The sequence below is a fragment of the Rhipicephalus microplus genome, chromosome 3 (assembly GCF_043290135.1).
Source record: "Rhipicephalus microplus isolate Deutch F79 chromosome 3, USDA_Rmic, whole genome shotgun sequence".
In the NCBI taxonomy this organism is placed as follows: Eukaryota; Metazoa; Arthropoda; class Arachnida; order Ixodida; family Ixodidae; genus Rhipicephalus; species Rhipicephalus microplus.
The window spans coordinates 124,029,731-124,101,819 of NC_134702.1; the positions used below are offsets into that span (position 1 = coordinate 124,029,731).

General features: G+C 45.8%; 1 long non-coding RNA gene across 1 annotated transcript; it reads left to right on the forward strand.

Annotated features, from left to right (window-relative positions):
• Positions 1-45,475: 45,475 nt before the first annotated feature.
• On the forward strand, positions 45,476-59,292 carry LOC142803327 (uncharacterized). Its single transcript, XR_012894060.1, has 2 exons — positions 45,476-45,696; positions 58,932-59,292. It is a non-coding gene; the product is annotated as an uncharacterized LOC142803327 (long non-coding RNA).
• Positions 59,293-72,089: the final 12,797 nt, after the last annotated feature.

Below are 72,089 nucleotides of genomic sequence, written 5' to 3' on the forward strand. Positions count from 1 at the left end.
TTCCAGATAAAGCTCTGATAATATGCGACAAGGCCTAAGCGATACATGCAAGAGTTATTCTTTGCATTTGTTGGCTCAATACTGACAATGCCAGCTTTTTCTGAACGCTCGCGCTTTAAATTACCACTGTCTGTTCTCACCGTCCTGCGTAGGTATATAAAGGGTCAATCACCTGCTGCTCATACCCGCCCGCATGTATGTGCTGCACGTCTGGCGGAAAGGGTTTGACAATGTACGTTTTCATGACCAGCGTGTCATAATCGGGAAACCATCTTACTCTCCCGACATTTGGGTTGAGCCCAAGTTAAGAGGGTGATCCCGAGAGCACCGAGATATAGGTGGCTAGATAGATAGATAGATAGATAGATAGATAGATATATAGATAGATAGATAGATAGATAGATAGATAGATAGATAGATAGATAGATACCAAAAACGCCTGCAGTATGCTGAAACCAGTGTTGCGCAGAGAGCTGGCACACTGGCACACTGCGCTGGGCACAGTGCATAATGGCGTGGGCCACACTAAGCCTTCCTAAAGGGTCGACCTGCTGAGAGCCGAAGTCGAGCTTTGAAATTTCTATGGAAAATATAGATCTTGCCCAGGTCATGATTATGATGAAAATACGAGCCCTGCCGCATAATAAAACAAAGCAGAAAAATAATTAAAGTGTGGGATTCGAACTCACCTCCTTGACCAACCTCAAAAGCTGAGGCGGACGCGCCAACCTTAATAGGAAAAATCTGGTTAGACGATTATTGGCTCCAGGGTGTACGCAATCTTTTTTATGTGAATACGAAAGACGATCGAACACTTCTTTGTATAGTAAGAAGCAGTGAGGTGTTTTTTGTCAGATTCATTACAAACAGCTCTAAAAACAGAGTTAAATCAACATAAAATTTGGTTTCTCTTCACTTGAACAGAACGTAGCGCACATTAAGGCCTTAATACGATCTTGGGCTTACACTACATGACAATCACGAACAGTGTTTGAAAATGCAGGTGTATATAAATCTTACCACTGCACGATAAATTTTCCAACGTGTTTCTTGTGTTTCTGAAATGCAATGAGTGCGGGTAATTGTACCAGAGTGTATTTCCAGAGGGGAGGCATTATTGCAGTCCAAAGTTTAAACAAGCGCTCTGCTGAAAACAGATGGTTGCAATACACTAAATATGGTGATATTCCTTGGTGTATATTTAGGTGGTGAATATTTTTATGTGCGAGGCTATGAAATCTACACCACACTTGAATTATGCGATGGGTCTTTTTTTTAATTTCACAGTTTATTTCGCCAATGCCCATTTTAAATGTGTGTCTCACGTTGCTGAAATGCAAAGATTGCAAATGAATGCCCAGGAGTGTACTTCAGGAGTGGAAGCATCGTTATAGACTCAAAAGATTTAACAAGCGGTCAGATGAAAAAAAGATGAGGCTTTAATGAACTGAAAAGTGGTAATATTGTAACGATGTTGAAGGACTCGGGGTATAATAAAACGTATTTTTTAAAGGGCTAACCTGTGCCCACAACTCAAAGGGACTCTGGTTGTAGCACGTTACTGCAGAACACCAAGATATCTTCTTCTTCTACTTCTTCAAGAAGAGTCCCAAGCGCGTGGCGCACATCAGCAGGGGCCAGCTGGGTTCTCGTACTATCATCATCGTCTCTGCGCAACACTAGACGGCGCGCATGTATGTCCCTGTGCGCATGGTGATGGGCGCGTTGTTTGATTGCACGCACTATGTCGTGGCATAATCCCCCTCCTCATACGCATCGTCCCGATGCGTCAGGCAATGAATAGACTCGTGGTAGGCGTCACTGGTCTTCCGGTGATCTTTCATAGTACGGCTTCATCCAGACTACATCTACAACCTCTGTAGGGTTGCGGCGTTTTGAGCTCCCATGTATAGCGGATCTGACTTGGTAAGTTACATCGCTTACACGATGGAGTACTTCGTAAGGCCCGAAGTAGCGGCTAAAAAGTTTTTCAGAAAGTCCACGGCGACGCACTGGGGTCCATATCCATACTTTGTCACCTGGTTGAAAATGCGCTTCGGTACGACGCTGATTGTGCCGATAGGAGTCGATACGCTGTTGGCGGCGTATTCTGTATCTCGCCATCTGTCGTGCTTCCTCGGCTCTTTGCAGGAAGTCGACTAGGCCAGGTGGATTGCTGCTTTCATCATTCAGTGGTAACATGGCATCCAGTGGAGTGGTGACTCTTCGGCCGAATACAAGTTCAAATGGTGTCACTTGCGTTGTTTCTTGAACGGCTGTATTATATGCGAACGTGATGTAGGGCAATATTTTATCCCACAGTTTATGTTCGACGTCGATTTACATTGAAAGCATATCAGTCAGAGTTCTGTTCAAGCGCTCCGTTAGGCCATTTGTTTGAGGATGGTATGCTGTAGTTCTTCTCTGGTCTGTATGGGTCATTCGCATCAGACATTTCATTAGGTCTGCAGTAAAAGCTGGGCCATGATCTGTAATTACCACGCTTGATGCACCATGTCTGAGGACTATGTTGTTGATGAAGAACTTGGCAACTTCAAGAGCTGTTGCAGTGTACAGCGAGTCTGTCTCAGCATAGCGAGTGAGATAGTCTGTGGCTACGACTATCCACTTCTTGTGTGCAGTCGATGTCGGAAACGGGCCTAGGAGATCCATACCAACTTGTTGGAATGGGGCATGCGGTGGTTCTATTGGCTGGAGGAGGCCTGCAGGTTTCACGGATGGAGTTTTGCGTCTTTGACACTCACGGCAAGTTTTCACATAGCGCTGAACTGATGATAACAGTTTTGGCCAGTAGTATTTTAGGTGAATTCTGGCGAATGTACGGCTGACACCCATGTGCCCAGATGTTGGCTCATCATGACATGCGTGCAGAATCTCGTTTCGTAAAGGTGCACGTACAGCGAGTAAAAACTTGTCACCATGAGGCTTGAAGTTCCTCTTGTAAAGGACCCCTTCCCGAAGACAGAACGAAGGGAGCCCTCTGGATAAAGTGCGCGGGACTTTAACATTGAGTCCTTGGAGACGCTGTATAAGCGGCAGCGAATCGAGGTCATTTTGTTGTTGTTCAGCGATTTCTGATGCCTGGACGACGCCTAGAAACGGGAAGTCTTCTTCCTCCGGCTCACTCGTCTCCACTGGTGTGCGTGACAGGCAGTCAGCATCGCTGTGCTTTTTCCCAGATTTGTATACCACAGTAACATTGTACTCTTGTAGCCTAAGGCTCCATCTTGCTAGTCGGCCAGAGGGATCCTTAAGATTCGCCAGCCAACACAGGCAATGGTGGTCACTTACTGCTCGGAATGGTCTACCGTAGAGGTACGGTCAAAATTTACTTATGGCCCAAATGACCGTGAGACACTCTTTTTCGGTTGCAGAGTAATTTGTCTCAGCTTTCGAAAGCTTGCGGCTGGCATACGCTAGCACTTTTTCTTGGCCGTTTTGCCGCTGGACTAGAATGGCTCTGAGGCCGACGTTACTCGCATCAGTGTGAACTTCAGTTTCGGCAGTATCATCGAAGTGGGCGACGATCGGAGAGGCTTGCAGGCGTGTTCTTAACTCATCAAATGCTTCCTGTTGTTCACTTTCCCACCTAAAGGGCACCTCGTCTTTTGTCAGATTAGTAAGTGGTTCAGCAATGTTCGAAAAAGTTTCCACAAATCACCGATACTACGCACATAAACCCAGGAAGCGACGTACTGACTTCTTGTTTTTGGGTGTAGGGAACTTCGCGATGGCAGCTGTCTTTTCGGGATCTGGCCGAACGCCATAGGAGCTGACGACGTGTCCGAGGAATCGAAGCTCTTCAAAAGCGAAGTGGCATTTTTCTGGCTTGATGGTCAAGTCTGCTGAACGAATGGCTTCTAATACTGTGCGGAGTCGCTCTAGATGTTGGTCGAATGTAGCGGAAAATACGAAAACGTCATCCAAGAACACCAAGCAGGACTGCCATTTCAGTCTCACGAGGACAGCGTCCATCATTCTCTGAAACGTAGCGGGCTCTGTGCACAGGCCGAATGGAAGCGCTTTAAATTCGTAGAGTCCGTCTGGGGTTATGAATGCCGTCTTTGCACGGTCGCGCTCATCCACCTCAATTTGCCAATATCCGCTCTTGAGATCAAGGGAGGAGAAGTATTTCGCACTCCGTAGTCGATCGAGTGTATCATCGATACGCGGCAGAGGGTATACATCCCGTTTCGTTACGCTGTTCAGTTTCCGATAGTCGACGCAAAATCGAAGGCTGTTATCTTTCTTTTTAACAAGCACTACAGGAGACGCCCATGGACTGCTGGAAGGCTGGATCACGTCATCTGAAAGCATCTCCTCCACTTGTTTCTTGATGACGTCTCTTTCCTTTTGCGATACTCGATATGGGTGTTGGTAAATCGGTCTCGTGGCTTCTTCAGTTACAATCCTGTGCTTTGCAATAGCCGTGCGTCGCACGTTAGAGGACGTTGAAAAGCAGTCCGAAAACTCTTTTATAAGGGCGAACAATCGTTTCTTTTGATATTCTGGGAGCCTATGGTTGACGTTAACTGATGCGTCGACGTTGCAGGGCTCTTGTGGAGTGGTTCGCGTTGTCGCTTAACTGCATAGTTCAGTCGCCATGCAGAACTCGTGGAAATAGGCGATAGCCATACCTTGCGCGATGTGCTGACATTCATTCTCAAAATTCGTAAGGAGGACAACTGAGCGGCCATTCGTTAAGTGAACAACACCCCTCGCCACGCAAATTCCTTTGTTTAAAAAGAGCTCTACGTTTCCATCTGCTATTCCTTCGTGGTCACAAAATGCCTTATTTTCAACAAGCACCATTACACTACAGCGTGGTGGCACTGTGACGTCATCATCAACAACGCGCAGAGCAGTAAGACGTCGCTATTCCGATTCTTCCACCGACACAGCTTGTTCGGTCGAAAACGTTACACTGGATCTGCGCAGATTAATAAATGGCTCCATTGGCTTGCAGAAAATCTATTCCTAGTATAAGCTCCCTTGAACAGTCCGGCAGCACGATGAAGTCAGCAACGTAAGTAAAGCCTCTTATTTCGAGCCTTGAGGTGCATCTGCCGAGCGGTGTAATAGTGTGGCCACCTGCCGTGCGTATCTGTGCCCCACTCCATTTTGCACAAACTTTTTGAGTTTCTTTGCCAATTCGTCACTCATTACCGAATAATCAGTGCCGGTGTACACTAAAGCATTTAGCTCGTATCCGTCAATTTTCAACCGCAAATCTGAAGTAATCTTCGCACTGTTGCGCTTATCCTCTGTAAACATAGCATCGTCACCTTGAAACCGTATTGGGGGATCTTCGCAACTGTTGTTATCAGCGGCCTCACCTCCACAGGTCGCTTGCTTCAGTTTTCCTGGTGTAGGCTTGTAGAACGGTGCCCAGACCGTGCGGAAGAAGCACGTGGGCTGAGTGATCGGTAACGCCTGGGCGACGGCGATCTTGGCTGATGTCTGCGTGGGGTGAGTGGGCTCTGATGCGCAGACAAGTACTCTTCGATCTCCGTTGGCCGTTCACCGTTTCGAGGGCGTGGTGCGTACAACGGAAAGCCCCTTAATCCTGCCTGTCGGTAAGGGCAGAACCTATACAGGTGACCTGCTTCCCCACAATGGAAACACAAAGGCCAGCGCTCATGGTCACGCAAGATGTCACTTTTGCGGGGCCTTTGATCCACGTAGCGAGCTACACCACGGGATCGTGGCAGGTAGGTAGCCGTCGGTTCCAGTGGACGAGGTGTGCTGCGTACCGTTTGTGGGCAAGGAGAGGCCATCGTAACTGCTGCATTGGTGTGCGCCGCGGGTTGTCTGAGTACTTCAGAGTACGTTGGGATGCGTTGGATCGGCTGTGGCACACGCTCCGGCTCACGTATCATCTGCCTCAGCTCATCTCGTACTACGTCGACGAGAGACAGTGTTGCTGTAGTGTGAGGTGCTTGTAACTTGCTGAGCTCTTCCCTGATCACTGACCTGATGAGTTCTCGCAGAGCATCCATGTCACTTTGCTGGCGTCCAGAGAAGACATTGGCAGGTGCATAGTTTATGTCTCGATTGTACTGTCGAGCCCGCTGTTCTAGCGTTTTCTCGATGGCTGTCGCTTCCGTATGAAACTCCGCAACTGTTCGTGGTGGGTTGCGCACGAGAACAGCGAATAGCTCTTGCTCCACCCCACGCATGAGGTGGCGTAGCTTCTTGTCTTCGGTCATATGGGAATCTGCGCGCTTGAACAGGCGGATCATGTCCTCGATATACATTGCGACACTTTCGTTGGTGAGTTGGTTCCCGGATTCGAGCGCAGCCTGCGCCTTTACTTTGCGATCCGCGCTGGCATAAGTCGCCAGAGCTTGTCGCCGAAATTCATCCCAGGTCGTGAAGGAGGTTTCATGGTTCTCATACCACGTCTTTGCGAAGTCCTCCAAAGCAAAGTATACGCGGTGGAGCTTCTCTCTCTCGTCCAAACCGTTCAAACGTGCCACTCTCTCAAAGAGGCTCAGCCAATCTTCTACGTCTTCATACGAGTCGCCATGAAATACTGGTGGCTGGTGAGGCTGATTTATCACCACTTGGGCTGGTGTTACATGACTTGTCATGGTGGCGGCGTCCATTGACTGAGTTCCCCTTGGCGTAAAGTGGAGTGGACTGAATTCTGGTGAATCACCTCGAAGACGGCGACTGGTCCTCTGATGCACAGGTTTCGGCTCCGCAGGATCAACTGGCTGGTGGTCGGGGCTACGCTGTCTTGCGTTCGTAGGGCCTTGATTCATTACCCAGCACCTCCACCAGAAATGTAACAATGTTGAAGGACTCGGGGTATAATAAAACGTATTTATTAAAGGGCGAACCTGTGCCCACAACTCAAAGGGACTATGGTCGTTGCACGTTACAGCAGAACACCAAGATATCTTTTTCTTCTACTTTTTCAAGAAAAGTCCCAAGCGCGTGGCGCACATCAGCAGGAGCCAGCTGGGTTCTCGTTGTATCATCATCGTCTCTGCGCAACACTAGACGGCGCGCATGTATGTCTCCTTGCGCGTGGTGATGGGCGCGTTGTTTGAATGCAGGCACTATGTCGTGGCAATCTCTGTTCGTTTCTTCTTAGTTTGCGAATATTTCTTTCTGTGAGGCCATAAACTCTACACCACACTTGAAAATTGAGGGTGGATCTTTTTTTGCAAATGTTGCAGTTTATTACGCCAAAGGCTAATGATGTCTTCATTGCAACGTAGTGATGTTTGTCTTAGTAATCAGCAGCACTGGATGGCTTTATGCACTTTTATAGTAGAGTAGTAGTACCCTAAATCATCACCCACGTTTTCTAAATCCTTATAGCTGTGCCAATTTGTATGTGCCCTCATTACGGAGATGTTATGTAATGTTTGATTTCTGTACATAGTGTAAATAAACTTTTTCTAAGCAGTCTATCATTTGTCGCCACCAACTATCTTAAAATAGTTTATATTTTTCGCTATGTGCTGTGCAAGTTGGTATCGCCTATCTGGCACGTTTTTCAATTGAACACTTTAGTCTCCCTACATATGTTAAGCGGTTAGTAATATTCTTATAGCAAACATCGCACACTTTACCTGCGCACTTCGTCACACGCTATGGCATAATCTCCACCCTCCTTCCTTACAGTCAGCGTACTACAGCAGGAGTAGTTTGCTCTAACCAAACACACTATTATTCTTGGTGCTTCACTTCATGTGCAGCAATAATTGTGAAGAATGCAGATACTCAATAAAGAAGAATTTTTTACCATTTCCCTTGTCATTTAGCTCAAATTTTACTCATACTAAATCAGATTTTAAGGCTCTACTCATAAAATAAAGTTAATAGCGTGTAAATTAATATTGCCATTAGCTTATTGGCTTATATTATTAAGCTCCTAGAAATATAAACATAACACGTTGTTAACAAACATCCAGTCACTGAGAAAATGTGCTGCCGATGAAGTTCAGCTTTCAGTGGTATGAGCCCATACTAAAACACTAACAGCTAGGTCATCTGGATGTACTTTATAAGACTAATACTAATATATTTTGTTGGGAAGGATATGTTCCTGTGATGCAGTTATCTGAACCAAATTCACAAACCTCCATCTCTTTTCAGGGAAAAGGGGTGCTCTCTATCCATCGTTGCTTTAGTGTATACGTGCGTACGTCCATCGGCCAACTTAAACTAACTCTGGAGGAGTTGTCGACCAAGAATAGAATAATATTGCGTAAATAATAAACATACATACATATATATATATATATATATATATATATATATATATATATATATATATATATATATATATATATATATATATATATATATATATATATATATACTGGAAATCCCGCATTCTGATATCACACTTCTTACATGGTCCACTCAGAGCGTCCTGTCTTCTCCAATGAATCCCCAGCTGCCCCAGTGCATGGGTACTGCAGCAAGGGAAGTCTATAGCTTAGACACAAACCTTGGGTAACGCCAGAAGATGTACAAACCTGCCCCCACAAGGGATAAAGGTGGGAGCACGAGTGCTCATTCCTTGAGGCATCCTGTATATCGAAGTGTGAGGCTCAGGCAAACATGTCAACTCAGGAAAAGCACTAGGGAGGTTTAAAACTCAGGACCCTGGGAGCTAAGTGGGTGAAGAAAACTACGACCCACCAGGATTCATGCACATAACCCAGGGGATTCATCTGCACTTGCACTCGCATTGCCCTTAAAACTTAAAAATCGATAACTAGCGTTGGTCGCCAGTGAAATAACCCAGCCGCAGCAGACCAACGAAGCAATATTGGCCGCAACTCGCATAGCTTTAACAGCTTCAGAAGATCAGACCCGTTATTCTCAGTTCTATAGCAGCGCTGCAGAGGTTGCTCATGTGTTCGCAATTCAACAAGAAGAGCAGAACAGTTGTTCGAGTGTTGGGGCAAACGCTGGTGGTGTAATGTGCAACATGGGAGGGGGGGTAAATTGAAATTCTTCCCGACACAAGCAACGCTCGATATGTGGGGCTTATCGTCCCAAAACCACCGTATGATCATGATATACGCCGTAGTGAAGTGCTCCGGAAATTTTGACCACCTGGGGTTCTCCAACGTGCACCCAAATCTGAGCACACGGGCCTACAGCATTTGCGCCTCAATCGGAAATGCAGCCGCCACAGCCGCGATTTCATCCCGTGATCTGCGGGTCAGCAGTCGAGTACCTTAGGCACCAGACCACTGCGGCGGTGACACAACCAACGCTGCATCGTTGCCCGCACTGCGTCTGAATCGTCTCACTGGCAACCCAAGACGCCTTGGGGCACCCAGCTATAGTCGTGAACTATTGGGTTTAGTGACAACCTGAAAGCAGAGCGCAATATTGAATTAGGTTTGGCACAGGAGCCTTTACGGCTCGCAAATTTAATTGGTCCCCAGGCTCCTAGGAGCCCCAGTTCTAAATCTCTGAAGTATATTTTTCCAAGTGCGACATTCCGTGCATTGGTTTCCACGTGACTTGAGATCGACACGGCTTTCACGTACACACACACATACACACAAACGTGTATATATATATATGTATATATATGCGTGTGTGTGTGATAGCAATCACACCAGGGCGTACGGTCTCAACATCGCTGCTATCGTAATGAATCTTTATTGATGTATTCCTGGCCGCATTATGTAACACTGAGCTCAATCATATTTTCTGCCAAGCAGTGGTTACACCTCGGATGGTATACGAGACTAAGCGCATGGCGTCACAAGTCCGCGCTGTCTTCGATGACGCCCTACAATCATCGAGTTGGTTAACTCCAACACTTCGAGCACAGACAAGTGGGGAGTTGATCAACGTAACGATCTACGTGGGGAGCCCAGGTCGGCTACTAGATCCTGACTACATCGAAGAGATATACAGTCAGTACTCGTTTTTATATCTGCATTTGAAAAGTGTATCAGAAGTCGGTGTATCAAGATGTATTCCAATGTGCGCCGAGAGCAAATATGTTACTTTGACAGTGTTGCTTACGATACTATGCTGCATGTAGCGTGGGACAATATTCAACAGAATAGCCTGTAACAGAGTGACCAAAAATAGAACGCAGAATATTTCTTTGAATAAATATGTGCTTGTGAAGAAGCAGAGAGCTGTTGCGTTTATAGAAGTATCGAATTTCGACAATATATTAACATTTTCTTACGCTATGAATAGCGTGAATTCAACCCCACCATTTTTAATAGATGTCTCACTGTGGCTGTTGAAGTGCCCCACACAATTCTTGTAGCAGACTGTGGGAGTGAGCAAATTCTTTTTCTCTAATATTACAGCTTAGGTGCGAGAGGTAAATATTGGACAAGCGAACGACAAGTGTAACCACTAACTATCAATGGTCATTAATGAAAGCAACAAAGAAATATATACTTGTCTGATGGGATCAGAAGCAAATAATGCAAGGCACAAGGCAGGGGGGAAGGTGCTTTCTGATGCTTTGGCGCCCCTTATTGTTCAGTTTTTACTTTCCCTCTAACACTTTTGTCACCTCTTGTGGAAGCCCTCAAAGGAAGCCATGTGGAAGCAGATTCTGCAATGGTAGGGCCATTTTCCGACCTGTGGACGCACTTGACGGTCATAGACCATTGGCGGGAAACGGAGACTTGCCGTGTGTGAGCTCTGCAGCAGCAGCTACGCTTTCCTCAATGCGACATCTCAATTTGATGAAGAAAACAACACAAGAAGCCGTTGATACTGACTCTGCATAAGGCGTAGAACTTAAATCTTTGCGATATTGGTCGAGGTTTCCGTTGTCGGCGCCACGACCGAAAGGGTATTTCCGTGCGCTTTGTTTTAACTGCTGTAACAATTCTAGGAAACCGCACTCCTTCGTGGAGACCTGAATAAGTTCGTGGTGATGCTTCTGGCATGCCTTCGATCTGTTGAGTGCTGCATTCGTTTGCGAAAAGACAATGCATTTCACTTCTGGTATTTACACATTTGATGTTAATACTTGCGACATTTGGCATTGAGCTATTGCCATGTGTTAAAAAAATTTTCTTGTCTGCTTTTTACAAAAACGTAAAAAAAAGTTTTTTGCACTGCTTCTAGTTTGCTGAAATTTAGCGTCTCTAGGTACAAGTCAGATAAAATTTAAGCACATCAAGCATATCGGTAATAGTAGTACCATACTCATTCTGAAATGCTATGCGTGCCCCAAAACCAAGTATTGTATCTTTTACGGCACCAGAAACAGGCTAATGAGAAATATCATAATAAAAATTTTATATCAAAAAGGTTTAAAAAAGGTTACGATGCTCACAAAAGTGCTTATTTGTTTTCAAGGGATTATTAAATGAAAATGGGTTCTTGAACCATGCAACCAAGAAGGCACATGGCAAAGTCAATTGTCTTGTCGTTCCAAAGCATTTGTTCATACCTCGCAAATTACTGGAGCCATTGAATGCGCCTTTTCTAATTTCGGGGACTTTCTTTACGAGTACTAAAAACAAGCACGCAATGAGTACGTTGTTGAAGATAGTGTGGTTAGTGGCCTTTTGAAGATGCCTACGTCTTTCTGATTGATATTTAGTTCATGAAGGGGTGTTCATTTAAACAACTATACCTCACTTACCAATATTGTTGTAGGACCCACTACAATATACTGAGGACGATATGCACCAGGTATGCTTCGCGTAACGGTTTTGCTCTGTTTTTATCTTGCTGTATATTATTTAGGCCAGACTATAATCAGGGCACTTCGCAGAGTGTATTGCTATACCTGCTACCTAAACCAATACACGCAGCAAATTAATGCATAGATTTTTTATGTGACGGATAGCCAGTTCTAGATGATGCTCATTCAAAACTCTGACAAGAATTGCATGATTATTGTTTTCGTTTCTTCAATTGGTGGGCAAATTGAATGTTAAAGACGTTTTACACATTCTTATATACCATTTCACACCCTTTGTTGTTTTTGTACATCAAATACAAATAATATTCTGTGGCTTTTTCAACACCTAGCTGCGTTTGTTACAGTACCCTATTGCAAGAACAGCGTAATGCCAGTACGTTTTTTGACTCTGGTAGACGATGGAAACACTGGTACACGCTTGCAATCACTGGAACTTCGCTGGGCGCACTGGGAGAAAGCCGTGTCGCACTGGTATGGGCACTGGTTCAACCACTGTGATGCTGGTGCACACTGCGAAACACTGGAAGCGCTGGAATTTTCACTGGCAAGCGCTGGTGAATACTGGAGCACGCACTGTTTCTACCAGCGCAGCGTGCACGTTATTGTAGCGTGTGCCGTGGTATGTTTCAGTGTCGTTGAATATAAATTCCTTGATTCGACGGCACGGAGAGATGAGATGCTACCCTGACAAATAACGAGCATACGTAATTTTTGCGGCGCACGTACGTATCGCAGCACTTATAATGTACCTTTTTCGCATATGCGCCTGCGTATACCGGCCAAATTCGCATCATCCGTGTATTGCTGCAACGTTTCCACGTTGCAGTTTTTGTAACCCTGGAGCTGCACGCCACTCTTAAGAGAAACAGAAAATTGTTCTTCCCGCAATGTTGACGACACGTAAATGAGCTCTCTCGATCGCTTCGCAAGGTTTCCCAGCAGAGGCGAAAAAAAAAGCTGTCGTTCGATTCCGCCACACCGCATTAATGTATGTCTGGCCATGCTTATCCTTTTACTTACTTCAGGTAACAGTTAGAAATGTTCCGAAGCTCTAATGCAGAGTCTTTAACCATTCCAACTTACCGCGTCGAGAGCGGTCTTACCCAGTGCCCGGCCCAGCGAACATTAAGCCTGTCGTGCTGGCCGCGTTGGTATATATGTTACCGGTGCTTCTTGCTTCGTGTGCGCACAACTTTAAAGTGTGAAAATAGTTGTAAAGTATAGTTTAGACATCCATCAACCCAAATCAACTAATTCGGTCATGTGTCGATGTTCGCACAAGGAGCGCTGACGATCGAACGTCGCGCTTTCAGCTACGCAAGCTGTCACCGAAAGCTGCCGGCCGCAGCCGGTACTTCTACGACTTAAATGTAACAGCACGCAATTTTCAGCAGGTAATTGGGTACGCCTTCATGAACTGACTCCCTGGCATACGTTTTCAGCGGATTACATTGGTATTTCTATGGGTGTTTTTTTAGTTGTTGGTATTGATATAATTGTATATATCTGCACACTGGCACGCCGGCTGTATACTGCCTGCGGAGGCCAGGAAAACTGCTGTCGCACGGTATCGCCACTCCGTAAATGCATTTCTGGCATTTATTGACCTTCCGCTTACTTCAGTAACAGTTTAGGTAACAGTTAGAAATGTTGAAAAGTTCAAATGCAGAAACTTCAAGCATCGCCACTCAGCTGCTTCGAGAGCAGCCTTACCCAGCGCCCCGTCCTTGCGAGGCCTATCGTGCCGGCCGCGTCGGTGTACATACTGCCGGCGCTTTTTACTTTATTCAGGCACAATTTTAAAGTGTAAGAATGACTGTAAAGTACAGTTTAGACAATCCTGAGCCTAAATCAACCATTTATTCGCTTGTGCGGTGCCCGCACAAGGAGCGGTGACGATCGATGTGTCGTGTTTTCAGCAACGTAGGCTGTCATCGAAAGCTTCCTTCTGAGCGCAGGAGCAGGTACTTCTCTGACTCGTTTGTAAGAACACGCAATTTCGAGTCGGTAATTTGGTGCGCGTTAGTGAACCAACATACCAACATACTTTTCCAGCGGATTGCATTAACCATTTCATCGTCGGTTTTAAGTTGCAGGTATCGATATAACTGCAAATATGTAATCTTGCACGCCGAATGTGTACTGCTACTTCGTCGCTTACGCGGAAAAAAACTCAATATTCACTTGTGTGTTTGCGGATATCTACATAACAAGATATTTAAATCATCTGTATATGCTGACCAGTAGCAAGTGCGAGAATCGACTATTAAAGCAAAGAACAATCGGCAGCAACAGCTGAAAATCTGTGGCTACTCCTCCAGTCAGTTTGAGATTTTTTAGAGTTAAGATGCGGATGCTTCAAAAAACTCTGCGCTCTTCACACATCATTCGCACAGCATTCGGTGCTCGGAAGCCGGTCGTTACTGTCTAATCAAGACGCAATTGTTATTTGGAAAGGAATATTGTGTCAGTCATGACAGTGCGACTTATAAACATGAAGTTGAACGGTGTGTTCCTCGGATAAATAGTCGTTTTACAATTCCGAACATCGTTCAGGCGTGGCATAGTGGACTCCGCGTTCGGCTTCGGTGGGAGACGGACGTGTGATGGCTCGCTCCATGCGAGGTGCTTCGGCGGCCGCTGTTTGCCGCGGTGTTAGGTTCCCTTCTGCAGCATCGGATTACCGGTTTTTGTTGCCTACATTGCGGTCGGGTGACAGTATGGAAGAGTGTGTGTTTCTGCACGGGGATTCGGAAAAAACACCATATCGGTTAGAAGACTTTCGGGCCCCGTTGGAAGAAGTGGGACTCATCAAGGCGATCACTGGCATTGGAGCCTTCCAGATAAATCACATCTGGCTGGTGAAGATGCGAAGCAAGGATGACAAAGATGCATTACTCAAAACAGGTGGACTCCGAGTCAAGGGTGGCTTCTGCGCTATCATCGACCCTATCCAACATGATGTAACCGTGAAAATCCACTGGGTTGACTTTGCGGTCTCGAATGAGAGCATTCGACAAGCGTTAGTTAAGTTTGGTGAAGTTCTGGAGGTTTCCAACGACAACTGGACCGTCGCGGGCTTTAACACGCGATATCGACGACGAGGGTGGTGCGACTGAAACTGAAGGAAGGCGTGGTGCTAGAAGACTTGCCGCACCTTTTTAAGATTGGAGGGGGCACCGTCCTTCTTGTGGCCCCGGGTCGGGCACCGCTTTGCCTAACGTGTCACATACAAGGACATATACGACGAGACTGCCAGACTCCCCGCTGTGGTGTATGCCGAGCGTTTGGTCATGAAAGTCAAGATTGCGTCAGGAGTTATGCCAGAGTTATGAAGACCGTGCTGCCAACAGACGACGCCCACGATAATCTAATGAACGCCGGAGAGGCTGAGAAGTTGGCCCCTGGCAGCAACGCCGTGGGACCCGACGCCGCGGTTCAGGCAACTGGAGAAGAGACAGCCGACGCGACAACGCAAGATGGCAAAGACTCAACGAAAGAATCCGAGGAGTTGGCCGCAACAGGCGGCCAGCAGGACATTCAAGAATCGATGGAGGAAGATATGGGTACCAGTGGCGAGATCGCTACGCCAGAAGCCAGCACAAAGTCTCCGGAAGCGACCACGGGACGCGGCAAGCGTTACCGAGTGGAGAGCACGGAACGCAACCTGAAACGCCCGGAGCGTCTGTGGCAACGCGATATGGGCGCTAAGAGTAAAAAATATGCCCTCGAAACCCGGTCGGCGTCATCGTCGCCGGTTCGGGGACAGGATCTAGACGCGTAAGACCCCGGTTTTCCCACTGCACGGTATACGAGACACGGTAAGCGCAGCATTGTAGTTTCCATCTTTGTCATCAACATGGCTAGCATGACTGCGCCTTTACGCATTGGTACGCTGAATGTACGTGGTCTAGGAACGCGTCGCAAACAGTAACAGTTGAAACGATTGATGCAAGAAAAAGACCTTGACTTGCTCGCGGTCCAGGAGACTAAAGTTAGTACTGAGGACGCGACTGATAGCTTAGTAGCAGAATTTTCATTGCGGTACAATGCGTGAGTGAGCTATGCAGTGGGAGCATCAGCCGGATGTATTATTTTTGTCAAGAACTCTCTTGGTATTGTAGTGGAAGAGGTCAAAAGTTGCCTACATGGGCGTTTTGTTTTGTGTGACTTTTGTTACGGGAACACTAAATTTAGAGTTATCTGTGTATACGCACCTACAAATTCGAGAGACAGATGTTTGTTTTTTCGGCAAATGCAAGCGTAATTTGAATGTCAGAAATGTGTGATTCTGTTGGGTGACTTCAATTGTGTTTTGACCCAAAAAGATTGCACGTATACTGCTAAATTAGGTGATGAAAGCGTTGGTTTGCTTAGAGACAGCCTTAATAAGTACTTTTTACATGACGTAGCTCTGTTTGCGATGGGTGGCAGTCGCCAGCACTTCACACATTTTCAAGGTTCGAGTCACGCACGACTAGATCGAGCATATGTTTGTTCTGAGATAGTACCTTTATGTCAGAACTATGACGTTTATGCTGTTTCCTTCAGTGATCATTGCTTAGTTTTGTTTGAGATAGGTAGAAAGTGCAAAACGAAGGTTGTATGGGAAACATGAAAACTGAATACTAAGATAATTACGCACAAAGGGTTTGTAAATAAGACAAAAAAGGAAATCGAGAATTTTTTCAAAAACGCAGAAAGGAGTGCCACGGAAAGATGGGAATTATTTAAGCAAAAGATAAAAATGAATGCAGTAGAGTGTGGTTGCTACATGCAATATCAAGCTCGAAAACAGGAACGTGAGCTAAGGGCAGAGCTAAATGATTTGGTGAATATTGAAGCAGAAAACCCGGGCTTATTCACACATCAACTGCAGGTTGTCGAAAACAAAATTGAATGTCTTGAAGAAGATAAATATAAAGGCGCAACTATACGAGCAAGAGCTGAGAGATACCTCGTGAGTGAAGCACCAACAAAGCGAGCCTTGTCACATGAAAAGGCATATGCTCGAGCTCACGACATACTAGAGATAGAATGGAATGGTAAAATATTGAAAGAACATAAAGATATTATGAAAGCTTTTGAAAACTATTATCAGGACTTGTTTGCTTATCGCGAACCAAAGGAGCCGGGTTTTCTAGATGAGTTCTTGATATAAATGCCGACACTTAATGCTGAGGACACAAATTTATTGGAAATGTCTATTAGTATAGGGGAAATTGAGAAGGCTATCAATGATCTCGGCATGGGCAAATCACCTGGTCCAGATGGTATCAATGCCGCCTTTTACAAGGCGTTCAAGGAGGATATGGCCGCCGCATTACATGTGGTTTTTTCAGAGTCTTTAGATCGCGGAACTCTGCCTCCATCCTTTAATCGAGCACACACCGTGCTGATTCCTAAAGGGAAAGAGCAACATGTTTTACGCAAAGTGACAGGATACAGGCCAATCACGCTAACAAACGTAGATTATAAGGTGTTTATGAAAGTTCTGGCTAGGAGGTTGCAAAGAGTTATATACAAGTTGTTCGGGTCACATCAGACTTGCGGCATCAAGCGTAGGAGCATATTCACGAATATTCATGTTGTCAGGAGCATTTTGGAGTATTGTGACGCTGTGCTTCTAAAAGTAGCTATGTTGCAAATTGATCTAGCGAAGGCTTTCGACATAGTTCCGCACAATATACTCTTCATGCTAGCTGAGCACGTTGGTCTTGGTGCGATCATATGTAAAGGTATTAAGTTGGCATACAAAAATTCAACCACAAATTTAATTGTAAATAGAGAACTCTCACAGCGCATACAAGTACTTTCCTCTGTGCGCCAGGGGTGTCCTTTAAGTCCTTTGCTCTTCGCTATAGTTTTGGATCCATTGTGTCAGAAAGTGATTCACCATGCAGGGATTAATGGTTTCAGGTTGCAGTCATGTGAAGTGCGTGTTTTGGCATACGCCGACGATATTGCCTTTTTTGCAGTTGATATAGAGAGTGTCACTTCGTTATTAAAAATCACTCAAAGGTTTTGTGACACGAGTGGAAGTTTAATGAACAAAGAAAAAAGCATTGGTTTATGGCATGGTAATTGGGACCTTACGCCCATTTCCTTTGGAAATATTAAGTGGCTCACGACGCCTAGTCGTTACCTAGGGGTACCATTGGACAGGTATCAAGATAGTGAAGAATTTTGGCTTGAAAAGGCTGAAGAACTGCGCGCGACCGCCGAAGGATGGGGCGGTCGTGGCTTATCAATTTTCTCTCGGTCAGCTGTATGCAACGTGTTTCTGGCTGCTAAAATTATGTACCTTTTGCAAGTACTTAGTTGTAAGCGTAAAACCATTCACAAAGTCCACAGGATATTCGCCACGTTCATCTGGAGCTCTACGTGGGAGAGAACATGTAGAACGAACTTGTTTCGGCGAGTTAAGCAAGGAGGGCTGTCTCTGTGCCATCTGTTTCTTAACCAAGTAATATCACGTTTCCTGCTCCTTAGAGACCAGAGAGACTCTTTTTTACGTTCTTTATTTCAAACAACGCTGTTACACCACATGCCTGACTTCTTTGTATCTTCAGACAGGCGAGAACGACACACCTTGTCACCGTTCTTGCGCGAAGTTGTGTTCTCATTTCGTTTCTTAAGGGCGAGGTTTTCGATAGATTACCTAACTTATGTGAAAAGAAAGCGCCTTATGAAAGACCTAATACAGAATGTTTTTCCTGTGCCCCTGTACCGTTCAAGGTATGAAAAAGCATATGGTCATGACGTACTAAAGCGAGTCAAAAACATGTGTATACCACCCAATGTGAAAACCTTCTTTTTTAAACTTCATACGGGAACCTTGCCAGTAAAAACGTGGCTTGAAGAGAGAGGGATGTATGTACCATGGGGAAGCAGCTGTCTCTTGTGTAACAAACCTGAGACCATTGAACATGTGTTTATTGATTGTAAGAACGCTATTTTCTTTTAGGACATTTTACAGAGGACTTTAAAAAAAGATTTACCTCTTACTTCATATGGAATTTGTTTTTTGCCTTGTGATAGTTCTGTGCAAAATTTGGATGTTATATTTGTACTTGGTCTTCATTCGGTTTGGCGTAGTATGCTATCGTACAGACACTGTGATGTGAGAGTTCTATCCGTTAATGAGTGTTTCGTGGAAGCTGTTATAAAAGTGCGAGATGTGTATAAGACTACCGACTGTAATGAAGATGTAATATCTTTGTTTGACGCGTTGTCACGCATGAAACACGTGTGATAGTGATTGTTATATTAGCTTGACCTGTAGTCAAGAAGGCAAAGACACAGAACAGGACAAACAACTTTATTTGGTCCTGAGAGGCAAGGCAGCGGGCCAACTATGTAGGTCCCCACCCAGCCGTTGGCTAGTCCCATGTCGGAACAGAGAGGCCATGCCTCTCCGCTCGTTCACGGGCCCTCTGGACAGCCTGAAGCTGGACGTCTTGTCTGGGGTCTGTGATTGCTGTCGTCCAGTCTTCTTCTGTTTTAAAATCCTGTAACGCAGGGCACTGCCAGAGCATGTGACTCAAAGAGCAAAATTCACCACAATCTGGGCAAAGTGGATCAATATCCGGATGAAGCATGCTCAGAAAGCCCCTAGAGGGGTAAGACCTCGTCTGGAGCATGCGGAGCGTGCTTGCTTGTGATCTGTGGAGCTTATGATGGGGAAAGGGAAAAGTCTGTCGCTCTCCTCTGTAATGAGATGTTATCTCGTGAAAAGTAACGAGAGGATCACTGTGGACGAGCTCTCCCGAACCCACCCGAGAGACCACCCCGTCGCGGCTTGTGAAACCTCGCGCACAGTCGTGGGCTATCTCGTTTGGGTTCAGGTGACCCGGCAGTACGTCTGGTCCCATGTGAGCGGGAAACCAGACTATGTGATGAATAACACCTGAGGGGGGTTTGCTGTGGAGAATTCTGGCTGCCTCTGTGGCTATCAATCCCGATGCGAACGCCCTAACGGCCGCTCGGGAATCGGTGTACACCGTGGTGCGTTTCGTGTCCAGTAATGCCAGCGCTACAGCAGCCTGTTCTGCTACATCGACCAAGGAGGTCTTCACTGAAGCTGCCGAGACAAGTTCTCCCCTGTCATTGACTACTGCCACGGAAAACCCGCTGCCGCCGGCGTGGCGCGCCGCGTCCACAAATGTCTCTGTTCCGGAGAGGTTCTTTATGAAAGCCCTAGCCCTCGCCAACCTACGACCTTTATTGTGTTGGGGATGGATGTTTCGTGGAAGAGGGTCAACAATAAAGGAATTCCTTGTTTGATAATCAAGCTGCGTAGTTTCTCCCTGATTGAAGATAGGACGGAGGCCTGCCGCATCGAGCAGTTTTCTTCCTGTTTTAAAACTCGATAACCGAATTATTTGTGCTGACCTTTGCGCTTCAATTAATTCCGAAGTGGTGTTGTGCACTCCCAACTGCATGAGTTTTTCTGTGCTAGTCGTGATTGGGACGCCGAGCACCTTTTTGACACTTTTGCGCATGAGCGTGTCCAATTTATCCCTTTCCGTTTTGGTCCAATTGAGAGCTGCCACTATGTATATGATATGGCTCATGAGGAAAGCGTGGTGGGCCCTAAGGAGGATATCCTCGCCTATGCCGCCCTTCTTGTTGGACACCCGCATAATTAATCTCAGAATGTTCTCTGTTTTTGTGGTGAGATGGGCTATAGTCTTTGCGTTGCATCCTTTAGAGTCTAATAAAAGCCCCAGAATTTTCATAGAATTGACTCTAGGAATTGTGCGACCATCCTTGGTGCAAACGCTAATGGGCACCTGATCGAGAGGGGTGAGTCCCCTAACACCTCGTCTAGCCTGTCTGTACAGCAGGAGTTCCGACTTTTCCGGCGAAAGCGCCAGTCCCGTACCTTCCAGGAAAGACTCTGTAACGTCCAGAGCCTCCTGTAGAGCTTGTTCAACCGCCGCCTCCGATCCTCCGGGACACCAGATTGTAATGTCGTCAGCATATAAAGCGTGTCCGACATTAGGAACTTTAGAAAGGCTTGCCGACAGCTTGCGCATGGCTATGTTGAATAGAAGGGGGGAGATAACTGCCCCTTGGGTAGTACCCCTTCATCCGAGTTTGAAAGGCTCCGAGACTGATTGTCCCAGTTTTATTGCCGCCGTCCGACTCTCGAGGAAAGATTCAACGAAGGAGAAGAATTTAACTCCCAGGTTCAAAGCCGATATCTCCTTAAGAATATAGTCGTGTTTGACAGTATCGAATGCTTTAGTGAGGTCCAGTGCGAGGACCCCTTTTACATCTTTGCTTGGAAAGTCAATTATTTGTGTTTTGAGGAGGAGCATGACATCTTGCGTGGAAAGTGAGGGCCTGAAACCTACCATATTATATGGAAATAGGTCATTCCTCTCGATGTAGCGCGATATCCTGTTGTGTACTGCATGTTCTGCTACTTTGCTAAGGCAAGAAGTAAGGGAGATCGGGCGGAGGTGATCTAAGCTGGGTGATTTACCTGGCTTGGGGATTAAGACCACTGTGGCCCTCTTCCAAGTTTCTGGTACGACGCCCTCCTCCCATACCCTGTTTATCTCCTTCACTAAGGCCTGAATGGCTTTATCATCCAAATTTCTTAAGAGCCGATTCGTAACTCCATTGGGACCTGGGGCAGACCTTCCGTTTAGGCTATGGAGCACTTTCCTGATCTCAGCTTCCGAGAAGGGAGCGTCCAACTCTGGGGAAGGCACACCCTCATACCGGTGGGGGACAGAAGTGGAGCTCTGGCTAAGCGGGAGGTACTTGTTGGCAAGTATCTGAAATTGGGAAGCTTCTGAGATGCCTGCCATTTTCTCCTTATTAATAAGTCGGTCTATGGCTAGTTTCTGATTGCCTTTGGATTGTCCATCATCTAGGAGGTGTTTGAAGAGGGTCCATTTGCCTCCTTTGCGCATTTTCCCGTCCGCAGCCGAGCAGGCGTCCCTCCATTGTTGTTTATGGAGTTCGGAGCAGTGCTCCTCAATATGCCGATTGAGCTCCGCAACCTTTTTCCGTAGCCTGCGATTTAGCCTTTGTTTTTTCCATCTCGCGATGAGAGAGCGTTTGGCGTCCAGGAGGTGCGCTAACCTTGCATCCATCCCCGGAGCATCAAATTCTGTTACTATTTCTTTGGTGGCCTTCTCGACATCCTTCTGGATTTGTACAAGAAGTTCACTGAATGTGTCATGTACTGACTCATCTTCACCTCTGATTTGCCTAAAAAGGTCCCAGTCTGTATATTTATAGGTTCTTGGGGGTGGTGCTCTTATTTCTATCCGGAGTTCTATGATGCTGTGGTCGCTTCCCAAGTTCTCCTGTGTGTTGGACCACTCGACCACCGCATTTCTAGTGAAGCTGAGATCAGGCATCGTGTCCCTGGCGACCGAGTTTCCCAGCCTCGTGGGAAAACGCGGGTCGGAGATAAGCGTTAGGTTTAAGTCTATACTGGCTGCAACTAGATTGGCCCCTTTCTTTGTCCTCGTAACATAGCCCCAAGACGGATGGGGAGCGTTGAAATCCCCAGCTACTATTAAAGGGTGCGATCTGGCGGCAGTTGCGACCCTATGAAGGAGTGAGCGGATATTATGTTTATAAGCCGAAGGAGGGCTATACAGGTTAAAAACGAATATGTTGCTTCGGATTTTGCCGTTGGGAATGATTTCAATGAATTGTGCCTCGAGACCGGATCTCTTATCCGAGTCGCAAATTTTGACTTTGTGCTGCTCAAAGCAGGTATCGTTTCTGACCAACGTGGCGATACCTTTGCTATTTGCGCCTTTTTGGCTAATCGAACGGTAGCCCGAGAGGACTACCTTCTCGCTAAGTGTTTCCTGCAAGAGCAGGACGTGCGGCATTGACGCCTGTGCTTTGATGAGCTGCAGTAGAGCAGCTTTACGCCTTAAGAAACTTGCGCAATTCCACTGCCAGATAGTTATGTTTCCGGTTTGGCCCGCCATTTTGAATATTATTGAAGGAACATAGCCTGCGGCGAACTCGTGGCGTCCGAATCCTGCTGCACTATCTTGGCTTTTGCAATCGTACCAGTGTTGGTCGTCTTGAGTTTGCTAGAGTCAATCATTTTCATTTTAGATTCGAGGATTCCTACTCGACGTGTCAGGTGGGAGACGCTTCCGTCCATTCGTTCGATTGTGCTAGATTGAATGGCTAAGGCCTCTCTCACCTGCTTGAGCGATTCCTCAATCGCCGTTAAAGACACGAGTACATTTTTCTCAGGGACCTGAGCGGGGGACTCGTCACTTTGCATTGCCACGCTTTCCGCGATCGCGGGGGGCGAAACGGCCTTGCGCTTATTCGACCCTCCTGCTTGAATCGGTATGGGTGTGGCTACTTCACGGGGTTCACGCGAGTTGCGGAAGAGCTCGAACTCGGCCCTCAGCGTTCGTAGTGCTTCTTTAAGTTCTGCATTTTCTTTTTTAAGCATTAAAATCTCTGATTGTTCTCTTTTTTGCTCTGGTAAAATGCCCTGCGTTACCTTTTGGCCGCTTGGGATGTTCGTCCTGGCCTTGTCCGCCCAAGACATTCGCTTCTGAACGCGGCCCTTGGAACCCGATCGTCCTCTCGAACGGGAGCGACTGCTGCCCTTGTCACGCCCTCTGGAGCGAGAGCGTGATTTGCTGCCGGAGCGTCCTCTAGATGCCGATCTGCTGCGGTGAGCGCTGGAGAATGATTCTTCTTCCGCCAGTCCTTCTTCGCCTCTAGCTGTGTCGGAGCCACGCCGCGCGCGCCTACGGCGGCGCCGCCGCCTTTGGCGCACGATGTAGGGCACCTGGAAGCGCTTGCTGCACTTGCGGTCCGCCGTTGGGTGCGCTCCGCCACAGATGGCACACGTGGGATCACACTGATGATTCGGTGATGGTGACTGCATGCCGCATCCGCGGCATTTCTTCTGTTCATCGCCCTTGGGGCAAACATCAGACCTGTGGCCCAAATCACCACATGCATAGCACACGTCCACTTGCCTGCGATACAAGGAACAAGGGTATCGAACACCATCACACACGACGTGCTGGGGGACCTTTTGTCCGTCAAACAACACGATCACTGTTGGTGTCTTCTTGATTCTTCGAACCCCCAGAGCGTCAGGGTTCCTCCGGTTGACGATCATCTCTGTCAGTTCTGCGTCACTGAGATCCACATTGATTCCACGGATCACTCCTTTACATGTGTTGTCAGACGCAGCCACGTAAGCCGCCAATCCTATGACAGTCGAGCCCATACTTATCTCTTGGACCCTGGCGTAGGCGCGCGCATTCGCCTCGAACGGCGTGGCAACGACGAAAATGTTCTGGAAGGGGTTCGTGCACAGCGTGTCGTCGAACACCTGCTCTGCTGTTAGGGAAGCCGCCTTTGCGAGCGAGCGCTTGAAGATAAGAAGGTCAGTCTTCTTGACATCCATCCCTCCACGTGGCCGTATAATGGTCTTAAAGTGATCCCTGGGAAGGTTTGGGATCCTGGAAGCTTTCACAACACGCCTCAACACGTTCTGTGAGGCGGCAGTGCGGGAGCCGCCTTTACCGCTTCCTGTCGCTGACGTGGGCGCATTACCAGCGTTACAATCCGCCCGCTCGGCAAGTTTCTTCTTCTTGCTGGCTACTTCAATCCATCCCGCGCACTCCGCTTCTTCCGGATTGATGTCCATGCCTTCTACAACCGACACATTGGGGTTGGAGGCCATTCTTCAGCTCGACGACGCGTTAGGCGTCGTCGCGACGCTTTTGCAGCGCCCGAGAAACGCGTCGACGCGCGAGGCGTCTGCGTGGCTTGGGTAAAAGTCCTGGGGATGTCCAAAAATTTCACCCACCGGTAAGATGTTGGTATCTGCTGGTTCACTACAACAAACGGCGTCGAATGATGCACAGTTCTTGCTAGTTGAGGCAAAAAATCCGTGCTAGAACACTTGAACAATCGGGAGCCGACGTGTTCGCACATCCGCACTGGACGAGCGCCCCCTGGTGATCAAGAAGGCAAAGAGAGAAAAAAAAAGGCGTGGCATAGTGGGTAGCGTACTCGGTTCAAGATCTGAAGGTGGTGAGTTCGAATGCTGTCGATTGGCGTTTTATTTTTTTATTTTCATTTTTATTTTCAATGTGAATGCGCGCTATTTTACTTATATATTTGTTTATTTATGGCGAGTGGGCACCCCCGTTTTAACCCTGTGAAGCCGTTTCGCGCAGTGTACTGGGACGCTGCTGCTCGTCCCAGTACCTGCGCTGGGAGACGCTGGTACCAGCGCCATACTGGGCCCGTAGTCAGGCATGGCGCTGGACGCTAGCACCCAGTGACGCTGGTTTTTGCAATAGGGTATTGCGCCAAATGAAAATTTTATTCCGTTGTTCGAAGAGCTGCATGTGCCCAGACGTAAGGTTTAAACGACCCATTACTCACCTAGCACGAAATTATTTCCCACTACCGAAACAGCAGAAGCGAATACCCTTTACAATATGCAAAGCTCGAGCGCTCGTAAGAGGTAGCCTTTGGCATGCTACAATCTAGATCGTACTCACCACTGGGCCGACTCAGCCATTACAACTCGGATATAGATTCACAATGCCCAGAGTGCTCAGACGTGTGCTGTTCACTTGAACACATGCTCTGGCAATGTCCCACGTTACCTCGAAAACCTCTCATAAGTGAGTACGACTGAGAGGAGGCACTCAGGAGCCCCAATCTCAGAAGCCAACAAAAGGCAATCCAGAGGGTCCAAAAACTGGCCGAACGCCACCACGTTCCCGCCCCGACTCGGGCATCACTGATACAGTAGTGGCTGCTGTGATGTCCCTCGTGGACACCCTGGTGGCTTAAACACCTTGGGACCATTTATTAAAAATCTTGACGGACTGTTCAGAGCAAAGTTTGCAAACTATATATATATATATATATATATATATATATATATATGTGTGTGTGTGTGTATGTATATATATATATTGAAAAATGGTTTATTGACGACTGTTGCGACGGTGGTCCTACGAAGAAACACGATCGTGCAAGAGCAACGGTCAAGCAGATGCCGGCGATGATCAGCACGAGCCGAGCGAGCGAAGCCCAGCACCCAGTACCCAAGCGGTGGCGATGTTGCTTGCCAACGACGCTCTTTCTTCTTCACAATTTGCCCCCGCCGAAAAAGAGCCATCCTGGCGACCTAAGAGTCTGGAGGCAGAGGGCTATAATATGGCTTAAGGCGGGCGACGTGGACGATGTCACGTCCACGCCGGCGCATGTCGTCAGATGGGGAAAGTGGCTCGATGAGAAAATTCACCGGCGAGGTTTGCTCCAAAACGCGGTATGGGCCATCGTACTTTGGAACGAGTTTTGAGGAAATGCGGGGGTTTGGTAAGGAACAGCCAGCCATACAAGTGATCCCGGGGAATAGCTGGGGCTTTGTGAAGAGTCGACGTTGTTTTCTTTCTGGCGCTGTTGTTCTCGAGACGTAAAGGTGCGTGCGAGTTCACGGCACTCTTCCGCATTTCGGGCAGCTTCGGACACAGATGGGCATTCGGATGCGTCAGGACGGTATGGAAGGAGAGTATCGATGGTGTGGAATGGTTCGCGTCCATAAAGAAGAAAGAAAGGTGAAAATCCAGTGGTAGACTGTGCCGCGCTGTTATATGCGAACGTAATGAATGGAAGAATGCGATCCCAGTTAGTATGATCGGATGTCACATACATGGCGAGCATATCGCCAAGGGTGCGGTTAAATCTTTCCGTGAGCCCGATAGTCTGCGGGTGGTATGCCGTGGTCTTGCGATGAACAACATGGCATTCAGAAAGCAGAGACGTGATGACTTCTGATAGGAAGGCTCGACCTCGATCGCTTAGTAGTTCTCGAGGTGCACCATGTCGTAATATAAAGCGATGAAGGATGAAGGATGCTACGTCCCGCGCAGTGGCACTTGGAAGGGCGGCGGTCTCAGCGTAGCGTGTTAAATGGTCCACAGCGACTATAATCCACCGATTTTCATCTGATGTTGTCGGTAGAGGGCCATAGAGATCAATTCCGATCCGATCGAAAGGTTTGGCAGGGCACGGAAGCGGTTGAAGCGCACCGGACGAGTGAAAAGGCGGTGATTTGCGACGTTGGCAGTCAGGACAGCCCATAACGAATTTTCGAACGAAATTATACATTCCGCGCCAGTAGAAGCGATGGCGAATGCGTTCGTAAGTTTTGAAAACTCCGGCATGACCACATTGGGGATCGTCGTGAAAGGAGGCGCAGATTTGTGATCGCAAGCTGCGCGGCACAACCAAGAGCCACTTACGACCTTCGGGGGCGTAGTTGCGTCGGTGTAGTAGCCGATTACGAATGGCGAAATGAGCAGCTTGACGTCGGAGAGATCGTGGTACCGCAGTGGTTGACAATCCAGAAAGACAGTTAAAAAGAGAAGCGATCCACGGGTCCTTGTGTTGTTCACTGGTAAAGGAGTCGAGGTCGAGAGATGCGATGGAGATACCAGTGGTTCCGCAGGCCGAGTCGGGAGGTAAAGGCGAACGCGACAGGGCGTCGGCGTCAGAATGCTTGCGTCCGCTGCGATAGATGACACGAATGTCGTACTCCTGGATTAGCAGTGCCCACCGAGCTAGGCGGCCAGAAGGGTCTTTCAATGTGGCGAGCCAACAAAGTGCATGGTGGTCCGTTACCAGGTCGAATGGGCGACCGTACAAATAAGGGCGGAACTTGCGAAGCGCCCACACTAGTGCCAAGCACTCTTTTTCAGTGACGCTGTAATTGGCCTCAGCTTTAGTAAGTGTGCGACTCGCATAAGCGACGACGTATTCGGAGTAGCCCGGCTTGCGTTGGGCGAGGACGGCGCCTAGACCAACCCCACTAGCGTCTGTGTGAACTTCCGTTGCAGCTGTTGGGTCGAAATGCCGAAGAATTGGAGGAGATGTTAGCAGACTACGGAGCGTGGCAAACGCGACGTCGCAGTCAGAAGACCAGGATGAAAGGTCTGCATCACCGCGTAGGAGGTTGGTCAGTGGTGACATGATCGATGCAAAATTTCGCACAAAGCGCCGGAAGTACGAACATAGTCCGACAAAACTGCGTAATTCTTTCAGTGTTGTAGGTTTCGGGAACTCAGCGACTGCTCGCAGTTTTGCAGGGTCGGGTCGAACACCATGCTTGGAGACGATGTGCCCTAAGATGGACAGCTCTCGCGCGGCGAAGCGGCACTTTTTAAGGTTCAGTTGGAGCCCAGCGTTGGTTAAACACGTCAGAACCAGTTGGAGCCGAAGCAGATGCGTAGGAAATTCGGGAGAGAAAACGATAATGTCGTCGAGGTAGCATAGACACACAGACCACTTCAGTTCACGCAGTCTGTTGTCCATGAGCCGTTCAAACGTGGCAGGAGCATTACAAAGACCAAATGGCATTACGTTAAATTCGTACAGGCCATCTGGTGTAATGAACGCAGTTTTCTGGCGATCAGCTTCTGCCATAGGAACCTGCCAGTATCCAGATCGTAAGTCTAAGGAGGAGAAGAATTCGGCTCCTTGTAGGCTGTCAAGGGCGTCGTCTATGCGCGGTAATGGATAGACGTCTTTCCGCGTCACCTTGTTTAATCGCCGGTAGTCGACGCAAAATCGAATCGATCCATCTTTTTTTCGAACTAGAACGACAGGAGATGCCCAAGGACTGTGCGATGGTCGAATAACGCGACGGCGTAGCATCTCTTCGACCTGGTCGTTGATGACGTGACGTTCTGCAGCAGAGACACGGTACGGTCTTTGACGCAATGGCTGGTGCGAACTGGTGTCAATGTAGTGGTGCACTGCGGAAGTCCGACCCAATTGCGGCTGAGAAACGTCGAATGAATTCGCGAAGTGCTGTAGGAGATTAAGAAGCTCGGCGCGTTCATGGGCACTTAAGGTGTCGGCGATGGAACTCGAGAAGGTGTCACTCGATGAGCACTCCAGTGGGGAAAGGGCATGAAGTTCGGTCGAGGCGCTACTGCACGATTCGTCTGGCATGTTAAGGAATAAACAGGAATCGAGGTACTCCACTCGACCAAGACATTCGCCGGCAAGTAGCGTAAGCGGTGCAGAAGGGGGGTTGTGGACGAAAATATTGCTTCGGCCCGCAGTGACGTCGAGTGTAGCGAAAGGCAAGGAAACGGCTCTGCGGCTCATGAAAATGTCGGAAGGTGTAAACATTACTGTAGCATCGTTATAGTCATCGCAGCAAACCGGGACAACGGCAAGAGAGGCTGGCGGAATTTCAGTGTCCTCACGCACGACAAGTTTTGGCGACCGCTCAAGGGTTTCGTGCAAAGGTTCGTCACACAGGTGCGAAAATTGAACTTCAGCGCGTGCGCAGTCGATGATGGCATGATAATTTGACAGAAAGTCCCACCCTAGGATAACGTCATGCGAGCACACCGAAAGGACGATGAACTCGACAACGTACATAGAGCCTTGGATGAATATGCGGGCCGTACAGGTGCCAAGAGGTCGAACTTGTGCGCTAGCTGTACGAAGCGATAGTCCAGAGAGCGGCGTGGTCACTTTGCGTAGGGAGCGGCAGAGCTGGGCGGCTATAAAAGAAACGGCAGCACCTGTGTCGACGAGGGCAAAGGTAGAAACACCATCGACAGATATAGCGACGACGTTAGCTGGTGAAGTGCGAGGACTTGAGCATTTCGACGACGGCGCAGTTCTTGCCTCTGGAACTGCGGCGTTCAGTTTTCCCGGTTGGAGGAAGCGGGTCTAGGACGCATTGGGGACAGTGATCGCCTGCGAGGAGATGGGGAGCGGGGAGAGTGAGTTTGAGGCTGGTGTGACCGAGACTCAGGAAAGTTAGTGCATCCATACTGCGGTGAGGGATAGGGAGCAGGTATGTGCATGGGCTGTGGGTCATACGGTAACGGCCGAGTAGCGTCGCGGAGTGGTTGGAAGCGACGGCGACAATATCTTCCCACGTGTCCTGGAGTACCGCAGGCGTAGCAGATCGGTCGATTGTCAGGAGTGCGCCAGGAATTGCTGACTCGTGGTGCGGCCCAAGGTGTCGAAAATGGGGCGGAGTGGGGAGCGACTGAAGACATGGGTGACAAATGCTGCTGGCGGGGTGTGCTACGTACCACCTGGGCATACGTAAGGGGCGCGGCCACGGGCTGCATAGCCGGCGCATGGGCAACAGGCATGGCCACAGGCTGCTGGTGGGAAGCGACGGGAACAGCCTGAGCTACCTCTTCGGCAATAACGTCGCGGAGTGGTGAGGGCAGACGAGAGGACGGCGGCTGCTGCGTGAAGGGAATCAACGACAGTTGCCGAGCTACTTCTTCACGCACAAAGTCTTTAATCTCTTGCAGGGTTGGTGAGTGGTCGGGAACAGAAGTGAGACTGGAGAGCGAGTCGGCGTGTGAGGAAAATGGGCGAGTCAGGGCGCGCTGCTTGCTCAACTCGTCGAAACTTTGACACAAAGTGACAAGTTCCGCAACGGTGGCAGGATTACGGGCCAGGAGCAGCTGATATGCAACGCCATTTATCCCTTTGAGGATGTGTTGAATCTTCTCCGACTCGGGCATGGTAGTGTTCACACGGTTGCAAAGACCAATAATGTCTTCGATGTAGCTGGTGAAAGATTCCGTTGGCTTTTGTGCGCGAGTCCGCAAGCGTTGTTCGGCTCTGGACTTGCGGACTGCGGGTCGGCCAAAAACGTCAGCAAACAAGGTTTTAAAGATGGACCACGTCGTGATGTCGTTTTTGTGGTTATTATACCACATTTCGGCCACGTCAGTGAGGTAAAAGATGACGTAAGTCAATTTGTCCGCGTCATCCCACTTGTTGTTAGCGCTCACCAGTTCCTAGTTAGCGAACCAGTCTTCCACGTCGGTCTCATCAGCTCCGCTAAAGACCTTGAGCTCTCGCAAACGAAGAACGCCGGGGTTGCTGGGGGATGGAGTGGAAGAGCCAGGTTGCGCGTTGTTGGTAGCCATGATGGGAGGTAGCGTTCTCTTGCGCAGCTCCAGGTTCAGGCGACAGCGAATGGCAGCACCCAGGTTCAGAGGACGGGGAATGTCAGCACCTTCCACCAATTGAAAAAGGGTTTATTGACGACTGTTGCGACGGTGGTCTTACGAAGAAACACGATCGTGCAAGAGCAACGGTCAAGCAGATGCCGGCGATGATCAGCACGAGCCGAGCGAGCGAAGCCCAGCACCCAGTACCCAAGAGGTGGCGATGTTGCTTGCCAACGACGCTCTTTCTTCTTCACAATATATATATATATATATATATATATATATATATATATATATATATATATATATATATATATATATATATATATATATATATATATATGTGTGTGTGTGTGTATATATATACACGCATGATACTGAAATGAACAGTGCATACAATATTTTACATTGTGTACCAAATACTTTGACTGTTTATTCAAGCCAGAATCAAATTCCGATGGTAACTGCCAGTATCTTATCACGCGACCTTTGCATTAGCAGTCAACCATGAGAATTTTAACGCAGTTGCATTACTGAGCTTCTTTCAGAAAAATTCTGGTGTTGGAAGCATTATCGGCGTTGACGTCACTGATTATGGGCGAAAAATTTTAGTTGACGTGAGCGAAAAAAGCAGAAAGATGCAAAACACAGAAGTTTCCATTCATATGAGAATCAAACCCATGCTCTCTGCTTCGCAAGTAGGTTCTCTACCATAAAACCACGGCATCGGTCAAAAATGCTTTGGAAAGAAACATTGCATGAGTGTTGTATTTCTCCCGTAGGGGCTTCTGCACAGACAGGCGTTTGGTGCTAGCGTCACCACGGACCCGAGCTAACGCGGGGGTTTCGACTTCCTTCTAAGCCTAGCCGTGCGTCGCTGAGCCGTGTCCGGGGAAAGGCGGGTGCTGGGGGTTGAGCCGATGCCGGGTGATTGGACCTTCAAGGCCTCGCGGCAAAGGCAACACACCCCTGTGGACCTCCTTCACGTAGATGGCACCCCTGGGCTGACCCACGCAGGGGAAATAGGCAGTCGCCCTTTCCTATCTCTCTCCTCTTTCATCTTTGTCTTTATCTGTTACTTTTTATCTATCCTGCCATTCCTTCCGTTTATTTTCGAATTTCCTGGCGCCTAGGGTTAACCTTGTGTAGTTACCGAACCTTGGGTAGTTATATCTGGTTATAGCGGCGATGTATGACTGGCGCCTTCAAGTTTTCTGCCTTCTAGTGTCCCTGGGTTGGGCTCGGTGGTGGGTGGTCACATTTTCCGCTGAACATCAAATGCTTCATATGGCAAAATCTTCCTCTTTCTCAATGATCAATCCCTCAAAAAGGAACCGCACTGACAGGAGCTCCAAACGAACCGAAACCGATTGTGACCACTTCACGAGCTTTCTACTCATACACGTTTTTGCAGATAACGTCTCTGTTGCAGGACTGTCGGTTTTACTTTTAGCTAGAGCCCAAGCTAACCTAATAGGGAAAAGTACGATGCAAAGAAACTGTCATCCGGTGAACTTCTTGTTGAAGTAAGCGAAAAAGAGCACGCAAATACCCTTCTGAAACAGAAGCAGTTTGACTACTTGGACGTGTCCATCACCCCAACCGCAGTCTTAACACTGCTCGAAGCGTCATTTGACAACGTGGTCTGATGCGAGAAACCAAAACTGACGTCCTTGAAGGCTTTCCAAAGCAAGGAGTCAGATTACCATCAAGCGGAACAATGAAGAAGTGGTTCCACCCAATATAGTATTAACAATTAACCACTCCATCCTGCCCGAATGTGTGAAAGCTGCGTTCCTCCACTGCAAAGTCCACCCTTACCTACCCAACCCTAGAAGGTACTACAAATGCCAGAAGTACGTACATAAGTTGAACCTGTCGCAAAAAACAAACACGTGCAAAATGTGGTGATCCTGAGCACTCAACCAAGAGCTGTACTTCCACGCAAACAAAGTTCCCTAACTGTCACGGGCCGCGCGCAGCGTACTCGCGGACACGTGAAATTTTCAAAAGGGAAAAGGAAGTTATACATATAAAAGTAACGGAAAACATCACATTCTCTGAAACCTGGAAGAAGGTCTCACTCTTCTCCGGAAGATTGTACGCTGACGTAGAACGCTAGGGGGCTGGGCGGCGTCTAGTAACGGTGGGCACGCAGTACATCTTTGCTGATGCGTGCACATTTCGTCCCCCCCCCAAGCAGCCGCAGGCTGCACCAACGTTCGAAGTCCAGCAGGTCAACCTCCATCAGACTTCGGAGACTACAATGAAAATGCGAATCCCACAGGTCAACCTCCATTAGACCTCGGGACGACACAGACAATTGAGAGGGCTTCTGTTCCTCTTGAGAAACGCCCCTTAGCCTCCGAGTGTTCATGAAGGCAATGGATGTGACACCGGCGTTCTCAGCGTCTTCGATGCTCACGAAATCTCTCCTATTAAAGCGGAGCCCAATAGAATGCCTCAGAGGGAAAGACACCGTCCAGTTCAGGCACCTGACAAATGCGGCGAAGTCTGAATAACTCTTCTTCCTTTCTTCATTCTTAAAAATGACTGCCGAGAGTTTACGCCCCTGGAACTACCCAGATATCCTGAAGAACCTGGACGACAACTATGAAATACTTGCACAACGCCAACCTGACATACTTTGCCTGCAGAAGACAGAACTAAACTCAACACACACTAAATTTCTAAGAAGATATGTGGTATATTGAAAAGACAGGCACGGAACTGCCCATTCGTCCGGTGATGTCGCTATCGTTGTGCAGAAAGCAATCCCGTCTCAAAGCCTCACTCTGGTTACTGATTTAGAGGTAGTGGCAATACGAACCCTTATCTTTGGACCAAAGACAATTGTGTGCTCAATATATATCCCTCCACACTGTCACCTGTCTATTAAAGAGCTTGAAACACTCGTCGACCCACTCCTGCATCCATTCCTCCTGGTTTGAGATTTTAATGCGCAGAACCTCTATGGCGATGCAGAAAAACAAATTCTTGAGGCTCCCCAATCGAAAACTTCCTCTTGTCCTCCGGCGCTTGTATAGCAAACAAAAAAAAGAACCAACACACTTGAACGCAGCGTGGAATTCATACGCAGCAATAGATCTAGCTACGGGCTCTTCTTCACTCATGGCAACCACAGAGGGAGGTGTTATTCATAACCTCTACGCAAGTGATCAATTTCCTGTCAGTCTAAAACACAGAGGAAGTACAAGTAAGACGACTACAAATGTATTCAGGTTTAGAGAACGATATGCTGACTGGATAAAATTCCGAGAACATACAAAACTGTCGCGTTCCTCTATTGAAAACCTAGACATTGATGACTGTCAAGCATTGGTCGTACTTCATATCATATATGCCGCAGAGCAATAAATCCCACAGATATCTGGCAATACGCGAAACAATCGACTGCCTTGGTGGAATGCGAAGTGCGAAAAAGCTCGTGAGAACAAAACACAGCTTGGTTGAAATTTCGCAGGTACCCTGCAGCTGACAAATTCATAAATTTCAACTGTGCAACAGCATATGGTAGGCGTATCCGACGAGAATCAAAGCGGCAGAGCTGGCAGTTGTTTCTCTCGTCAGTTAACTCCTACACTGATACGTATAGTATAGGGTGTAAAACAAAGAGCACTTCAAAAGCAGAACACTCATCCGGTGCCTTTCGTCAGTACTGCTGGTGATACACTGGAACACCAGGCAGATGCCACAGGCCAACATTTTGAGTACATCTTCTGCTCAGCATATTATAAAGACTCCTTTAAACTACAGAACCTTGCTAAGGAGCATAAGCCCAGCCATATTAGAAGGTCATCTGCTGGAGGCTACAATACTTCGTTTACTATAGACGAATTGAAGGCAGCGCAAGCAACATGTGGCGACTCAGCAGCAGTCCCAGACAGGATTACATATGGCATGCTGAAACACTTACATGAACACACGCTTGATGCTATTCTCTTACTGTTCAACAATGTACGGTCCTCTGGGTGGCTACCCATGGCCTGGAAAGAGGCAGTTATTATACCCATCCCCTAAAAAGGAAAAGAAGCCACACTTGGTGCTCGTTACAGGCCTAACACCCTTACTAGCTGCTTGTGCAAGGTATTTGAAAAGATTGAAAACGACAGCCTTATGTATATTTTGAATATAATTACCTCCTTGGCAGGCGTCAACCAGCGTTCAGATCAGGCCGGTCGACAACTGACCAACTAGTAGCATTCGAATGCTGTGGCAGGTATGCTTTTATTTACAAACAACACTGCCTTTCTGTATTTTTAGAATTGGAGAAGGCTTATGACACGACATCGCATTATGGCATTCTCCATGACCTGCAATCTCTTGGAGTGTCAGGAAACGTGCTAGATACAAATAAAAGCTACCTCTTTGAACGTACGTTCGTGCTTCACATTGGAAATGCCCTTTCAAAGCGGTTCACGCAGGAAAAACGTGTCTCCAAGATGGTGTTCTTAGTTGCACACTTTTAATTGTTAAAATAAACTTTTTAGGCACTTTAATGACTCAAAGAATTTCATGCTTTTTATGTGTAAATTACATTCAGATCAGCTACAAATCATGCAACCTAGCCATCTGCGAACATCAAATTCAGTTGGCAGTAAACAAACTCTCAAGATGGGCAGACGCAAATGGTTGAAAATTTAACTCTCGCAAATTTATCTGCTTACAATTTTCTAAAATACGTGGCCTGAGGCCCGTCGGAAACATTTTAATGAATGGACACACCAATACTACTAAGAAAGATCATAAAGTTTTATGTGCTGTAATGAATGGAATGCTCAGCTTTGTCCCACATATCAAGCACCTGCTATTGAAACGCTTGAAAGCCTTTAACTTGCTCAAGATTCTCTCGCATCGATCATGGGGTACAGATCATGATTGTCTATTAAACCTCCTCAGCAGTATAGCGCTCTAACGTATTGATTATGGCTTGGTTGTATCAGAATCAGCGTCGAGATTCACACTTAAGAAGCTTGACCCAATGCATCACCATGGGATTCTTCTGGCTAGTGGTGTTTTCCGAACTAGTTCAACAGCCACCCTGTATGTTCAGACAGACCGGCGGTCATTAGAACGATGATGGAAGTTCACAAGCATCAAGTATGTCACCAAGGTGCCTTCCTATGTCAACCACCTATCTCGCTAGCTATTGCGGGATACATCAAACACCCACGTCGGTTTGACGCGACCATCAGCTACGCCAACAAATTCCTTCAGAGTGGCCTCCCACTTTAAAAATCTGCACATACAAGTCTCCAAACTTCAACTAAGTTCCCACAAGGACTTTGTGACACCGTGGGAAACGCGGGCTATCAATTGTGACTTGTCATTCATAGAGGTAGAAAAGCATGCCCTCCCATTCGCAATTGATCAGCATTTTATTTACTTGCAGGCAAAATAGAGGTGTCCTGAGTACTTCACTGATGCTTCCAAGTCCCCGGCCGTCGCATGTGCTGCATATGGTCCGGCGTACTCTAAATCTGCAACATTAAACGAACATACCGACATATTTACTGCTGAGTGCTATGGAATACTTGTAGCTAGAAGGCACATCTTAAAGGTGAAAAAACCAGCCTCCATTATATGCACAGATCTCCTCAGTGCAGTGACTGCGTTGTCTTCCGCAAAGATATAAAATACCATTGACTAATGCCCTTTTAAGTTGCCACATGTCAGCCTACAGAATCAAGCTTAAAGTCACGCAATGCTGGATTCCGTGACACTGCAACATAGCTGGCAATGAGGTGGTGAACCGACTGGCGAAGTCCGCTGAACTCTGCCCATCAGTATACGTAGTCGTAATTTCGTATGAGGACTTGAGGTCGCTAACCCAAAACCGAATGTGTAGGCAATGCCAAGAGGATTGAAACGCAGCAATCGAAAACAAATTGCTCTTAGTAAGCCAAGAATAGGAAGATCTGCTCTTGAAAAACGTAACAGGAAACAAGAGGTTGCACTTTGCAGACTCAGAATCAGTCATACACATGTAACACACTCGCACCTTTTAAGCAACTCTCCGGCACCGTGTCGTGAAAAGTGTGATGTGCGATATGTCGTTCATGTTTTAATTATGTGTCCGTCCTTTAAACCAGAAAGACTGCGTCACTTGCCAAAGTTATAAAAATGCTGCCTCACCCTTTGTTTTTTCTTCGTAACGATCCCCTGTTTCCCACAAAAGTAGCCGATGTAGGCTTGCTACATTCCATTACATATTGTCGCTAATCACAGCCCTCTCTCAATCTTGAAGGAACCGCTGAGACTTCTTTACCAAATGTCATCCAGCACGCACTCCTTGTGCTGACAAGGGCAGCTGCCGACACTGCGTGAAACTGTAAAGCCCATAGGTTCAGCCCCTTTTAAAGTCATCACACAAAGTCATGACACTTGAGTTTAAGCCCTATGCACTACTCTTTTATTCTTGCCACGCTGAGTATAACTTTTGATAATCAAACCGACTAAAACCCCTGTTTTCGGCGCTCTTTGGCCTTAGTTGCCCTTGCGCCACTAAAATCTACCGTCATCATCATCATCATCATCATCATAATAATGTGTTTTGAACGAATTCAAGTAAATGAAAAAAGTTTCATTCGTGTAAGAATCCAGCCTCGGTTATCTGCGTGGCCAGCAGAATTTCCGCTACCGAGCTCCGGTATTGCTTGAAACAACTTCGGAAAAGAAAACACGATGCCGCATACTCAAAGAAGTCACTCTAACGCGTTCTACAATGCGAGGCAAGATCGTACGATTACGTCAAGCGCCAAAACCCGCGAATAGCAGTAAGGGGGTGTTTCAAAGACACATTTATTACAAGTCACTCAGGCATACTCGGTCATCGTCATCTGCAAAAAAACTTTAATAGAAAATTGAGACATGTAGGTTTTAATGTTACCGCACGAACATGTTTGCTCCGTTTGCTGATTCGTGAAAAGTAGAAATGTGCTTGTATATGGCCACATAACTATAGCTGCACTCGGCATTTGATTGAAGCTTGAAATGCTCGTATTACGCGCACAGTCGGTCATGTTCGTACGGCGTTTTTGAGGCATGTAGTGAGAGCCGATGCTTGGGTAGGAATTAAGAAGGCGATGGGGCCTGATTACGCTACGGCGTTCTAGTCTTGATTGCTAACGTCAAGTTTCCTCCAAGTTCCGATCCTGAAATGAAGATTTACGCACAAAATACTTTGCATAAGTTTAATAGTGAGATAACTTGCTTGCAGGATATGTTAGGTGGTAAGGTGTATGGCAGCATAGGGCACCTGATGTGTCCGTAGGTAGATTTCACTGGCTTGCACTGGAGGCAGAATGCACAGAAGTGCATGAGCTGCCATGCACATCAATAGAGGTGTGCGATAAATGATGGAAGGTGGGAAGCGATATTCAGGCGTTCACCACTGTGGTGTGCTGCTCACAATAACTCTAAAAATTGTTATACCATAATGTAAGAAACAAACCTTAAACGTTTTTTAAAAACTATTTACCAAACTCAGCAAATAAAAACGCCAGAAAATGTGATATACCAGTTAGCTTGTTTAGCTGCGAGCACAGATTACCTTCTTCTTTGCTTGCTGCTAAAAAATAATGATAATAGAAGTGCTGTATTTAAATCGCTGGAGGCTTTTAGCTAGTCAAGGCTACACTATCTCATTTTAAAATGAAGCGAAGGTCACTACCCTCCAGCCTCATTTTTAGAACAAAGCTTCACTCATTTTCTCAATACACTTCAAATTATCCTTTTGGTAGGCATTAGGACATGACACCGCATTAAGCAATCAAATAACTGCTAATACGTTTGCAACGTAGCCGTAATCAGTATACAGGGCACAGTCATGGTGTCCTGTTTACGTCCCGCGTTCAGGATATACCTTGTTGAAGGTTCTTGGTAGTGAAGGGAGTGTCAACTAGCCCTTAAAAGTTACTTTATATTCTTAGAACGAAATTGAGAAATTTCAAATGTATTTACCACATCGCAGCACTAACCTATGGTACCAGATAATGGCTTCCTATGTCTTCAGAAAGCCCGTTTACTTAAGAGCCAAAAAAGACTAGTTACTAGCTAGCTGTTTATAATATGGTTGACGCATATTACGACGTGGCTCTGTCTTTTAACTGCGTACCACCATCACACCTGTTCAACGCAGCTTCACGTTACACATGCCGCAATTACTTCACCGAGGCTCATAATGAAACGCATGTTTACTATATCGAATGGCAGTCAGTGTTCATTGTTGTGTGCGCAAAATAATTATTTATGCCCTGCAGAGGTGGTCTAGTGGTTAAGGTACTCGGCGGCTGACCCCAAGGCCGCGGGATGGAATCCCTACTACGCCGGCTGCATTTTCGATGGAGTCGAAAACGCTGTAGGCCCGTGAGCTCAAATTTCGGCGCACGTTGAAGAATCCCAGCTTTTCGTAATTTGCGGAGCCTTCCACTACGGAGCTCTCATATTTATATGGTGGTTTTGAGACGTTGAACCCACCGATCAGTAACAAATATTTATTGTTGTTTTATTACTGTTTTCTTCATTATTATCACATATATAACCTAGAGTTTGTGTGAGAAAACTTCGTATGGTGAGGAAGTCATTTTTGTGTAACGATATGTCTGATTGTCTGCCTCAGAGCCTTATCCGGACGTACTACCAGACCGACTATTTCCCACGTGGATCAAGTATGTCTCTCTGAACGCTCACCTCGCTTGGCGCGACCAGAAGACAACACGATATGATGAAAGCGCAGTCAACGCCTATTTTTCGCCCGGTGAACATGCTGTTTTCATACCGACAGCCATAATGCGCCGTCCGTTCTTATACATGTACGGGCCAATAGGACTGAACTATGGTGCTCTTGGAACGGTAAGCACTTGTTTCTCTTTTTTCGCCATTTTGGCAAGAATACACCTATGCAACAACACGGAATCGCGAAATCAAAACTGCCCCGCATATATTTCCGTATGTTGTTCTGACAAAACACAGGGTAAAGTAATTCGGACATGCTATAACCTAATATGCGAAGCCCTTAAACTCCAAGAAAAAGAAGCACAATGCACCATGCTCTGAAACCAATATTTGCTAGAACTGACGTATTTCAACATTGCTTTTTTCGACAAAATATTTTTTACAGAAATGCCCTTCCTAATTACATCTTTGATGGGGTAAATTTTTTTGACACATTAGAAAGCTTGTTGTTTTAGTGACCTTTTTTATTTTTATCACTGTTACCTAGAATGTAAGATATGTTTAGTCGCAAATACCTGTTTGATTGCTAGCTGTGGTTAGCCTAGTAATCCGGATCTCTCTGTTAATTATCTTTCATGTTCTCTTTTTATTTTGTTTGACTTTGCACTCCCACGTGGGGTTGTTCTGGCGTGTAGTAGTGTGTTGTAAATAAACAATAAGTAAAGAATATAATTACGCATAACGCATGCTGTTGTTATTCGATATCGCAATATTGTCATCACTTTGCAGAATGTACACGTGAAAAATAGCAAGGTCTCTCGCTAAAGGTACCATATGTATATGAGAAGCACCGGGCGCTAACGATTACGCTGGTGGCAGCCATGCGCAAGAGAGAAACCTGAAGAGGCGCAAATAACACGGTGCTGGACTGGTGCTTCTTAACGAAACAATCTTGGATTGGATACAGAGACCCGCAGTTCACTTTAAGTTAACGCGCACGGTACAAAATTATTCGAATGACTTTCTTAGTCGGGCTCTATAAGGCGTCCGGCATTGTCCATGGCGCTGTCCGTGCACCGGCAGTTATCTCTCTGCTCTCACTTCCTTTCCCATAGCAACAGCTGTAGGCACATGCTCTTAATCTCGTTCCTAGCAACCAGAACATGTGGTGCGAAAAAGTGTAGGAGCGGGTAGCTCCAGTGCTTCACCGCTACTTCTCTCCTTCGCTTTCTCTCTGCCCTGTGCCCCACTCCACCGTCCACTTGCCCCTCACTTCCGATCGTTGGCTGGCCGCGCGCCTCTCGAGAGCTTCCGGAAATGTGTGCTCGAGACGCCGCTATGACACGCTAACGCCTAACCAAGAACGCTGGCGACGCACTCTCCCATCCACTCACTCCTCACTCTCGACCGTTCGCTGGCTGGGCGCATTTCAAGGAGATGGCAGAAGTCCGTGAAGGCGAATGTCTGAGGGCAACTGTACCCTCCCGGCGCAAGAAATGTATTTGCATTTTCTCACAATTTCATCCGGGGAGGTGGAGGCATTTTTTTATATTTCAACAACACACAGGAGAAATCCCCACCGGCACTAGTTTGAAGGTAAAGATGCACTGCATATGTACATGGGGTGGCCAGTGAACAGTTGTGCAGCACAAGCAGTTGGTTTTTTTTATTGCAATCAAAAAACTCGCTAGCAGACGCTGCCTGCATCAGCGTTGCAAGACGAGATGGCGGGAGGAGACGAAAATGCAGATTGTGGAAGTGAACGCCACGGAGAAAATTCTTGGAGGAGAAAAGGGGTGGTAACTAGCGTCGGCTCGCACACGATGCTTGCGTCGGCATCGCGAGGCGAGAAAGGGGCAGCGTAGTAGAGAAGAGAGGGTAGGGGATGGTTTTCGCAGTAGGTGTGGTCACGCCGCGCACTAGAGTGAGCCATAAATATTACTGTATATACACCAGAGGGAATTCTTGTGCTAGTTTCTATGCGAGCTGCAACGCACGGCGCCTTAGCGACCACCGGAGTAATGGGTAGTACATGGATATACATAAACTTCGCACTGTGTGTTCCGATTGCCTTCGGATGGCTTGAAGTTGTTTTTTTCACGAAACAACAATCAGCAATAGTTTATCATTTATGCTTCCACACTTCAACTTTCTAGACACATCGATTCTCTTCGGGTCACGAAATTCAAGACGGCTTGTTGTTTTGTTCGAAACAAAACCAAGATGCAAAAAAACAAAATCAAAAGTGCGCTCAACGCCCGCAAGCACGAAGGCTAGGCAAATCCGTGTACTACCCATCATCCACATGCTCGCTGAAGGATCTTAGCGTCAGAGTCCCCTACAGTTAAGTTCAGGAAACTCTATCGATGAACTAGACGCGAAGATGCTTCGCAGCTAATATATTGTTAAAGAAAAAAGAGACGTCAATAGATGTATTTTAAACCGGCGGTAATGGCGTGACCAGTTCACCAGCAAGCGAGCGTCGACCACCCTTCGTCTTCGTCGTCAGGCACACACGCGCGTCGCCCCTTTAAATCTCAGTTTTCATGCATGTAGCAATATTTTAAATAAGCGGTAGCATAAACACTAGATCTGTCTACCAGCAAAACTGATTTCAAGTAGATTCAGGGCGAACATAACCGCACGCTACCTCGCTTGAATAGGTAAGAAGTTATATGCTAAATTTCAGCCCACGTATGATACGTGTAACCTTAATAGACAATAGAGCAGAGTGGGTCAGGGAATAAACTGGGGTTAGGGTATCATAGTTAAAATAAATAAGAAATCAACATGGGTAAACCACGTAGCACGTAGGCAGGATAACTGGTCTTGAGGGTAACTTACTAGATTACCAGAGAAAGCAAACGCATCAAATGGGACGGAAAGTTAGGTCAGCTGATAAAATTAAAACGTTCACAAGTATAACGTGGCAGCAGAAAGCACAAGGCTGATTTGATTGATGAATCATAGGAGGGGCCTTTGGCCTGCAGTGGGAGTAGTCAGACTGATGCTGATGACACATTTAGATATGTGTGTTTAACGTTCCAAAACCGTGCACCATATGTGAGACGCCGTGGCGGAAGACGCCGGGAATTCAGACCACCTGAAGTTCTTTAACGTGCACCTAAATCTGAGCACAGGTATTGCAGCACTTCCGCCTCCACCGAAAATTCAGCTGCCGCAGCCGGCATTCGATCCCGCGGCCTGCGGATCAGCAGCCGAGTACCATAGCCACTAGACTGCCGCAACGGGGCAGGCTCATGATGATGGGGATGATGTACTGCAACCCATCACGTAATCCTGCATGAGAGGGATAGCGCTTACGAAGATGCACCGTCAGTTAGAGCGATGCTTGTTACATGAATTGTATTCAACGCTTTCAGTGGCATGAGCAAAGCAGCAAAATAATCCCAGTAGTGATAAATATTTCAATATTAAACGAAGCTTTCACGAGTTACAATCTAGGGTTAGGGTGGCATAGTTCGCGCAAAACCCGGTATCCACATGTTTACGAAAATGCGGTGTGTGTGAATATGGCCCTTATAGTGGATCGTTCTTCTATTAATTTTAGGCGCAGTTTTTCAATAGTTTAGCTTTTCTCAATCGCAGGCATGTCAGCGATCAGATATTTAAAATATGAAAACTGGATCATCTATTGTGGTCAATGGGTGCTTGAAGTTTATATAATTTTTTGTCGTTTTCATAGTTAAACTTCATAGTTTGAGACGTAACGGCCTTTGTTTACTGTAGAACTGGTGCTTAGAAGCTTGGCGCTGCTAATCACACAGGTGTAAGGTCCTGAAACGTCATAAAGCAGAGTATCTCTTCTTTTTTATTATCGTTTGTGCTCAGTGTCCGTTTCTTCGCACTCTCTCTTCAAACGTGGCGCCACCTGCCTTGCATTTGCATACAAGATGGCCTTGAGCGAAGAGAGCACTCGCATGCCATATAGCGTGCTAAGAGGATGCGCTCCAGACGTCTAACTATTCCTTCAACTATTTGAATCACTGTAACGTTTAGTCATAAGAGCTACTATGTAGTGCCGCATAAGGTATACATTATGTCTAAAGAATATTCAGAATGACGGTCACTGGGAGTAAGAGCTCCACTGCCAGTCACGAGGAAGCAGTTCTACTGACAGCTCAATGAAAGCAGGAGTTCGCGTGACATAATAAATTGCTGCTATTCTATGCATTTCATCGTTCCTGAGGCGAACACTGCGCAATAAATGCCGAACTAACTCAATGAAACACCTTTCACTTTCATGATATACCAATTACATTTATATATAGAACAACCTAAACTGTTTTTCTCTTCAAAAAAAAAACAACACTTCGTCTGTCCACTTTTTGCATTTTAGTAGAACGGGAGGAAAGATATCTCAATCATGCAATGAATGATGCAACTACGCCTCAAATGCTGGGTTGCCCGCATTCAAAAACATTGTTTTGAAATGGCTTTAGTTATTGAAATTCATTTTCAGTGGTGTTTATTCGCATCACACGGTTCAGTTTGGCTCAAATAATCAGGGTGGTGAAGGAAACGTACCTGGAAAACTCGGCTGAAATTGGTGACTAGATAAAATTGGGATATCTCAAGATTACTCTAGCCCTTCTTACGCGTGAGGTTTTCGCATCATTCAATTTTATACAAGAATGTTGGATACCGGGATTTGCAAATAAGCCCTAAACAACGAGGCACATCTCCGCCCAAGCGACTTCACCTGCCCAAGCTCAACTTGGCTCTGGAGCGACTAATAATCGCTCTGCCGTATTCACTGATTTATTACGAGCTATCAAGGAGCTCAAGAAAATTCCCAGAAAGATGGAAATCTGCGAGGTGATTCATAGGATGAACCACAGTACAGCTACTTGCATCATGGTACATTAGATTCAAGGCCATGATGCAAACCCACACATTTCTTCTGACCAGCAGGTGCATTGTCCTCCAGATAGACCTTCCCGCTATTTTCCTTGCACCTTGGCCCCTAAACGCCCTCCATACCCGTAAAAACCTTCTCCAGCAGGACACACGTGCTCCTATTCCATCATGTGTCTTCTCTCTCCCTCCTCACTTTACTAGGGCGGAGATAATAGGCTTTGGGCAGGGTTGGCCCTCACACCGGCTGTTATATAATCATAGAACTGGTTGCATTCACCAGGTGGTGATATGCGTTCATATTGTACTATTTCAGTGATGCAACAGATGCATACCATCGTATATTGACATGTAATTGGTTATAGTCGGAACGCTCTCGTCACCTCCTTTATACAGGCCTTCGCTACAGTGACACAAACAGTTACAGCTGCTAAGTACATGATAGCACAATCCATAAGACACCAGTTCACTTCATACACAAAACTGGCCTAATAGGGCAGATTCAATACACACAAACGCAAAAATATTATGCCCCCCCTGCCACTATTGCCGTTAAATCAGAGGTTTTTCCTCAAAGCCGGTCAGCACTTATTTCAAGAGCCGTGGGTGAACGAGCTCGGCAAAAGTAATAGAATGCTGCGTGCACTTTTACAAAAAATTCAGAATTACAACTGCAGAAAACATCTTTCGGGTGAAGCCGATGGGTATAACCTTTAGTCGCTGTCGTACCGGCTGAGTCCACGGAGTGAGATTTCGATAACTTCCATTCCAATACAAATTATATGGGGGCATAAGGAACAGTTTTGATATTGCCGTCATATTCTGCATAAAGTCCAAGTTATTAAAAACCTTGCCATGCACATTTAAAAAAACTTGCCCCCGTAGAGCTTTCCGAATGCTCCTGACAGGCGTGCGTACCGGTGAGTTACATCATGCAGAGGACCTTGAGGAGTTACCGGAGATTGAGCTCTCTCACAGTGTTCAAACATTTTTTTTATAACGATTGTGGATGTATGCGTTATGCCGATACAGAGAAGCAGATGAAGCGTACCTTCTTACCTGATGGGCTGACACCGCAAACCTGGCGCTGAAGCGACAAGCGGTATGAAGACCACTTCACTTACTTTACCGGCAGTATTGTCTTTCTCCATTATTTTGAAGGTACGCCAAACAGTATATTTAACCATTTGTCTGCAAGAATCACTTCGTGGAACATTCCAATTTGCTGCTGTCACATTAACTGCATTCGCCCTTGCAGCCGAACTGCGACATTCATTACTATTATTTTTTTTTCTCTGATTGCAGGTTATAGGACATGAACTTATGCACGTATTTGACGTATTGCACGCAAGATATTATTACTGGCGGACGCAGAGCTTCAAAGAGGAATACACTAAACGGGCACTCTGCTTGCGAAAATCGCATAGATCGGTGGTAAGTAAATAAATTACTAATGTTTTTATAAATGACAGGAAGGGAACATGGATACTTGCAATAAAATATCCATAAACAGAGGTTGTGTCGAGCCGAGATTTCAACAAGTGCACTTCTCTTCCTGAGAGCTATAACAGAACTGATTTCTTTAGCGTAAGCGTGTTTAGGCTTGTCTACGCAAATAAATTACTGATGAAGCATAGGCGCAAGGTTAATAATTCTACGAACGTTACATTGAATATTTAAACGAACATGGCACATAGTTCTTCTACCCTAGTTCACCACGCAAAACACCGAGCGAAATGGCAAACGTCAAGTCCGGCCAAAAAATTTTCAAGTGTGGCCTTACAATTTTCTCTACAAACAACGCATTCAACGAATACGAAAAGTGACTTTCGAAAGATGATCTTGAGTACAACTAAACAGAGTCTTATGACTCTAAACAGAACTTATGAAGAACACGATGCCTTGAAAGACCTCTTAAGCAAAAGGGCATTGTCATGAAACTAGTGCACAAGCGTGCTAGTATAGTAATCGGTGCTCCAGAAAAATATAAAAACGAAGCCATAGGAATATGTAACAACAGCCACTATATAAAATTACCCTGAAGTTCTACACAACAGTATATTATTAGCATACAACACTTTCTTAGAAATTTTTTAGCCAAGGAAATAATCAAACCTTCCGAGCACCGGCTCGTCATGCCTCTGAGCAAGCAAGCAGATCCATTTCAAATCTTTTCAAATATTCATAGGTTTCTATATACAAACTACTTACCGCGGAATTCCCAGAAATAGCTATATTATCCAACGAAAGTACATCCACTCGGTCGCTATCAAGACAGAGGCAGAATAAAAAGAGAAGCGCGGAGGTTACTCAGCGCTGAGCCCTATGTGCTAGCCTGGTTAAACGACTCGTAACGGTTTCGCGTTTGATATCACAGACGCTGAATCAGGCCAATGACCTTGAGAAAACACAAACAAACGCTAGAGTTTCGGGCAAAGCAGTACGATCACCACTTCGACGCTCCTCTGTCAGACGGGAACGATTTGTGAAGTTCCTCCACAGAGTTTCTTCGAGAACCTATACGTGCCATCGTTTGTGATGAGCTACGGGAGCTGCTACCGAGTTGGCAGCCACAAATTTCTTCACACACTGACGTAGTGCGGTATGACATACAAAAAGCTCTAGGAGCAGCCAATATAACCAAAACAAACAGGTGCCCAGCCCCTCTTTGCGCTGTGCCGGTGCTCCTCACATACGCCGCCGCACTGCAAAGTCCAGCAATGCCAAGAAGATGGCAACAACAAACCTACTCGCCGCCGCCACGCCTGCATAGCCACCCACCGTGAACTCGCCCACCACAGTCTACAAGTTCATCTGCGTAATGACAAACCACACTACGTAAGACTGACGTCTGGAAAAGCCCGGATTGGCGACCACTTTGTTTTTCTTGTGGATAAGCCAATCATCTCCTGCGGCACTGCTGTTATCACGAAATGGGCCTTCCCGGACACAGCATCAATCCCCAGCACTCCTGTTAGGCCAGCGGCCTCAAGAAATTGAGGCATACCTGCGGGAAACCAAAGGCGCTGTCACACGCCGCTTCAGGTCTCCGTCGCTCCGTCGTTACCGATCGCCATCACTGTACCAAGAGCATAAGCAAGCGCAAACACCGAGCCCCCGTAGGGGAAACCAAAGCTGGTGACGCCGTAAGGTGAACCTGATACGTTATAACGCGACGAAGAAATCGTCGAAGCAAACGCGCAGCTGCTTCTCGATCGTCAAGTTTCCGTTACACGTGGGTTCACGCAACAACGTGAAGATAGAGCAACAGTAGTTATAAGTGATTTCAGCGAAGAACAAAATCACCTCAACAAAGGCACGACAGTGGCTTTCCTGGAGGATTTCACCGAGGTGAGCGATGCCTTTGCGTTCTCCGACTGGATCCAGAAAACGTTATCGGTGGTTGCTAATGATGCGAGCTACGACGTTAACACCAACGCAGACAAGAAGGACACAAAGGACACAAGTTCTATGTCCTTCTTGTGGCCTTCTTGTCTCTGTGTCATCGTTCTGCTCTAGCGCTATAACTATCGTCATGTTATACCAACTAGCCCAAGCTGCCACACCCAACCTGGCACTGGAAAAGCAAGTTCAGCTACGATGCGTTCTCTCGTAATGTGCTGCGAGGACGTGCTGCAATAAGGACATAAGTTGAAGGAATGCTTCAGAACAACAACATTCAGCGCTCCAAGAGTGCGAAGTTTTCTTCGGCCATAGTGTTGGTAAAACAAAAAGACGGTACTTGACGCTTCTACAAACATTATCGGCTCTTAAACAGCATCACTAGAGAGGACGTCTACCCGCTCCCGAAAATTTACTCTGCACTAGACCGACTTTGCGGAACCAAGTACTTCTCATCAATGGACTTTAGGGGTGTTAAAATCTCCCATCAGCTTGTTTTCATTAGTCATCTGGCCACCATGTATTCTGAAATTCTTACCACTGTCCTTCTCATATCAATAAACAGCACTTTTGAAAGCATCGACGATGGCGCGTGACGTTTCTTTCATCTCTCAGTAGTTTTTTTTATATTTTGGTGCGAAAACCCGGGAGCTGAAGCCACCATCAGTTAAGCATTACAAAGAGGCCATCAAGCGTCGGCATTCCGACGTACTTTAGCGTTAAATCATCGACCCTTGGAGGTGCAACCACCTCGGACTTCACGGTTCTAACACCGAGACCTAACGACGCCACGCCCACGCTGCTGAAAGCAACGCAACAAAGAAGGCACGCTGGAGCGACATACGAAAAAACGAAGCGCTTTGAGAAGCCAAGCGATGAAATGGATATCCGCAGCAGAATCATCGCTATATAAGCACAAGCAGACGAAGCGACACTATATAAATGTGCTGTCAGCAAGACTTCGCACCCTCCTAACACAGCTGAATGAGGTGGACGCTGCCGTCAAGCCACTTGTGTCAGACGAAGAAGTCGACGAGAACTACGCACGTACAATCACGTACAACGACAGAATAGTAAACTGCGTCGCAGGGCTTAACCAACAAGCTGGAGCTCAACGAGCGAACGCCATGACAGCAGCGGAGGCGTCTCGGGCCACTCGCGACCGAAACCTAAGAGCCAACGGTTCAAACGTGAAGTTGCCGAAACTCGAGCTACAGCAATTCAGCGGCACCGCCACGGAGTGGCAGCCCTTCTAGGAGCAGTACCAGCAAGCCATACACGACAGCGACGCTGTTTCTGACGGAGAGAAGCTTTTGTATTTGCCCTCGGCGCTTTTTGAGAGGGCAGCAGTGGCGGTGGCCAGTATACAAGTGACCGCAGCCAACTATAATACGGTCATCGAGCTTATGAAGGAGCGTTTCGGATGCATGGATGTGCTTATTCAGGAGCATCTTTTGCAGTTGCCGCACCTGCCAACTGTACGAAGCGGGCACAAGGTAAGAGACCTACGTCGCCTCTATGACCACATGCAGCGAAATATAGCCGCCCTCACGACACTTGGATTTCAGACCGACCGCTAAGGAGCAATGCTCGCCTCCGCACTTCTGCGAATGCTGCCAGGTGAACTAGTGGTAAAATATCACAAATATTGCTCTGCAGAGAAAAAAGAGGATAGCTTGTGCATTGCGAGTTTGCAGTGTTTTCTCAAAAACGAGTTGGATGGCCGGAAAAAGGCACTGCAGGTTGGGCAGAGATAAGGCAAAGGCAGTAGCACAAAACCACGTTTTGATAACGAAAGGCCCGGAGCTTCTAGTGCGTCTGCAGCTTCACTTCTAACGGCTAGTGAATCCAAACAAAAACAGCCTTGTGCGTTTTGTGCCGCTAGGAAGCCTGTTACAAAGGAATGCCAGACACCGCTGTCACTCGAAGAAAAGGGGCACTCCTCAAAGCTGGCCGATGTTTCCGCTGTTTTATTAAAGGGCACACATCGCGAGAATGTGGCAACAAAGAGTACAGTGTAAAATATGCAGTAAGAGGCACCTTACTCAAATGTGCAATCCTGCGCGGAAGCTTGCTGCTAACACAGCAACCGAATTGCACTCTGCGACAGGTAGCAAAGTTGACCAAACGACAACTGTACTGCTTAAGACAGCTCAGATACGAGCAAAGGGCACCCAGGGAAGACTGCTCACCCGTGAACTATTTGATGGCGGAAGCCCGAGAACATTTTTGACACAAGAACTCTCATGTCAGTTGAATATGGAAGTACTTGGTGAGGAGGCACAACCATATTTCCTTTTGGAGGAGTAGACAATGCCATAAAGAAATGGTACATGTGAGTACAGCTTCGGTTGAGGATTCAGTGTGACAGAAAAGAGCACTTCCTCGAGGCCTTGGAGATTCTGAGATGTGTTCGGACGAGCTTCTTGTGCCCTAGAAGGTGATAAAAGAGTTCAAAATGAAAGTGGCTTGTCTGGCTGATGTTACCTTGCCGCCCGCAAAATTATAGCAAAATGGCATTGGTATATTGATTGGTGATTTTTATTGGAGTTCGTAATTGAAAATTTTGTTGAAGCGCACTGAAAGACGGACAGACAGAAGAGGCTAACAAGGTCAACGCTTGCTGTACTTGTCACCCTCGTCAGCCTCACCCTTGTCATCCTCTTCTCTCCGTCCGTTTTTTAGTGCGCTTCAACAAAATTTTCAATTATGATGTAATCCAACTGGCCCAACTTGCCATCTTGCTGCTATTGGAGTATAGTGACCGGCGAAATGCACAAGCTTCAGGGGGGCCTAGTTGCAATAAACTCACTTTAGGTGGGCACTTCAGGGAACAGTGCCGTACAGCAACACCAGTGCAATGGTAGAGGCCCTTCGAGCTGTTGTAGCGGAAAACAAACGCGCAATGCCGACTCAGCTAAAATCTTTCTGGGAGCTCAAAAGCATGGTTATTGTGGACCAAGTTCCACATAAACAGGAGCTCGAAGAAGTTGATAAGGCTTTCGAGTCCTTCATTAAGTTCACCAATGGAAGACACGATCGTGTCTTCCATTGGAAGAGCTACTTCTATTGGAAGGAAGAGCTACTTCGAAGTAGCTCTTCCTTGGAAACCCATGGATTTTCATCTTGCTGACAAAGAAGAATGTTCCGAAAAAAATGTTTGGCCAGACTCACAATGAAGTTGTTGAAAGATGAGGCAATGCTGCTGTAGTACGACGAGGCCATGCGCCAGTACCTTGAACAAGGATTCGCCGAGCGGCTTCCGAAAAACGCAGTAAGCATAAAACAAATTGTATTACATGCCTCACTGAGCGGTGTTGCGCTCAGTGAGGCATGTAAGCCTCCGCGTGGTCTTTGTTGCGTCGTCGAGCGAAACCAGGTGCGTGTCACTGAATGAAGCGTTGGATTCAGAACCAAACCTAAACCCCAATATCTTAAAGCTCATGCTCAATTTCAGAATGCACCGCATTGGACTCAGTGCAGATATTGAAAAGGCGTTTTTACAATTGTCACTGAGAAAGGTGAGAAAGGAAGATAAAGTTGCCGTACGCTTCCTCTGGTATGCAGGAGTACCCACTAGGAAAAAACCGAGTCCGCCACTTGAAGTCTGAAGGATGACAAGAGTCCCGTTTGGATTGGCAGTAGCCCATTTTTGCTTGCTGCCACGATACGTAACCATCTCGGCATGATGGACAGCTTTTCGGGCGCAGCAAGAACACTGGCTGAGAGCTTCTACGTCGATGACCTCATCGCAGGTGCCGTCACGGAAGCAGCAGCAGAAGAATTCTATCAAGAATCACTGGGCGTAATGAAAGGGGCAAGCATGTTCCTTCGAAAGTGGAACTCAAATTCCAAAACGTTGCAGGAGATATTTCGGAATGAAGGAACTGGATGTCCCACGAACACAGTGCAGTTCCACACGAGCAGTACTATATATGTGTTAGGTCTTGTGTGGGATAAAGAAGACGATTACCATGCCTTTTCTACAGAACCGATCTTAGACTTTCTTGACAGAAACTGCAACACCGAAAGATTTTTTCTTCAGGCCTCAGCGCGTATTTTTGATCCACTAGGTCTGCTTTCTCCAGTCAGTGTGACTCCCAAACTGTTGTTCCAAAAACTCCGGGAGCTAGGTGTGGCTGGAAAACAACATTGCCAGAAGAGGTGCAAGCAGTGTGTATGCAATGGCACACTGCACTGCATCAATTAACGGCGGAAACCATTCCAAGATGTTGTGTCAGTGCTGAAGGCGACAAGATAGAGATTCATGTATTTACTGCTGCAAGCCCCAAGGCATATGGAGCAGTTGCATACTTGCATATTTGTCAACTGGGCATTCACAATGCACATTTGATCTTGTCAAAATTGAGAGTAGCCCCACTAAAGAAGCTTTCCCTTCCAACACTTGAATTGATGGATATGCTAATGGGCACCCGACCGAAAGACTACCTGGACCGGTCATTTACACTACAAGTGGAAGAGTGGTTTGTGTGGACAGATTCAATCATAGCACTTCACTTGTTCCGAGGCTCTGTGACACCGTGTAAACCCTTCGTGGCCAACTGAGTGATGGAAATCCAGCGGCTCACAGATCCAGACCAATGGAACCACTGCACAGGTGCAGAAAATGCATCTGACCTCTTAACACAATGAGTTTCATCGGAAGTGCTCAAAATAACTATGGTTCGGTGGCATGGACCTTCATGACTCTCCAAGCCTTCTTCTGATTGGCCACGCAGTGAAACTATCTGTGAAGACATACCTGCGGAAGAAGAAAAAAAAGGCAGTGTGCATTCACATTGTTGCGCAGTCGGTGGAAAAACTCAGTCTTGCTTTCAAGCAGTTTATTTCCTTGACTAAACTGATCAGAGTTGTCGCATGGATGCAGCGATTTGTGCACAACTCCACGTGTCCTTTCGCGAAAGAGAAGAAATTGCGGACCACCGAACAAATAAACAAGGCTTAGATATGTCTTATAAGAGAGGTGCAACGTGAGGCTTTTCCCGAAGAACTTCAGTGCATTTCTTACTCAGCAAGAATACCGAAGGGCTCACCCTTACGTAATCTGAATGTATTGCTAGAGAGTCTTGAAGTGTTGATAGTTGGGGGACGTCTCAAAAATGCCGAATTGACTTACGACACCTGGCATCCGATTCTGCTCCCTTCAAATCATCCTCATGTTGACCTATTACTTGTAGGAACGCACAGGCGTCTTTTACATGCGGGGCCTTTAGAAACGCTTACAGAACTAAGAGAACAATTCTGGATAATGAAGGGCCGGTAGTAGTCAATTGAACGCTGAAAAGATGCATGACCTGTGAACGTTTCAACTCAGAGCCGCCACTGAAGAAGCGGCTCCTTTGCCTCCTGAGAAAGTAACGAAGGCACTGCCTTTCAAAGTTGCTGGCATAGATTTGGCTGGCCAGCCTTACACAAACGATCAGTGCAAAAACAAGAAGTCTTACGTTCTCCTCTACATGTGTGGTCACAAGAGCGATACACCTTGAGTTGGTAACAGACATGTCAATCGACAGCTTTCTCAAGACGTTCAGAAGATTCGTGGCAAGAAGAATGTGTCGAGTTGTTTTCTCAGACAACACACAAACCTTTTAGCAAGCGTCACGTGACATACGGAGGTTGTGGAGAACCATACGTGAGAAAGAACTCCGAAATTATTTTCCTCAGCATCGCAAGCAGTGGCAATTCATCGCCAAAAGAGCCCCATGGTGAGTCGGCTTTTGAGAGAGATGGGCAGGATCTGTGAAGGCCTCTCTTAAGAAAGATTTTGGGAAATAGCTACTGCACATTCGAGGAACTTGCGACAATCCTCACTGAGGTTGAAGCAGTCATCAATGCTAGGCCTCTGACATATGTTTATACAAAGGCCACTGAAGTGGAACCTCTCACCCCTTCTTATTTTCTTGTTGGCAAGCGCCTGACATCACTGCCCACATCGACGTGTCAAGACGCTGCGTCACAACTTAACAATATTGAAAAAATTGAAAATACTGACAAAGCAAGACACATTATTTCTGGCTAAGATGGCAGAAAGAATACCTGAATAGTCCGTGTAGCGCTCGTTTCTACGTACCGACCCCGTCGAACGCCATCCAAGAGGGCACAGTGGTGTTTGTCTACGAGCATCTATGCCAGCGACCACTATGGAAGATAGAAGTGGTCGACAAGGTGGTAATTGAACTTGATGGGTGGATCAGGGCCTGTGTGGTGCGTCTACCAAGTAGGACTGTGCTTCCAAGACCAGTGCAACTTTTGTATCCTCTGGAATCTTTACGTGAATGAGCTAAAGCTCATTGGGGATCGGGGGGGGGGGGGGGCTATGTAAAAGTTTCAATGAGCTTGTTTTCAATAGTCATCTGGCAACAACGTAATCTCTAACTCCTACCACTGTCTTTCTCATCGCAATAAACAGCAGGGTTTCGAAACCATCAACGATGGCGTGTGGCGCTTCTTTCGTCTCTCAATAGTTTTTATAAAAGTGATAACTGGCAGATCGAGATGAAAGAGAGGAACTGTAAGAAAACTGCATTTATCACACCAGACTGGAAATATGAGTTCAAATTTAGGCCATTGGGCCTATGCTCTGCACTAGCCACGTTTCAGCGCGTCATGCACACAGTGCTTTCCAGCCTGAAAGAGCAATAATGCCTCGTTTATCTCGATGACGTTGTCGTTTTCGCATCTTCCTTTGGCGAGCATCTTCACAGGCTACGGACCGCGCTGGAGGTGATTAGAGCATCTAAAATTTACCAACGCCTCGCGACAAGAAAACTGTACGCAGATTCTTGGGCCTCTGCACGTATTACAGGCGCCTTGTACGAGATTGTTCATGCATCGCAGAACTTCTCACCCACCTTACCAAAGCGCGTGAAAAGCCTGACGACGGCGTTCTTCGCAAAATTCAAAGGCTCTTCCAGTGGCCACCAATACAAGGCCACTAGGATGTTCACATGGACACTAAGGTCCACGTGCAAATGGCGTAGGTCTCCGCGCGGTTTTGATTCAAAAGAAGCGCGGTCATATCCTGACGGGATGCACTTCAAGATTGTCACGGACCACCACGCTCCGTGTTGGCTGGTAAACATGAATAATTCCTCACGTCACCTTGCTCGCTGGAGCCTGAAACTAGAAGTGTTCAATCTGACCGTCGTTGTTAAGTCAGGATAAAAGCACACAGGCGTTGACTGCCGTTCGAAAGCTCTCGTTGATTCTGCTCTGTACTGTTAAGATGACAACGATGCCTTTCTCGGCCATATCAGTATTGACACCTTCGCACAGGATCAACGTGCCGATCTTTATCTATACGGCGCATTTTACTACATCGAAGACAAGACTGATTCGCCTGCAAACACGTTCCGTCACGCTCTTTCGTCCCTGTGTCTGAACAATAACATCCTTGTCAAGAAGAACTTCATGCTGTACAAAATAATAAACCCAGTCGTCGTTCCGATGACTCTGCGGCAATAGATTTTAAGAGCGTTTCACACGAGCCCACGGCAGGACACTTTGGATTCCCTCTAACACTGCAACAAATCCAAGAAAGATACAACTGGCCACGCCTGAAAGCGGACGTAGCACGCTACGTGAAAACTTGTCGCGATTGGCTACGTCAAAAAGCACCTCTTACAAAGCCCGACGGCCTCCGGCAATCAATAGACCCACCGTAGACGCTATTGCAGAAATCGGAGATGGATATGCTTGGTCCCTTTCCAACGTCGACCACCAGAAAAAAATGAATAGTTGTAGCAACTGACTACGTAACACGCTACGCCGAAACAAGGGGATTACCTTCCGTCAATTCAATCGTGGTCGCTGGCTTCTTTGTGGAAAACATCGTTCTTAGATATCACCCGAGGTTCTTATCACCGACAGAGGTATGGCATTCGCGGCAGATCTCAAGCAGCAGATGCTACACCTTAGCCTCACTGTCCGTTGGCGCACGACAGCATACCACCCCCAGACAAACGGCCTCACGGATCGTTTGAACAAGACCCTTTTCGACATGCTTTGAGTTGACGACCGGCAGACGACCTGGGACGAAATTCTCCCTTACGTCACATTCGTGCACAACACCGCAAGGCAGGAGACCACACAAATGACACCTTTCGAGCTTGTCTTCAGCCGCCCAGTCGCGGCCATGCTGGGTTTGATGTTGCCACACATGGACGATGGGAGAATCGATGCTGACGTCACCGTTTTCTTTTGACACGCCGAGGATGCTCACCTCCAACACGCATAAAAGAGCAGCAGCACACCAGCACCCTACTCTACAATATACGGTGATGTTACGACGAGTACGCACAGGGTGATCGCGTTATGTTATGGACATCAATCCGCCACCGTACGCTCTCTGAGAAGCTCCTGCGCTGGTATCTCCGGAACGCACAAGGTCCGAAAAATCACAGTTATTCGCATTTATCGCGCATGAGTGAGTCACCACCGGAGAGAAAGTGTAATTGTGTACTGTTTGTTTCCTGTTCTTAACATTGTGACTGTCACTTCCGTGTGGCAAGGTTTTGATACTGGCAGCCACTGACTAGGCTGTGATTTTATCAGCGTATTTCTTTTATGTGTGCGTAATTCCCATGCTCTTTCAATAAGCCTGCACCCTTCGTTTGAGGAAAAGTTTCCATTCAAGCTCAGGTATAGCTACTGATGTATTTGGAGTGGTTTCGTTCGGGAATTCAGCAAGTTGGTCAACCAACACGTTTCCGGGTACCTCTATTCTCGGGCACCCAGCACAGAACGGTATGCTTCTTTAGTGTATAGTACCTGCACAGGAGTGACTAAAACGAGACTAGGACAGGATTTGTGTCTTTTTTCAGAGTTTTGAGGGCTTTCGCGACGCTAAGGGCGCCGGTGAATATTACTTCACTTTGTTAATTTAGTTGTTTTATGTATTTTACGGCTGCCAGTATGAAATGAGCTTCTGCTGTGAAGATTCTGGTGTTAGGATGCAGAGTACGGACATCAGCAAAAGGAGGAGTGACCAAGCGTACTACACTGAGGAGTGAATCTTTGAGCCATCTGTAAGGTATTCAGGGCATGAGCATTCATTCTGAAGTTCGAGAAAATGTGTACGGATACACGCAATAGATGCATGCCAAGTAACATCTACAAATGATGTAATGCAACTATAAGCTTCCACTGCCGTTGTGATGCATATGCAGCGGTAGCAGCCAAATAGTTCTTGTAGGGCACGCTCATTTCTTCCACCGGAGCCCCCACACGAAGCGCATCTTATGGCAGGGCGGTTGTTAACGAGGACATAACTGGATAAATAGGTGATGGTGGAGCGAAAAAAGTATTTGTTATTGTCGCTTTTTTTAACGAGGTGCCAAGAAGATAAATACAACCACTGGAGCTGGGGTGCCTATTTATTAGGGTCAACATAAAGGCTGTCTACCGGGCTAGTATGAAAAGCACCCGTAGCAAAGCTAATGTCGAGGTGGTCAACAGGGTTCAGCATCTTTAATGACGTTTGTGTCGTGAAATAAGACATCGCCCCTTAATCCAGGGGCGTATGTAAGCATCTATGTAAGCTTCTATGTATATTCATCAGACATTTTATTTGTTTTTACCCTATGTAACGCGTGCCAACGCTTTCAGGATATTCATGGTTTTTAAGCACTTTTTATGAATTTGATGTGTAATATGAATGTTACTTTGGTATTTAATATTAGGGCAAAAAATTTATGCTCGGGCTTTAGAGGCAGGCGTTGACCATGTAAGTAGATGTCGGGATTGAATGGAATGCCTCTCTTTCCGGGAAACAACACGCACGCGCTTCTTTCCGAATTCGCTCCATCTTGTTATCATTTCATCTACCTATTTGGAAACCTTGTTTAGGCAAGTTCTATCTGCAGATCCCACATTGTTAGGCTGCATGATTTAAAACCAATCTGCATGACGTTGACATGCCTGAAGTAAAACAGATTGTGTGGAGGAGCATTGTCACAGAGAATTCATATTGAAGATAAAAAGTGCGCAACTCAGGACGCCACCCTGGTGCACCCCATTTTCTTCGATAAAAGTTCCAGACAAAACACTGCCCTCTCAGACACAGAACGTGCATTTGAACAAGGCACTTCTGATTATGCCCAGCATGATGCCTCAAACACCTATTTTGACACGTATCGCGCTACACCAAAGTGTCAGGTAGTGTCATAAGCCTTTTCTACATCGATGAACAGTGAAAGAAAGTAGTGATTATCGAGAAAAGTGTCATAAATTTGCACATCGACACGTGAGATATGATAAGTGAGGGACCTAGACCTACCCTCTTGATATCTGTATTGGTATGGGTCCAGCATATCATTTTTTTTATAAAATGCAGAAGCCGTTGGTCAAATATTTTTTTCCTAAATGTTTACACAAATTACCTATGATTGGGGATTAGCGTGTGAGTGGTAATGGAAGATGGATCCTTTTCATGTCTAGTAACTTTCAACGTCAACTAATTTAACTAACAATGGCTTCTTTCTAAGAAGTCGGCGCCTTGCCAGAAACCTAAACAGCAGAAACCCAAACAGAGAGCAGGTGTTTCCAAATTTTATTCGCGGTCGGAAACATATTTGTTGTTGTAGCTTAGCGATACATGTAGTTCAGCTAAAACGAAAGATTCATTGTGTGTTTCGTGGTTTATAGAGTTGTGCTCAAGTTCCTGCTTATCTATTGTTGTTTTCCATCTATGGAGTGATATTGTATAATGCGACGAGCTGGAAACTTGCTCGAAGTGAACACCAGGGTAGTTCGCCCGGTCTTCCAAGCGGTCACCTTGACTGTTTACGAAAGAGAGTAAATACGCAGGTTATTTTATTACATTTCTGATGCTGTTGCAGAACTTACCCTCTTTTGTATATTAAGTTATACTTTAAAAATATATACCAACGTTCACTTCTTGCCTATCGGCACTTGCTTTTTCTGCTCTGCAATTTGATGTCCCTAAAGTTTGTAAGGTTCTCAGCGGCCAGTCAGTCATGTAGCTAGCTCCATGCTTTGTTTTGTTTTTAGTGCATTTTAACACTCACCATTCTGCCAATAGACACATAGTTTGCAAGAGAACCCAGCAGGATCTTCAAGGAGTTGACTGATTTTCTGGTGCTAGGTCTACATATATGCACACCAAAATGCATCGAAAGCATCCGAGGACTAACTGCATCGTTCTACCTTGAAAACCTCTAGTTCTATTTCAAACAAACTGCCACTTAGTTATGTAATAATGTTCGTTGTGTGATCCTTTTTCGCAGCTGTCATTAAACAAACAGGAAGAGGAGTTGGTCGACGTGAAGGACTCTGAAAACATATGCGACCTTGTGGGAGCCGTGTTTGGGTATGCAGCCTACTCTTCATTGTCCCCAGAATTCAAGAGCGTGACACTTCCTGGCCTGAACATGTCATCAGACCAGCTTTTCTTCATCAGTCATTGTTTGACGTTTTGTGCTCAGCACAGCATACCAGCGGGACGCTACGCACCGTTCCGCTCAAGATGCATTGTGCCCTTCATGAACATGCCAGAGTTCTCCGATGCATTTGGCTGCAAGCCAGGAACACCAATGAACCCGCTAAACAAGTGCAAGTTTTGGTAATAAACAACGTAATTCAGTTTTACATTCGAGTCCGTGGTCAAATTTATTCGTGTGGTATTTCTTGAGTCAAATATCAAAAAAAGGCAAGCCAGTCACGTAAATAGAAACGACCTCGAGTCTTCACGCAGGTTATAGCTTATTCTTTTGAAAAAATTGCTTGACTGCTAAAACTCATTACAAATGCCTAATTCACCGATCTCTTTTCATCGTTCAACAAACCAATTCTAACTGTGGTGCAAACAGCCACGTACGAGAAGGCAATAGGATTAGTATTTTGTATGTATTTCTTATCATGGCAGTCAAAATAACTACCACTATGGACAGGATAGTTGTAATAGCGGAGTTTTAGAGACATCTGTACAGTAGCCGGGACAACCACGACCTTAATACTATAGGCACTAGCAGTAACCCAGATGACACCCCACCAGTAATAGTAGAAGAAGTCAGAACAACAATCTTAGAGAGCATGCAAAGAGGCAAAGCTCCTGGTGAGGATCATGTAACATCAGATCTGCTAAAAATTGGAGGACAGATTGTGTTAGAAAACCAGCCACATTGTTTACGAGGTGTCTCCTGACGGGAAGAGTACCAGAGTCTTGGAAGAATGCTCACATCATCTTAATACATAAAAGAGGAGATGACAAGGACTTGAAGAATTGCAGGCCGATCAGCTTGCTTTTCATAGAATAAAAGCTATTTACAATAGTAATTGCTAACAGAGTTAAGAAACCATTAGAATTCCATCAACCAAAGGAACAAGGAGGATTTCGAACATGCTACTCAACAATCTACCACATTCATACTATCAATCAGGTAACAGAGAAATGCTCATAATATAAACAACCACTACACATAGCCTTATCAGATTACGAGAAGGCGTTTGATTCAGTAAAAATATCAGCAGTCATGCAGACACTGCGGAGTCAGGGCGTCAATGAAGCCTATATAAACATCATGGAAGAAATCTACAGGGGATCAACTGCTACCATAGTGCTTCGTAAAGAAGGCAACAGAATACCGATCAAGAAGGGTGTGAGGCAGAGGGATACAAACTCCCCGAGGCTATTTACCATATGCTTACAGGAGGTTTTCAGAGGCCTAAAATGAGAAAAGTTAGAAATAATAGGTAATGGAGAGTACCTTAGTAACTTGCGCTTTGCCGTTGACATTGCATTTATGAGTAACTCAGGGACAAATTGCAACTCCTGATAACGAAGTTAGACAAGAAGAGCAGAAAGGTGGGTCTTAAAATTAATCTGCAGAAAACGAAAGGGATGTACATCAATCTCAGAAGAGAGCAGCGCTTTGAAATAGATAATAGTGCACTTTAAGTTGTAAAAGACTGTGTATACTTAGGGCAGATAATAACTGTTGAGCTGAACCACGAGATTGAAGTAACTAGAAGAATAGGATTAGGGTGGAGCACATTTTACAAGCACTCTCAAATCATGACAAGTAGATTGCCATTATCCCTCAAGAAGAAGGTATATAACAGCTGTATCCTGCCGGTACTTAGCTACTGAGCAGAAACATGTAGACTTACAAAGAGGGTTAAGCTTAAGTTGAGGACGACGCAGCACGCAATGGAAAAAATAGTAGGTGTAGCCTCAAGAGACAAGAAGAGAGCAGAGTGGATTAGGGAAGAAATAGGAGTTAAGGATATAATTGTTGAAATCAAGAAGAACAAATGGACATGGGCTGGGCATGTGCGCGTAGACAGGGAAATAGCTGGCCATTAAGGGCAACTGACTGGATTCCCAGAGAAGGCAAGAGGGGAAGACAGAAGGTGAGGTGGGCAGATCACATTAGGAAGTTTGCGGGTATAAATTGGCTGCCGCAAGCACAGGAACGAGTCAAGTGGCGGAACATGGGAGAGGCCTTTGTCCCGCAGTGCACGTAGTCAGTCTGATGATGATGATGAAGATGATCATGTATTTCTCAATATTTTATAGTCTCACGAACACATCTTGCCTTCGGCTCTTTTACCACTGCAATATTTATTTATTTATTTATCCCAATACCCAAAGCGCCCAAGGGCATTACAGTGGGGAGGGGGAGAATACAAAATTTCACCACTGAATACAGATAATCACACTTCTACATCACACTAATAACGCAATTCATTGTCACCTATACATAGCGGCACGTTGGAGTAGACAATACAAGGCAGCTTCACAGTACCGTTTCGTCCCTTCACATCTTCACGAGTACACTACTCTAGACCCTGAAGTAATCTTAAAAATACTTCAAGTGATGTAACCTCGCCTACTTCAGAAGGCAACCTATTCCATCATGCTATCGTCCTTTGAAAAATGACATTTTAAATGCGTTAGTGTCACAGCTTATTTCGCTTATCTTATTGGCATGTTCTAGTCGCTGTGAAACGTAGTCCGGTTTGCAAAAGTATTGTGAAAGATTCTGACCTGTACGGCTATGAAATATGTCGTGAAAAAGTTTCAACCTCAGATATTCTCTTCGCTTGTCTAGAAGTTCCAAAACAAGCTTTTCTTTTGCTTTTGAAACACGGAAATTTCTGGTAAAATCAGAGCAGACAAACCGAACAGCCATGTTTTGAATTCTTTCTAAAGTGGACACAGCACACGCCTTCCACGGATCCCACACAGCACAAGCGTAATTTAAGACAGATCGAATATTAGTCATTTATATTTGATTCTTGGCATCAAGTGGTACCTTACTTGCGTTTCTGCGAAGAAAACCTTACACACGTCCTGCTTTATTTTTGACGAGATTGATGTGACGGCTTCAGGAAATGTCCGGTGTAAAATATACACCAAGATACATCGATATCTGTCGAGTAAAATATTAGTTTGTAATAACAAGTAAAAAATTAAAGTATCACTGTTTGCTCTTGTTTTCTTCAATCGAACGAGGGATTTCGGTGTGATAACTGCATTCAAAGGCCCTAACTCGACTTGGTGGTAATGGTCTGCATTTTTATCCGCTACGCTGAACCATGTTATGAATTATTGTTACTCAAGAGCATACGTGTCGAAGATACCAGTCGCATTGATGGTCCCTCATAGGACCCTACTAAGCTCCTTGTGCTGTTGAACATGTTAAACGAACAGTTACATAGAATTCCACTTGGCGAGAGGGCTCATATATAGCATTTAGTTGTGTGTGGCCTTGAACCCGTGGACGCTCAGATCAGCATAATTGGCTTCATGGTAGTGCTGCAAACACTTTGTATTGAAGATACCACCTTGCCACAAGCTTAAATATATAAATAATTAACACCAGCTCATTTCATGCGACGACCTTGTACAATATGTACGCTTTTTTAACCCATTAAACCACTTAACTCTAAAGTCGGCAAAATTGCATGTAAATTGAGACAAGATCTTTGTTGTCATTATAAACTTAAATTGTTATCTATAAATATTATCTATTATCCTAATAAATATGTTATCTTTTTAAAAGAAAACAAACAGGCCAATATGAAGGAGTTACCTGTGCTGATATAGGCGTTTGCGCTCGCTTGTAGATTGCCAGGTCAGTACCACTTACCAGGTACATCTATCGTGTCGTAACATGCAGGGAGGCTTGAGCCACAGGCACGTAATTGTGAAATTTACACTCCAGAAGCACGCTCAACCAATTTCAATTTAGGCGCTTTTATAGGATCATCCTTAAACCCACACTTGATCGCTTCAATTTCATGCAGCGTCGTCATGTCATGATAATATATTTGAACATGTCAATTACCTTCGTCGTCCATTCACGTCACGTAACACAAAAATTGGTATATGTGAAGCTAGTGAGACGACAGCGAGCGCACTGAGAGCGAAGCTTGTATTGCGATGTTTTACATGATACGCATGTCCGGTAATACCAAATTTGGGATATGTCAAGCTGTCGAAGTGGCTGCTAGCGCATCATGAGTGGTGTGGCATGGAGTCTTGTTGTTACATGACACGCATGTCATGATTATAATGTTTGAACGTGTTATTTACCTTCGCTGTTCGCTCACGTCACGTAATACCAAGTTTGATATAAGTGAAGTTAGCGAAACAGCCGAGAGTGCATCTTGAGCGTGGCATGTAGTCATGTTAGTTACATGACACGCATGTCATTATTTCTACGTTAGGTTCTGTCCGTTGTCCTCATCATGCAGTGATGTGATACCGTACAAGTTTTGCAACTTGTCATGTGAACAAAACCACTGCAAGAGCAACAGGAACATGAAAAGTGATCATGGTATTCTTGACATACGTGTAATAATTTTCATGTTACGACTAATCCCTTAGCCTGTCATACAGTCAGGTTATGCCATAGAAATTTCGGTACTGATACCTTTATCAAAACGGCCAGAAGAGCTAAATGTTGTGGGCGGTTACGTATGTAGATAGATACGCTCAAAGTCACCGAAGTTCGCTAAGAAATGCTTTTCACTTACAAAATTCTTTTTTGGCCTGCGCGATCGAAACAAGAGGAGAGGAACTATCACTTCGTTTGGCAGAAAAAGAGGACACATTTTCGTGCGAAAGGATAACGGCGACAGAGCAATGAATATTTGTGACAAAAGTGATCTTGAAAAATTGGTGTTACGTCATGAGTGTTCGCATCGATTGATTGATTTATTTGTGCAGTTTAGCGCCCCAAAACCACCATATGAATATGAGAGACGCCGTAGTGGAGGGCTCCGAAGATTTCGACCACCCGGGGTTCTTTAACGTGCACCCGAATTGGAGCACACAGGCCTACAAAATTTCCGTCTCCATCGGAAATGCAGCCGCCGCAGCCGGGATTTGATCCCGTGACCTGCGGGTCAGCAGCCGAGTACCTTAGCCACTAGACATGAGGGTTCGCATCGAGGTTAATAATTTGCTTTTTTTGAACTACCGCGGCCTCATGCTTTATCGATGCTCAACCATTCGTAGTACTGTGTTTACAGAAAAAATCCGAATAACCTTTTCATAATTTTTCATTTAAATGCGCGTTATATAAGAAATAGATCGAATAAACTGAAAGTGTTTTCATTGTTTTTGCAGGAAATCAATGTTCTAGCGTTTGCGAAACCTGGTACAGCAGTAGCTGCGTCGCACTATTACTCTGAAGATATAATTTTCAAGCATTAAACAGAGGTCAAAAGACTTGGTGTGGCCTTGTCCTTTACGTAAAGAAATGTCTTGTGTTTAACGCTAATCTTGAGTTTTCGGTAATGTTTCCTAGGTGTTCATCAAATGTAGATAATTTGCAATATTAATAATTACCGACCGCCTTCTAAGTCACCGACTACTTTCTTCGAATTCTTCGATCCACTACTACATCATTTAGCCCCGTCTTAAATACAAGTCATAATTTTCGGTTACTTTATTATAATCTTCTGCAAACCGGCCCGACACTCGTAGTAAAATCCAGGTTCTTTCCGTCGTAAGAAACCAATTCTCACCACTGGGCGCCCGAGACGCACCACCCGAGGAGGTATAGGAAATTGGCAGAAGAAACGTACCGCTGTTATTCCGATACCGGCGATTGACTTGCTGGTCGCTTGAATATGAAGCAGAAACGCTGGAGGAGGTCTAGTAGACTGAGAAAACTTTTATTTGCAGAATGCACAATAGGTACATGAGAACAGACATCAAAGTTACGAAAAAAAAGAAACACCTTAGAAACGAACCGACTTCTGTAGGATGACTCTACGGGATTCGGCAGAGCTGATGGTGCCTAACACCAGAAGTTCAGCTCAGAACGCTTGGCAGAGATCCGGGGCATCTTCTTATTCTCTCGATGCCCCGCCCTTACATATTTCTCGACGAATCATCACCTGTTTGTCCTTTGTAAGGACAGTAAACATGCATGGTCGATCAAAAACTCACCACATGGACGTCACGTTTGTGCATGTTAAGGGCTCATGCCCCTCGCCCCAACCAACAAAACAATCAAAATGTGAATAAAACAGAACTACAAAAAGTCATAGAGGCGTTGGCAAGCTCCGCGGTACACAATTATCTAGACAGAGTTACACGAACTGGAGTCTGTGGCCAAGGGACCACTTCCCTGTAACACGTTAACCTATTGACGACAAGACAATTGTTCACCTGTCCCCTGTGCGCTGTAAGAGGAACCGCTGGCTGCCCGCACGTGGTTCTGCTTACGAGCTCATCTGTCAGGATAAACGTGTAAGCCGTTGAAGACATTCCGATTCAACAATAGGCACCCCAGAGCCCGCCCGCATCCGTGAGCTACATCGCCGGTCCGGATCAAAAAGCTCCCGGCAATTACTGTGGTTTCGCAATGCCTGCCCCCGATTTTGCCGGCGCGCAAACAGTACATGGCTGAGCCATACGCCGAACCAATGTAAGAAGTCACCGCGGTGCGCTGGGTCTTGGCAGATTCCCATTGATGCGTTGGATGCCAGTGCCGTGAGGCGATTAGAGGCCCGTCACAATGACGTTTTTAATCCCACCTCTTTTGTTGTTCACGCGGTGGGTGGTTTCTTTTTCCTGAGTTAACAGTAACTGCAAGCGCCCGACCGTCTCTGGCACTGCCGAACTACGCGGCGTACCATGCTGGCGCCCTGCTGTCTGCGAAGTCACGGCAAATCCTGTCGGAAATGCTCCACCTGAGTGCCATTAAAGCTATGCTGCCTTGCGAAAGCGGACCAGCATCCCCAAGCCTATGGCACAAAAAAACTAAAAACCGCAACCATCTCTAACCACGGTCCCACACTCGTCCAGCCTTTTAATATTGTAAGCTCAATTGGGTTCACAATTGTTATTGATGTAGCCACTCGTATTACACCCTCTAATCAATGTTTGGTTTATTTATGTTTAACTATGTTAGATGACACTGTTACTACAAATGGCGTTATCAGTTGTGACCTCAGTGATAATTTTCCTTTGTATTGTATGGTGCACTAATCATATGTAACATCCGAATAAACGTTGCATATACGGACTACTTAAGGAACGAAATTGGACTATCTGACTCTGCAATTTGTGCCCAATGTAACGTTGTTGAAGACATCATGTCCTCTGTGAGGCTACGAAATACGCATCAGAGAGACAGTCTCTAAAGATTGCCTTAAAATACTACAGGGCACAAACCTGGAGTTGAAAAATATTCTAGGCCCATGGCAGAACAACTCCAGTGCGTTAGACTCTACAAAAGCGCTACTAACATTCTTAGGAGCCACAGGCTTGAACGAATCGTTGTAAATATTGCAGTGCTTGTGAGTGACTTTATGTGTTATGTGATTGTTATGCGTGTATGTAACTGTATGTGTTGTGTGTTTATTGTTGTATATATCATTGTATCACCCGGCAACTGGAGTAGCTTGTCAGGTGAGAAACCAGGCAAACTTTTCCAGCTCCCCATTAAAATAATGCTCTCTCTCTCTCTATCGGTTTCGTCCCTTGAGCAGTCCACAACTGCAACACTTTTACAGGTCATAACCACCAATAAAATTAAAATGTTTTATAAGTTAGGGCCAGCAGTTAATTATAAAGCGCTATTAAAAGACAAAAATAAAAGTAATTGGTTATATGAACATTTTTGACAAGATAATTTAATTATATGATTAGCGTTCCCCGCAACGTTAAAAATAATACAACGCAAATAAGATCGTAAAGTACATTTTGATAATCGAAAAACGTCGTATACTCGAAAAGGCATTAAAAATGCATATCGATTTGCTCGCTCAGATTGTCTCAGGTGACCATATTTATACCGGAAAGGATCTCGCTAATCAACATGACTAATTCTTCCTCACGTCTGGCTCATTCAATTCGGATAGTAGTTTGATTAGTGCTGACTTGTATATTCGAAATTCTGCGCCTCGCACTTTGCTTCTGGATCCAACTTTGCCAGGTGAAATCTGAAAGATTATCCTTAGCTTAAAAAACAGCTTTTCAGTAGGCGTAGACGGTATCAAGCGACGACCTAAAAAAAGCAATTTTTGATATCCTAAGTGTGGTAACATCTAATATAGCAAAGGGTATTTTGTTGACTGGGGTATTTCCTGAAAAGATGAAAATTGTTTTAATAGCTGTATAGGAAAAAACCTCCATTTGCGCGTTTATTAACTACCGGCCTATATCACAACTCTCTTGTTCTTCGAAAATAATAGAGAATGTCATTCATTCAAGACTCGTAAAGTATTTGCACAAGCACCACCTACTATCGCCTCATCCGTATGAGTTCCAAAAAGGTAAATCTGCTGAAAGCTCGTTAATTTAAATCAAGCAAAACTTTTTTTACAACGTGGAAAATCACTTATATATTTTAAACATCTTTTATACACCAAGGTGGCATTTATTTCGGCGAAACATGTTATCCTCTTTACTAAGCTGCCGAAGCATGAAATGCGTGGTAAGTGTCTGGCATAATAACAGTTACCTATCAGATCAAGGACAGTTAGTTCGTATTCAAGACACAAAGTCTGATTTACAATCTATTAGCTACGGTGTCCCCCAGTGATCAATTGTAGGTCTCTTATTGTTTTTTTATTTATGTTAATGACATAATTTCCACTCCACCAGCCCCAGATATAGTTCTTTAGGCAGATGATACGAGCGTGTTCTCTTCTTATGCTTACTTGGCTACACTCGTACCATCAGCAAACTCCTGGTTACATAACTTATCAGTCGTTTAAAATTGTATGTTCGTAAAATAAAGTTGATGGTGCGTCGTGCCATAAAAAAACCGGTCATATCCAATGATACCATTACATTTATATAAGAACAAATAGAGTGTGTTACACGCGAAAAACTTGAGTATTCAGTTTCAGGAAAATATTCCATGGGATAAGCACGTAGAGTTCATTACGCACAGTCTCTCACAAGCATTAGGTATGTTAAACAAGTATCGTAACTTTTTGCCTACACTTCCTGAACGGCAGCTTTGTTTCCCTTGATATATTCTCGCCTTCAATATTGCATGCTTCTTCAAAGGTTACAAATCAAAACAATTACAACACGTTAATCATTATGCAAAAAAAAACTTTCCGCTTTGTTCATAATTTGTCATACCACGAGCACGTAACTTAATTTTTTTGCAGATCGTATTCGCAGTATTTGTGCAGTGTACGCACTCGTAGACTCTCCGAACTGTTTATATTCAACAAACTGCCAATTTCTGAAAGTTTATTTCTACCTACACCAACAATTCCTCCAAGTGTCACTTCAGACAATGTGCATTCATGATGCCAAAACACCAGAGCAAATTAAGGTCTTCAGTTATCAAATTGGCAAATTCAATACCTTCTGAATACTCGCAAAGATGATCATATATTACTGCACATCACACACTGGTAACATTCAATGCGCAACCCAGATTTTTTTTTGTTAAGTGTGATGTTCACGAAGTGTCATATTCGCAATTCTTTACCGTCTCCTTATTCAGAGCTTCATTAATTCGTCTAATATGTACCTTTTTATTGGCTGTAATTATTGTCGTGTATTATCATTGCCGACGTTAGATCAGCATTTTAATAAAGAAATTGTTTCAGTATAGTTTATGTATTATTCATGTTTAGGGTATATTGGTAGTTTTATGTTATACTCTCCCATCTCTGCCTTCCATGTGTATTGCTCATTTCTAAGTATCAATATTGTGTATTACGTACCACACGCATGTGATTGTGCTGTGAAGTGAATGCTTGTATGGTGCTGGAGGCCTAGTCAGGGGACGTTTCTTATAAGATAGTTTTTTCTCACAAGCACCACGACAAGCATGTATTGTTGCACAAACAAAACAAAAAAAGGTGGCTTGCTGATCAAGACAAGAACACTTTTAAAGTCTTGTCGCTACGTCGTCAAACCCTTTCCGCCAGACATGTCGCACATACCCGCTGGTGGGTATGCACAAAGGTATTCGGGTATTCATGGCAGGTGATTGACAGCTTAAATCTACCCAAAACGGCGCTAGCCCACACGAGTAATTTTAACGCGTGAGCGTTAAGAAAATGACAAAATAGGCAGCATAGATCCGACCAATACAAGGAATAGATGTCAGGGTGCCTGAAGAAATGGAACCGCGGCATTCTGCTTAGAAATCATGCATCTACCACAGAGCCACGCGATGTTTCATAGCTTCTTTTCAAATAGACCCTAAAGTTTTGACACTTGTCGTTACAGCGCTCGCTATCCAATTTATAAAGACTTCATATGCGCTCCAATTACACTGACATCATGTCGGGTTACTGCCATTTGCAGTTGGAAGCCATTCACTGAAGCTTGCTAACGTAGCAGCGTATAGGGGCTACCACCCTCGTGAGCACCACAGCTTCATAGCATCTTGCCACTTCTGGTGCTGCTAATACGCACGTTTCTGTTGGCACCGTTATGCAGCTGTCAACAGCTGCTTATATCCGGCATATGAGACTGTTCAACATACGGCTGTGCATGAATTTTTACATATCCTTAGCGCCAGTTCGTGACGTTTTGTGCAATAAACAATTACGACATGGTCACATTTCATCCACATGTTTAGCATAACAGCGATTTCTATCGTATCGGGGACCTGCCGTTTTTTCTGTTTTCTTCTCTCTGTCAATCTATTTCTTTAGCATCATATCTCTATTTTTGTATGTTCTCTATTTCTTCTTTGTTCTTCACCCATCTTATTGCTTAAGCAGCTTTTCTTTGTTTTCTCTCAATCTTCCTCTTTTGGTGTTGCAGTTTGCTTTTTTATTGCTTTTTATGAACCTTTGTACGAACCTTTTTATGAGCATATTTATGAACTTTTTATCCTTTTATGAACCTTCGTATGTTCTTTCTCATCCTTTCTTGCCTATCTATTTAGCGACCTCTTTTTTTTCTTTCTTTAATGACTTCTGCCTGAAGACAATGGTGATTGGCGGAAACGGTCGTGGCAAGCTATTGGCCAACACCTTTCGAACTACCAGTAAGTTGGCTTCAAAGATCTCGTTTTACTTTCAATATGTTGTGTTACCTATCTTTCATTCGTTCTGTCAGTTCATTCTGTTGCTTCTTTGCGTATGGTCGTTGACTCACCCATCCAAGTCATTGCATCTGATGATGGACAAATTGCCTCAGCGGGAGAGCTAGAGCTGGGTGGACGGGTTCGTCGTGCGAATCAGAGGAAGAAGAAGTGAGTGAGAGTTCATGTTCGTGATAGTTTCTTGTGGAGTCTAAATTTGAGGTATTCACAAGCTTCGACGGCACCTGTGTAGAAATGTGGCTATACTTATTGAGTAACTCCTCTTGAACAACCGGACAACGACTTAGTACCACTGAGTATTCTTGGGAGCGAAGCTCTTCCTAGCCAACGTTATCCCGCGTCATACGTAACCAGCAGTATCTCCCGAACAGTATAATTGTTGGCGCTATCTCATAGAACTACATAGAAACTGCATTTGAGTGAGGATATTCTAGGTGGCACCGTACTGCTGCACTCCGAATGGCTACTGCGCGGGCTGTGCCTAGGTGCGCGGGGAACAAGTACCTCTTTAAGTTTCCTGGATCGTCACGGTGCGTATGTCGAATCGTTGGTGGGGAATGGACGAAGTGAAGCAGCGGACGCAGAGGGCAGCAGAAGCTCGTGTTCATCACTTTCTGAGTGCGCGGGGGACGGGTGCTTCACTGTCTCCAGGATTGTCGCCGTACGAGTCGGATCGTTGGTGGGGCATGGACGAAGCGGAGTGGTGGGTGCGGAGGGCTGCGTTGGTTCATGCTCGTCACGAGACAAACAAACAGACAGACAGACAAAAACAGACAGACACACCGAGAGGCAGACATACAGATGAACGTACGGACGGCAGCATGGACGGATGCTTCGCTCCACTAATCATCTATAACTGCGTGGATATGCTGTGAATTTTTTATTTACACCCGTTTATATGACATATATTTTCCTGTATGACCTGACTACTGACTCCCTCCGATAGAGGGTATCTGCCAGCACTGTAATAAAATCATAATCAGAATCATGCGTTTGTTTCATCGTCCAGCGAACACAGCACTGTTTGTCCTACACCGCTAGCTGCACAAGCTGCTTCATCTTGGACTCGGGGGGCAGTTTCCCAGTGTTATCGGTCATCGGCTCTGTTCAGACACACTCCGTTCAGACACAAACGGTCAGACACACTCCACGGGAACATGGTAACGTTAATTGCTTTCTTACCTATTTAGATAGGTTAAATTTGACTAGACTAGAATCCCCGCAAACAGCGGCGTAAAGGAATGATTCAGAGTGGTTGTTCATTTTGTAAATTGTTCTTGTATGTATTGTGCTCTAATTCACAGCGTTATGAGCGTTCAATTCAATTCTCTAAGAATTTGCGAGTGCGCCGCAAGCTGAATATTTGGAAACCGTTAATAATACCGTCCTCTGACTAGCTTTTATTAGGTCCCCTAAGAGGTACATTAGGAGCAATGAAACAAAGTATGAGTCAATCAGCAAAAATCTATAGCATACGAGCCCTTCATCTTCTCAAGTTGCTTATTCTTTCTTCTATGGGTTCGAGCTTCATTTTTGTCAACCGCGTTAGATCTAACATAAGTGACAAGGGAATGCTGTTTCTCATTTGATACATATAAACATAAAAACGAAAAATCATCGTCGCCACTTCCTTGGAGCGTGGCGCTATATTAACGAAGTCACACACGGTGGTCCAGTAGAACATGGGTGCGTCTCTGCTTGATGACCTTAGCATAATGTGCGTCAAAAGCTGCCGCTTTCTTATTGTCGAATGTACACTACCCTATGAAAGATACCATCGGGAATTTCATAAACGTGAGTATACGTAGTGAGACGTGATGATTGCAATCCAAAGATGTGACTGCATAGCCTGTTGCGGCACCACGGACGCTTACCAGTCGCAGGGACTGGGGT